General features: G+C 43.4%; 2 protein-coding genes across 5 annotated transcripts; one reads left to right on the top strand and one right to left on the bottom strand.

The window, feature by feature from the left end:
- Positions 1 to 16,611: 16,611 nt before the first annotated feature.
- NUFIP1 (nuclear FMR1 interacting protein 1) lies at positions 16,612 to 42,691 on the bottom strand. The gene is made up of 10 exons (XM_086481966.1): positions 42,319 to 42,691; positions 41,980 to 42,068; positions 40,804 to 40,908; positions 40,109 to 40,171; positions 39,734 to 39,810; positions 32,317 to 32,409; positions 28,174 to 28,436; positions 23,370 to 23,498; positions 21,658 to 21,890; positions 16,612 to 19,654 (listed from the first exon to the last, which is right to left on the bottom strand). The coding sequence occupies exons 1-10, from the start codon at positions 42,689 to 42,691 to the stop codon at positions 19,316 to 19,318; spliced, it is 1,764 nt and encodes a 587-aa protein (XP_086338092.1). The 3' UTR covers positions 16,612 to 19,315.
- A 228-nt stretch (positions 42,692 to 42,919) lies between these two features.
- GPALPP1 (GPALPP motifs containing 1) lies at positions 42,920 to 63,337 on the top strand. 4 transcript variants are annotated; one of them, XM_086481964.1, is made up of 8 exons: positions 42,920 to 43,008; positions 49,351 to 49,489; positions 52,028 to 52,123; positions 56,031 to 56,139; positions 59,712 to 59,846; positions 60,089 to 60,253; positions 60,664 to 60,762; positions 63,011 to 63,337. In XM_086481964.1, exons 1-8 carry the CDS (start codon positions 42,924 to 42,926, stop codon positions 63,227 to 63,229), a joined length of 1,047 nt encoding a protein of 348 aa, XP_086338090.1. In that variant the 5' UTR covers positions 42,920 to 42,923; the 3' UTR covers positions 63,230 to 63,337. The 4 variants fall into 4 exon arrangements, with proteins under 4 accessions (XP_086338090.1, XP_086338091.1, XP_086338088.1 ...); XM_086481965.1 differs by having other exon boundaries at positions 49,345 to 49,489; positions 56,031 to 56,115; XM_086481962.1 differs by having other exon boundaries at positions 49,345 to 49,489.
- Positions 63,338 to 71,246: the final 7,909 nt, after the last annotated feature.

The raw sequence follows: 71,246 nt of genomic DNA, 5'->3' as shown, positions 1-71,246 counted from the left end.
GAGACTACTCGTCCATCCCACTGCAGCAAAGCTGGACTATGGGCTGGGGAATCTCTCCGCTGCCAAATGTCACCGAGTTCACAGATCATCACTGAACCGTGCATGCGTTTGACTTGTACAGATAAGACCTCTGGGCACCTTCTCCCTCAGATATCCCTGCACTGTTGCTTTCCCTGTGAATGAGACCTGTCTTCCTCACTGCAGTGAGTAAAGCCACAACCTTATCATTTATCACAGGTTCCTTAACATCCAGAAGGTGCTCCAGGCATGCTCCTCACAGCACAGCGATCGCTCACCACTAGCAAAAGAGAGGGCAAAAGACAGACGCTGGATAAATATTTGACTGCTATTTTCATTCTCCCAGACCCACATTGCTGTTAGCCCCTTTTGGCCACATGCCACCTGTCAGCACTGAGACCGGAGCTCTTTGAAAAGGATGGGTGATCCATTTTTGGTCATATTCAGATTGCTGAAAGCTCAGATCCATGCAGCATGATCGACAAATGGAATCACTTGAACATTGTGCAGGTCTATTTTGGTTGTGCCAAGTAACAGACTTTTATGGCTGGTGTTGCAGCGGCTGTATTCTGTCATCGAAACAAAGATCTCTGGGCTGGGCAAGCTCATCTGGCTCCCAATCAGCTTTGGCCTTTACCCACTTAGAGGTTTCTGTCCAATTTAAAGCACACAGATTAAAAGAAACTGCTCATTTAAAGAGAAGGCTTTGTACCCCCAATTATGGAAAAATGTTTTAAATTACTATCTTAAGCCCCAGCATCTAAAAGTTAGAAATGTTTTTATTTCATTGCTCTGACACCATATGGCCAAAGCCAACAAGAGGCTGATGTGAGTGTTTGATATATGGCAGCCCAGCATGATCTCATCTTTGAGAGGTCACAGGATTAGTGCATAAAACAGTCAGATACGATTAACATTAGGCACTATATCTCTGCAGAGATGTCCAGGTCTGTCGTTGTGACTACAGATGGAAAGCCAAAGTTAGATGAAGGTCAGAGAGGGCATCGTGACTGTCCGGGCAGTCAAAACCTGTGACATCTTATCGCATGTGGTGCTACCAGTAGAGGAAAGCCACGTGTCCCAAAATGCCTCTCACTGCCGTCAGTGCTATTGTGCTTCGCAGCTTAGGTTCGCCCAGCACACCTGTCTGCTCCAACAGCACGCAGCAAATGGAGAAGGACATCTGTGCTGGGGAATTGGTTTCTGCCATCTTCTGCTATTTTTACGTGGTGGCTGTGAAAGCTTCCAAAATGATACGCATTGCCACAATTAAACTGAATGCATTTAATAGCAAACTATATCGCAAATTGCAGAGCGAAGCCACTTCATATTTCCATGGGGCTTGCTAGAAAAATAGCTCCAATTAATGAGGCACATTGTAGACTTGTTTATATTCTGTTCAAGCAACAAATTATCTGTGTGTGATTATGAGGCCAAATTCACCCTATAATTTTTCATTTAGCCTTATTTTTCTGCCTGGCCTGTTCCACTGAGCTGAGGAGTTATTCATGGAGCAAAAGCTCCCTGTCCTCACTCCCAAGCTTCAGAGGACTTCACAAGTGTTGCACAAAGTCACAACATCCTGTGCACAGCCACTGGTCCGTAGTACCAGCTTCCAGGTTCAGAGTTAGCGGGCAGAGGGCTGGGTCACCCCTCTGGCTTGGTTTGCTTCTCCTTGGACTCAGTAACCAGCAACTAAGCAGAGAGGATACTCTGGAGTCATCTGGGAGTGGTAAAATTCATTTCACAAGTGTGCACCAGCTCCAGACAGAATTGGGACTTCGGCGTTTGAAAGGAAAGAGCCTGATCTGCTTCACCACCTGCCCATGGTGCCTGCGGGGAAGCACATCCCCAGCATGCCCACAGAGCATCCAGATCCCAGGGCTGTAATTGAAACCATCTAACGCTGCACTGCCCTGCCACGAAAAGCAGCAGAGGTTGCATTTCATCACTAATCTTGTGGTTTTGCTCACAGCTACAAGTAGCATTCCCAGTAAAACGGGCGCAGGCGAATTTTTGTGCGCTCTTCATGCAGCTGCATCAGAGGGTCTCTGGGCAGAAGCCTTCCCAGTCTTGGGTATTTTGGGGTAATTCAGGCCTCGTAATGATGTTTCACTGCACATTTTAGAACAAGCTGAGTCTCTGACCCAGCCACTCTTTGCCACAGGCACACTGGGATTTCCGTGCAAGCTGTGATGGGGCAGGGATGAAAAGAGACAAAATAGCCATATGTTACAATCCCTAATTAGGACAAACATCCCCAGCCCTTATATAGTGCCTTCACTTGTGCCACATAAGCAGTACCAACCTCAAAACATCAAGCTTCTCTTTTTCCTTCCCCAAGCTACTGAAAGAAGCATCCCAGAGCAGCCCAGAAGCAGAGCCCTCCATCAAGGCACTGACACCTTGGTGCTCAGTCCCAAGCTCAGGGACACAGGAAGCCTCATTTCCACAGTAACAATTGCACAGACTTTCTATATTTTTAGCCTCCCAGAAATGTCCTGAAGAGGAAAAGTTAACATAAAAGCACCAACCAGAAAAGCAAACAGAGAAAAGCAGTGCTGTGTCTGTGTGGTTCCACTTGTCGCTTAGATGTCTTTTATTTTTGGTGCGTGTACTAGCAGTTTCCAAGAAATCTCCCCTTATTCTATTTCTATGGGGAGGTATGGCGTTACACTGCAACCATTCAGGCACGAACATTTGAGGACAGAGTCAGGCCTTGAGGTCAAGCCTGTATTTATAACAGCAGACATGAGCAGGGCCAGGTCACTGGAGCAGGCTGCACTTTCCTGAAAAACTGAAAGATACTCCAAGGGCCCCTGAGATGATCAGGAATTATCGGTACAGTCCTGCAGGGTTGGGTCTGCAGGTTTGCACCACGCAGAAGAGCTGGATGGGGAGACGCATCACCTCACTGCCACCGCACACACCTCACCCCTTCCCTGAGCAAGCCAGTGTCTCTCCATAGGGCTTGGCAGGGGATGGGCAAAACTTCCCAGTGCTCAGTTCAGGACAAATCTTGAGTCTCTGCTGTTTCACCTGGTTTGATTTTTAGTGGAAAGACTCTCATTTCATTATACCGGTAAAAGCATGTTGGATTAGGTTCATCGTTGTTACTTCTACGGGATTAAAGCATGGGTGCCTTTTGCTATTTTAGATTTTTCCTTATACTAAAATTTGTATAGCTTATCCACTTCTCCTTGGCAATAAGGTCGAAGTAAGACAGAGGCAAACATTACCAGGAGCAAACTTACTTGGGAGCGTTCCTGCGGGCAAAGATTCACCGAAGTGCCTCCTTTTTTTCTAGTAAAAATGTCTTAGAGACATATCTAATGTGTGCGGAAAAAAACACCTCTTAGCCTCCCTCTTGGGTTCCACTGGTCCTGTTCATTTCTCACATGGAGCCATAATCTTTTCCAGTGGTACCTAGCTGGGATGTCACAAATAAAGGATTATACCTTCAGGTGAGGCAGAGCTTCTTATGAGCTTACTGCTTAGCTATTATAGATCCTGTTCTCCTGCAGAAATTACACGCACATACGGATGTGTGCATTATTTAAGATGGAAGAGCAAGACTGCAGATGGATGGATCTTCTAGCTTAGGAAAGCAGGAATACTAATTACTGTTCTTCCTGTGTAGCCATCCAATGCTGATGTGGGGAAAATGACATATGGGGCACTATTTGATCTTTCAGATATACTTTTGAAACGCACTATTCAGCAGGGGAGAAAAAGTTATTATCAAGACGTGTTTCTTACAGTCAAGTGACCAGTGCTGGATTTGGGTTGATGTTTTGACAGGCTGCCGTTGTCAACCCCGCAGTCAGGTTATTCCATTTGGATATTTCTGACCTTGTGCTAAAATTTCAAGAAGAAAGTGCAGTTACATTTTTAACGTGCATCCTGCTGACACACCTCCTTTCCCTGCGGGAGAAGCAGTGCTTGAGGAGGGAAGAGTAAGAAAGAAGATAAGTAATTCCTCTCAGTTGGATAAACTCATTGATTTCATGTGCACAAGACTAAAAAAAAGAGAGAGTCATCATTTTATGGTGTTTATTATTTCAGTGTGTGGCAAAATGTCATTCTAAAAATAATATCAACCTACCATGGGAAGCCACATAATTTTTATCAGGATAATTGATAAATCAGACCTCTATCTACTGTTTCTCTTCACAGAAAATTACAGCCTTGGAGAAAAGCGTATTATTGCAGAGAAAGTCAGAGTGAGCACTGAAGAGCTGACAGCCCTGGCTGGAGACAGACGTTGCTTAACTCAGTGTTTTACCAGTGCTAAGCTAATTTGGACCATATGACAATCGAAGTAACAACATCGATGGAGCTTAATCTTCTCTGCCACCCAAAAAGTTGCAAGAAGATTGCCCTTTCACTGCACTTATCATCAAAACTTTTAATATCTTTGAAAAAACAAACTTGGAGGAAGTCTCCAACTATCATGTGTTTTCCATCATTTCCCCTCCCTGGAGAAGAAGGATCTGTCGCTCTGACACCAGATGAAGCCATTCCCGGGACCTGTTTTCTAGCATCACCCAGGCAGAAAGCCCGATGCGAAGGCAAGGACTTGGAGTGGCTGGTCTGCAACCGCTTCCGACAGCCTGGGTCATGGCTCCCGTATTCCATTTCCCCTTCTCCAGAAGGGAAGCCAGACAGCTGTTCAGGAAGCTTTGAAAAAAATCTTGTCAAGAATTTAAAAGAAGGAGACAGTGTGAGAGAGAGAGAGAGTGTGTGTGTGTGTGTGTGTGTGTCTCCAGGTTTTGGCCCATCTCCAGCTGGCTGATGGTATGGCACTGGCTTTCTTCTTTGTTTCCAAGCTGCAAAATAACCATAAACCCAAAAACCTAAGTAGTGTAATAATGGCTTGCTTAATTTCACTTTTTCTGTGTATTCCAGTACTTATACAGCTGCAGAGATGTTTCTGTGTAACTATAAAGAAGTCTGTAACTGTGGAAAAGGACAGAAGAGCTGGTGTGAGCTCACCAAGAGTAAATAACACTCTGCTGTTTCACACCCACAGCTTGCAAAAAATAAAAAAAGGAGATGTTTCAGTTCAGGGAGAATTAACTGCTCTCTGAAATTTTCCCTGAGCACCTGAGAGCATAAAATGCAAACAAGCATTTCCAGGAACACCTGAGAAGATGGGTATATGCTTCCTCGGATTCCCAAGGAAACTCCTGCTCCTTCACAGCGCTGGATGCTATGCAGTTGCAGAAGAGCTGGATTTGTACTGCTCCTGCAGTACAAACGGCCATCCTGAAGATCAGGCCTGCTTTTTAGAAACTTTTCTTAAGAAAGCAAGTCCCAAGAAAGGCATTAAGGAATGTTTTTCTGTTTTGCTTCATTGCTTAGCTGAATTCTGGTTGATATTTTAAAAAAATCAATCCTGAATCACTCAAAATTAATGTTATTTTTTAGATCTTCATAATCTTTCTTGCCCTTGACCTGACATTTTGTAAATTCCCCATAAATTTACAAAACTAAACTAAATTTAATTTAGTTGAGGTCTTAGTTTTGTATCCAGCAGAACACACGGAAGCATACACACCTCCTTTTGGTATCTATGTTGCAAAATGTACACACCATTTCAAGTGACACGAGAAGCTGCTAACATGGTTATGGTAGGCCCTATAGACAAATATCTTTTAATGTCACTTTAATTTCTTTTGCTTGCAAATGATCACTTCTCGGGGTGCTTTCCCCAAATATTCCTCATTTTATCTCACTGAGCTGCAAGAAATCATCTGTCTTTTTTCAGAAGAAATCAAGAAAGAACGATAGACAATTTAAATGCTGACTCTGGTCCTTCTACAGAAAGGGGTCAGGTTAAGGAAGTGGGGTTTGACATAACCTACTGTCTATTTTGTGCCCTGCTGGCTTTATTGATTGTGAAATGTCTGTGCAAAGATAAAGGACCCTCCTAAACATTTTATTTGCTTGGCTGTGTGTTCTTTGTTCTGCAGAAGATCAAATTAAGAGCAATGCTAGATAAACTACCCAGTCTTTCCCAAGACATACCACTAGAGTTTTCGGCTTAGAGTCCACAAGAGCAGCATGATGCCCTTGCCTTTTAATTAGCTTAAGCCAGAGGGAGCAAAGGTCTGAGCTCTTGGGCTGTACCAGAGAGACCAAGAGCTGAAGAGCTGAGGCAGAGCTGCTGCCACCCGCCATAACCCGCCCCTCACCATCAGTGTGAAAATGAATGTGTTTACTTCCCATCAGTGGGTGAAATCAGAGCCCTCGTACAATCTCTGTCAACAATTACTTGATCACCCTGTTTGTGTGCTGGTCTGATGATTGCAGTGCTGCGTCTCTGTCAGGGGACGGGTGAGAGGCTGGAAGGGATCAACCTATTGCTTAAAACCAGAACACGACAGCTGGGAGAGGATGTACATGTATTGCAGAGCTTTTTTATTCACGTGCTAAAATTGTTTCATATTAAACAAGCTAGGCTAATAGATGTGGCAAATTAAATGCTAAGTCAAGCCTGCCTTGGCCCGCTGCTGCAGCTCTTAATCTGATTTTTGAAGCCACCAGCTTGCTGGGCAGTATGAACACAGTTTGCTGGATGCTCTCATGGCTGGTGGTGCAATGTAAGCACAGCACTTGGAATACAATCCACCAGTGTCCCCACGCCAGATCCCATAACCTACTTCCTAGGCTTGCTGCCAGTGTTGTGCTATGAGTCACGAACAGAAACAAACACAAGGAATGTCAAATTAAATAGGACGCAATGCTTTCGCAGCATTTAAAAGCAGAGCAATTGTGCTGCAGTGTACAAACCTCCCTGGACTCCTCTTGGACTGCTTCTCATCTTGGTAATAAGAAACATCCCTTTAATTAGTTCCACCTAATGAAATTCATAAGCCAGGGAGTGGGAATTTTGCTCCTGGCTAGAAACCGAAAACTTCTCTCCACTTGATCTGCCCATTTTCTGCAGCAATCATTACCAAATTTTATCAAATCTCTGCATTAAACAGTAACAACTATTGTTCGCCCAGAACACAAGTCCATTTATGAGCTGCAATACGACACATCTTGGAAACTCCAGACTGAAAGGCATTTAAAAAAAAAAAAAAATAGGACTGGCAAGAAAAAATAGTTTCAAATTGTCAAGAATAAGCAATAGAGAAACTTCTACCTGATCTTTCCAGCAGCTGAAATCAGAGGTTCCTTTACTTTTCTGGGTCTGGGCAAAACAATTTTAAAAATTTATTCCATCTTTCCTTACAGTTAAGGGGCATCCATTACCTCTTCAGCTGAAACTCTGTGTGCTTCATACTCCTTGCATCAGGGACAAATAAAATAATTCTAGGAAGCCTCAAGATGTGCATTTGCTCCTGTGGAAATATTGACCCACGAAGGTCTGTTTAAATCCATTTTGGTTATGTGTCTCTCAAGACAAAGCAATATCCATGGCAACAAACAATTTCACTGCAGAAGAGAGAGCACATCCAGAAAGAGCGTGTAATCACTCTGTCGATGACTAAAAGCCTGAAAGCACGAAGTTTGAGCTCTCAGGTGCAACACCAGTGCTCTGCAGAATACCAGGGCCTTTTATTGGGACACTTTTGCAAGCGTCCTTCGTAGAGGATGGCAAGGGAAATTAAAGCCTCGCCTGCTGTTTTCACTTCAAGACTCTTTTGCAAAGAGACATGGCTTGCTGTGTGGTTGCAGTTGCACTTTGAGAAGGTAGCAGAGGAGAGTGATAAGGAGGGAGCCGATTCTCAGCTACATTTGGAGACAGCAAAAGAATAAATCACCACTAAGACAAACTGTTAGGACAATCAGGATTTTCGTACAAACTCTTTTCAGCACCTACTGGGGCCCCTCAGTGCACTTGCATGTTTTCCTCAAAGTGGCTGCTGACCGATATGCTCATCCTGTTATTCCACATTGAGTCCCATAATTACAGAGCCTGATTTACAAGGTTGGTTATAGCTGCTGTTATGGGAAGCTACGATGCTGGATGCAGCTGCAGTGCTGATGGGGGAAGGAGGGAGGAAGATCACACGCAGAAGCTCTTGCATGAACGCTTGCCGCATTGGCCAATGTTAACAGAGGGAAAGGAGGAGGAAGCCACAGCCCCCTTGGGCTCTTCCCAAGACTCCTTCCCACTTATAAAGCCATCTTTGATTTGCGCTGCGAGGAGTAGTTTTCTAGTTTAGCACTCAGGGGTGAGTTTTTCAGAGCTTTCAGCAACAGCTTGAACCAGCTCTGCTCTCAGGACCTGTTAGAGAAAGGTATTGGCGCAGAGTACATCTTGCTGTGGTCCCACTGGAGCTAAAGGACGGCTTTGCAGGCTCAGTGCATTTTAACCCAGGAGTGTTTTACCCTGACCTGAATCCCCTTTCCCTCCAAACCTGGCTGCCTGCTAGCATTTGCTTTGCTCTCCAACCTCTGTGCTCTGGTCTCCACTCTGTTGAGATAAAAAGCTCCCACCAGCATTGCTCAAGGGCCCCAAGACAATTTCCTGAGCTGTTGGAATCCTTCTACCTGCAAGCCAGACCCAGCACTCACTTTTAGTCCTGAAGATCTGTGGAGGGTGGGTACGGCATTGCCAGTCAGCCAGCCAGCCAGCCACTGCTGCAGAGGCAACGCAAGAGAGATCCAAGGCTAAATTTTTCAAGCAGTGTTTTGGTGCCATGACCTGTCTAAATGCTAGGCAGCCACTTGCAAATGATATGATCGATAACCAATTATGTCAACACCGCTCCATCGGACCTTCTTGCCTACAGTGGTGCTGACAGAGCACCTGTCAACTTCATTTCTGAGAACCCATAAATGCAAGGTCATCACCCTCATGGGCAAAAGAAGAGACCCTTGTTTTGAAAGCCAAAGTGGCTCTATCAGGAATTCAAGGCCAAGGTAGTCAAAGGGGCACACACTGTCCCCTAAAGATGTATCCAGGGTGAGCACAGATTCCATGGAAAACACAGAGTGAGAGATGTTTGCTTCGTCAGGGAGAAAGACCAGGGTAATGGTTTCTTTCAGGGCTTTGGCTTCTTATACTGAGGCTTCCTGACCCGAAGAGGAACAGGTCTTACTTCTGAACGCCAAAGCTTATCCATTGAGGAGAGCAAATTGTTTGAAGATTAATACTGAATTTAGCTTCTCTGGTTGAGATCAGGATGTGGTTTTAGGGATTAGACTCACCTGTGTGAAAAAAAAGCAGAGGCACTGCCTCGCCCACCCATGCACTTGCAACTGCCTACGACTCCCCCTCCTGTATTTGCCTCACCCCACCACCATCCACCTGAGAAACCCCACCTCCGTTTCTGCAGGGGTTTTCATTTCAGCTGCAATAGAAGGTGGCCCCTTGCTCTGCAGCAGCAGTGATATATTACCCGCCCAGGTACTGACCAGGCTCCACGCATCAGCTTATCTGCCAAGCTCTACCCCCGTGACCCTTTGTCCCCGTTAGCCTGCTGAATATATGCTCCTTCTCTGATGTATTGCTATGTGAAGCTGAAGGCAATGATGAAGTTTTTCCTGGTGGTGCAGTTAAAACCATTAAGAAAAAAAAATAGCCTGTGAGCAAAACTGTTTCACTTTACCGAGATCAGGTGGGATGCAACCTTACTCTCTCGTTTGGAACACAGCAAGTATCAGCTGATCAAATTGGCTTCAGGTATAGCATTTTTAATACAAATTTGAAAGAGCTATAAGAAAACAGTGCTGTCTCGGGGGGATGCTGGCCTGAATTTAAAGAGACCTTCAAGAGATTGGAGCTCAACTATATTGGTCAGGGTGAAAATTTCTGCTTCGGTGATTCTCAGTGAAAAGACACAATGCCAAGCCAGGTTTTTGTTATGGTTAACCCTTTTGATGCTTACTGATGGAGTTATGGATTTAGATGCATATATAGATGCTGTCATTGACTGCTGGTATAAACAGCATCTTCTTCAGTCCAGAAACCGAAGGCTTGTTGCCCGTCTGTCTCTTGGGTCTTTTCTCCCAAGAAATTGTGGGTATTTATAAGCCAGCACCCTCTCATTTGCCTGCCCTTAATAGGGCAATGCGTTCCCAAAGCCATCTATCAGGGCTTGGCTGGCTATGGAGACTTGAACCATCTCCTTCTCCTCCCTCCCCTCCTCTCCCACATCATGACCCATAATGCCTCCCTTGGTGGTGGCCAAGATCCTGCTGAAGCAGACCAAATTTCAAGCTACTCAGCAATCCCAGCTCTCAGGGGAGCACGAGACGCAGGCTGGAGAAGCCTTTTCTATCATTACTCCCTGGAGCCAAGAAGTGGTTTTGCCAGATCTCAGCTCTTCTCTGGTTACCTCCCCACCACCCATGACCCTAGGCAGAAATCCCAGGCTTATAAAATTAAACAGGCCGTTCCCATGAGCCACTCTGGGACTTCATGCTTGGATGGGATCAGGGAAAAGAGCAGAGGCATGTCTGCTCCCGGAGTAGCGGAGAATAAGCAGTGTACAAATGCAAGCTCTGAGACTCCTTGGCCCCAGTTTTCTCACAGCTGCAAGTCAAACCGGACACGGATGTAGCACAGTAACCTATTGAACCAGATCTCATTAGCTAACTGCAGAGAAGTCTAGCAGACCATTAAAAATTAAGCTAAATATAGGCACACATCAAAAAAAACCCCTGGTAATTCTAAAGCTCTGAGACTAATGCATCAGGGAGCAGAAAATCGAAACACATGGGATGTTCTTCAGATGATGCAACTGCAGCTCTAGCGAGCCAGAAAGCTTTAACCAGATCTCCTCAGAACCACAGGGAGGAACGCTGTGCCTCTGCTCTCCTGCCAAAAAAGCCAGCCTCCTGCACGCCTGGTTATTTTCCACGCTCAGACATGCGCAAGCTCACACGGCAACCCAGTGCTACCCTTTCCAGCCTCCCACGGCTTGCTCCTGCTTTCAAGGCTCGCTTGGTAGCCCAGAGGACAGTGCAGGTCATATTTCCCTTGAGACCAAGGGTGTTGGTGGCAATTGGTCATGAGCAGGACTGGCAGCCAGGGACAGCTTTTAAACAGCCAGTGTCACTGGGACAACCTCCTGGTTCAACCCTGGGGAGCCACTGCGGTTGCTCCTGCTTTTGGCTCACACCTGGGCATCAAGGACACCCAACTAACAGTGTTGGGTGTCAAGTGCAAAGAAAACACCTTTTATTTCATTGAGAGGTGGGTGTTGCGCAGTGGTCTAAGCACAAGGCTTGGTGGCAAGAATTACAGGACCTCCCCACCTACATCAGGTTTTACCAGCATGGAGGTAGAATGAATGAAGTAAACCAAGGAGAGACCCTACCAGGCATAAAACAGGACCTTCACAGTGGTCCCATGAGGTTAAATTAGTTTGTGTGAAGACTTTGGGATCACAAGTAATCTTCTGGTCCAACATTATGTGAAACACAGTCCTTTGATAAGGGCTGAATTACTCCAGGAAACTTCAAAGCCATCAAAGAACTCGTGCTTGGTGACGTTTGTGTGCAGTGCTTTGAGTGAGTTTTCTCTGCTTTTCCTAGTCACCGCACAACAGTCAATTAAAAAGCGCTGCTCTCTTTGTAGCCTTTGCTGCAGTATGAGATTTATTGTCCTATTTATTACCGTTGAAATGCCTCAGGCTGAATTATTTATAGCGCTGGAGAAGATGAATTAAGTGGTAAATTCAAAGTGGGTCACAGGGATGTCGCCTTGGCCTTGCGACCCAGACATGTCTGTGGGCTGATGTCTTGGCCTCCTTGGCTTAATGGGATGGAGCATCATTGTCCACACTCGTACCAAAACCTTAAGCTGCCTGCAGCCAGCCACTGTTTCCCTCCCCTTGGGCCAGAGGGGTAGGAGGCAGATACCGGCACCCTGAGTTATCCTCCACAAGTGGCTTGCCCCCACCTTTTTATCTGTGGATACTCTTCAATTAAGGAGATCATTGCAGCACCCTCAGCAAGAAACTCCACTACAGAGCCACATTTCTAGCATGGGCATGGCATACCAGTACATCACACTGCCAGTGGCATGCTGCAGGGTGAGCCAAAATGCCCCAAAAATTCAGAAAGTGGCCCACCAGCCTGAGATTTTTAGTTTTTAATGTAGGAACAAAACAGCTACTTAAGCACGGGGTTTTTAAAAGGAAATCCAGCGTGCATTTCTGTCCCTAAATCCCAACTGAATCTCGTAATCCTCCTCCGAGAACAGCCTGTGCTCCACGTTGCCTCTAACTTCAACGACAACAATAATTCAGTTGTTTCCAGAAGAGGAGAATCACTTTTCACATTACTGCTTTCTTATGCTACATCCAACTCTGCAGCAAAGGCTCCAGCAAGATGCTTATGCTGGTGGTCCCCCAGATACTTTCCATGCCAGAAGGCAGGGAGCCCTCCCACAGGCAAAGGAGATGCAATACCTGCCTGGCATGGCCCCAGAACCACCAATACAAGGACATTAATCTCATAAATGTTGGAGATCTACATTATTTTACCAATAACTATGTTAAAATATAAGGCCCAAGCATTTTTTAAATCCACTTTAAAAATAAATAGATATATGAAGTGAGACGTTGCTCCCTCCACATGACTTTCGTTCCTTGGAAAGCATCAGATGTGTTGAGCCCGGTCGTCTTGGGGTTTTCTCAGAGCATGTAAGAGGAGCTCAGACATCAGTAGTGAGCTCCCGTGCGAGGATGGAGGTCCTGGGCTAACAGACAGCAGGTTGTCAGAAACGGTCATGGGAAACAGAGATGGAAAACGTGCTCCTGACCATCAAAAGAAAGGGCTATATAAAAAAAACCCCACACTTTTTCTTGTGTTATTTGTATTTTCTCTCCATGGTGCAAGGGCAGGCAAATCTCATTATCTCTAGTGACAAAATCTGTATCAACAGCATCACCTAATAGTACAAAAGATAAGAGAGGCACCAAAATTCAGAATGGATTTGCTTTAATAGAAAGGTTAGGAAACAGCCTTCACTTTTGGAAAGCTGCAATAACATTTTGTCGATATGTGATGCAATCACCTTCTCTCCAACGTTGCCTGGTACAATACTGACATCTTGCCCTCAAAAGTCAGAATCTCTTGGCTAAGAGACCAAACGAAAATAAAGAAGAGGGTTTAGATTTAAGTACAGTAGGATGAAGAGTTTTAGCAATGGCGAACTCGCTGAGAAATGTGGTTTAAGTAATCCCACTGCTATTTTCAAATTCAGGTTGAATTTACTTAATAGCTCCAGCAAACGAGAGAGCATGGACCAGATTCCCCAACCCGGGCTGAGGAGGAGGAGGAAGCAGACAGCTTTAATTAGCAGGCAGGTCAGCAAAAGCAGTTGCCCAGGAGGGGATCATCCTGAGGATGCTGATCCCCACATCTCCCTGCCCAGGAATACTCCAAGCATCACTGCCTCTCTCCAACATCCTCTGGCTGTTGGGTTTGTGGTGGTTTTTTTTTTTTTTCAAATTCCATTTTGCAGGCGTCCAGCCTCTCAGGTGAGAGATGCAGCCCCTCAGCAAAGCAGACCGGCTCTTCCTCCACTGGGAGGGAAGCACTTCGGGCCAAGTGGAGTCATGGGGAGGCAGGAGACAGGGCCAGTCAGCTCCGCACGCCCCAAGAGCGCTGCTCTGGGCACCCCCTCTCTTGGGAGCCTCAGGATGGATCTGCTGTGGCTTCCTCGTTTCTGTTAAAATGCAAATGAAACGCTTTTGAAAAAGAAAGGTTTCACCAATCTAAAACCAGTGTCCCAAAAATGTTATACTCTGGTCAGACATCAGAAAGAAATCTCCTCTGAAATTATTACAAACCGGCGTACTCTGGGATGTTTCAGGGCATTTCCAGAACTGAAAGAAATCCTGCTTGTCCAGATCCATCTACAAGTCAATCCAGTGGGAAATCTAGTTATTTCATCCCAACCATTTGCCAAAGCAGCAGAGTTTAAAAGGCACCCAGGTCTGAACAGATGCCCGCTGGTCACGAGAACAGCGGATCAACACGGACAAATATTGATGGCAGCAATTTTCTTTCAGCTTCCCCAAAGCCAAGGTTATGCTTCCACTATTCAAGCAGATCACCCCATGTTGAGAAAGTAAAGTGGTGGGACTGGAGTGGGGGAAACAGGTTTAACAACTTGGTACCTGGCCTGCTGTGACGAATAGAAAACAAATGCAGAGTTTTCCTCCAACTACATATTGCATTTGTTCCAATTTGTCTTGTTTTCCACAAGTACCCAGATCAGTGTCTTCATGATGATGTCAGTTAACCTGAAAGAAAATGTTCAGCTGAAATCTGTACTGGGTTTCCCCTCACCCGAAACAACAACTGCTCCTGTGACTGCTTAGGGGTTTCAGTGCATCAGATATTCCTCAATGCAAGCTTTATTTTACTGAGCTGGTATTGCTTTTATACAAAAGCCTGTGCTCATAGAGTCTATACAGCTTCGTTTACATTCACAATAAAGAAAAGATGGAAAAATTATACCATGCCAAGAAAGCTGTCTTACCAAACAAAGCTGCTGCCTGAAGAGTATATTTAGAAATTAGAGGACAATTTAGGAAGAGAAGCACACAACATAAGCCAGAAGAGTAATGAAAACTAGGGAGAGTGGGAGTTTCTTTTAGGTACTGAGCACTCCCCGACAGCATCAGTGAATACCCAGACTGACAGAACTCTTTTTCACCTCACCAAGTAACAGCAAAACCCAGCACTTATGCAGCATTTTTCATTCATCCATCTCAAATCGCATTGCAAGGAGAGTTAAAGCACTGGAATTAGCATCCCTCTCTGCAAACTGATGCACGGAGCTGAAGTCCAAGGCTGCGCAAAGGCAAACGCAAGGAACAAACGTAGGCCATGGAGTCGTGTCCGTTGTCGTGGACGCTGAGTTTGGACCCTGGTACCTCCTCGTCGATCCTTGAAGCAGTCTGTCAGCCTCGTGCGATCTTGAGCAGTGCACCCACTTCAGCCTGTGGACTCCCAGCACTGCTGAGGCTGGCGGGCACCTCTGGAGTTCATCCAGCCCAACCTCTCACTCACAGCGGGGTCAGCCACAGCAGGCTGCTCATGGCTGTGTCCTGTCGGGTTCAGAATATTCCCAAGGATGGAGATGTCACAGCCTCTCTGGATGACCTGTGCCTCCAGTACTCCCCCTCACAGTAAAAAGGTTTCTTGCTGTATTTAAGTTTCCTGTGTTTTGGTTAGTGTTCCTTGCCTCAAATCCTGTCCCTGGGCACGACTGAGAAAAGGCTGGTTCAAATTTCTTTACTTCCCCCATTACGTATCTACCCACATGGATAAGATCCCCCTAAGCCTTCTCTTCTCCAGCGTATCTCAGCCTCTCCCCATATTAAAGATGCTCCAGTCCCTTTCACCATCTTTGTGGCCCTGCACTGGACTTGCTCCAGTATGTCCATGTCTCTCCTGTACTGGGGAGCCAAGCAGTGGACCCAGCACTCCAGATGCACCTCACCAGTGCTGAACAGAGAGAAAGGACCACTTCTCTCAACCTGCTGGTGACCGATCACAACCCTTCAAGGCTGGCACTTCAGCTAGTGTTCAATCCACCTCACCATCCGCTCACCTAGCCCACACTTCACCAGTGAGGATTTTACGGGAGACCGTGTCCAAGCTCTTGCTAAAGCTACAATAAGCAACAGCCACCAAGCAAGTGACTTCACTGCAGAAGACCATCCAGTTGATCAAGCATTTCTCCTTCATAAATCCACGCTGACTAAATCTAAACATCATCTTAGTATGTCTGGAAATGGTTTCCAGGCTCAACTGTTTCACCACCTTCCCTGGGATTCAAGGTGAAGCTGACAAGCCTGTAGGCCCCAACATCCTCTTGAAGAGATATTTGCTTTCCTTCCAGTCCTCAGGAACTTTCTCCAATTGTCTTGTGCTCTTAAAGATATTCAAGAGTGGCCTCACGATGACATCAGTCTATAGTAAGCCAGATTGTCACATCTGGAGAGCTTAGGGAATGCAATACTCCAGCCCAGACTTCGGCCTTTGACAGAACAACCTGCCCCAAGAGTTTGTATTTGTTCCTCAACACTTTTAAACATCTAAGATCTGCTATGACTGTATGACTGGCATTCCTGAATAACCACTGCACCGCACGATCTGGATTAGTGGTTACAGGAACAAGGGGAAGCAGAGGGACACCCAGTTGCAAGGAGCTGACACGGAGGATCAGAGCGCTGACAGCAGGGACAGCACCACCTTTGGGAGCAGGGCTATCAAACCACCCCATCTCCCGTGCTCTCAACGCAAGGATTGCAACAGCAACACACCAAATCAGTTGCAAAAGCCCTCACTGACCAAGCAGTCATACCAGTTGGAAACACACAACACTCATTTCCCTCACCCTCATCTCAGGAGCAGCTGTGCTGTAGTATAAGTAACTTTGTTCACAGCAACGCCTAGATTACCTAAGCTGCACCACCACAACGGAGTAAAGAACGATTTTTTATTTTTTTTTCTCCTCCTCTCTCAACTGTTCTAGCTCAGTAGGTGAGACGGATGATGTAAAACAAACAAAAAAACCCACCAAAGCCCAAAGGTACTGAATTTAAACTAGACACCCACAATTACATTTTCAGTAGCTAAGTTACAAAAGAAGATAGATAAAAATAAAATTTCAGAAGTGTGAAGATTGTCACTGGAATATTTTTATCTAAAGTGAGTCACAAAGCCTGAGAAGTAGGATTTATTTTTTTCCTAATAACACTGCAAAAACACTTAAAAAAAAAAAATCAGCCCAAAACCACCACCCCACACCAAAACAATGAGAAAGTTAAAAGCTACACAAAGCTTCATCAAGACGCTGGTTCCTGCAGCATGTCAGAAGTATGCAGGTTCTTCTTACACAGACATTGAGAGGCACCTTGCTAGAAAGGAGTAAACAAAACCCACCCTTCTTAACCCAGAACAGGAAAGTTGCAAGTATCAGAGAAGCCTCCAGGTATTTGACAGTACCAGAACAGGTCATTACAGCTGCTTTCCTATCCAAAGGCTGAAGCCAAAGTACTAAGAAAGCACATTCTTGAAAAGCAAGAAGTCACATGAAGTCTGCACACAGCCTGGAAGAACAGGAAAAGTGGAGGAGAGGAACGGACAGAGACCTTCCACTCACTGACCAAGACTGCAACTCCGAGTTTAACATCACTGCAGTGATGTCTCCATGTGTCTGCTACATGAGTTGGCAGAAATGGTTTGCTACGAGAACAATAGTCATTCTGCACATATGCAACAAGTCCCTGGTTAAAACCGATGTACACCACGCTGGCCTTGTACAGATCTCCCCCAAAAGAAACCCACCTCTTCCATCTACACAAAATAGACTTTATATAAAGATTTTCTTCTGACAAAGCTTTTGGTTTTGTGTGAAAATTTAATATTCTTAAGTCCATAATGACAACAGTATAAAGAATTCAGAGTAAAGTTTGGGTTTTTTGGTTTTGGGGTTTTGTTTTTTTTTTTTTTTGTTTTTTTGTTTTTTTTTAAACACAAGGTCAGAGCGTACAAAGAAAGCTCTGCCATCAAATTGATAGGGACAGAAACATGTTAAGGGTTGATTAAAGTGCAATTTAGTAGCAATCCTAAGACATCCATTTCTTTTCCTGCAGCTGTTATCCATGCTTTCAACAGCACTGGTACCACTCCACTCCAAAACCAGGTTCTGCCCGAGTGCCAGATCTCCGTGGCTTAGAGTCCTTTGCTGGTATTTTCGTTGCAGTAAAACTGTAAGAGCCATAAGCAAGTCAGTGAGATTGAGATGGCTCGTGGGACCATCATGGGAAGAATGAATCATCTGCCTTGGAAATTTAAATGTTTATGATCACTGCATCTATTCTGCACTTATATTTGAGACAAGCAACTTTTACAAGGGTGTTGATATTTATATAATGCCATAAATTTAGACCGTGCATTACAAACACAATATGCAGTCGTAGCCATAAATAGCAGAGCAGTGGGATATAATTTTCAACTATTTCTTGTTTTCTATGCACCACAAATGAGACGTATGGCACAAGTTAAGGAACACGAGGAAAGAAAACACAGTTATTAGCCAACAAAAAAAGCCCATGTGTGTCTCCATATTTTAGATGGTGGAATGGAAGGCTAGACTTCTACCAAACAAATAAAAATCAGTCCCTGAGATTTTACTCCAACATGACTAAAAGACAAAGAGCAGATAAATACTCTGAAATGCAGGTTTTGGTAATAGATTAATTTCATGGCATCTTTTCAGTGCCAATGTGACAAACTAACACCTGCCCTTGACAAGACGGGATTCTGACAAATGCACAATGTAATCAAAAGACTAAACTTGTTTCTAAACCTTGACTGATGCTTTTTCAGTGCTCACAACACTATGGATGTATGCACAAATCTATGAAGAAAAAAAAAAAATCACTGGATGCTGTAGGAGCATCATAACGATGTACCAAGGAAGACATTCTTCCAGAAGGCAAACTAATAAATTCCCAATGCATATTAAAAAAGAGACGAACCAGTGACTCTCAGTAAGCTTTCTAATCTTTGATAATATTCTTAACACCAGCAGTTTGCTTCAAGAGTTAGATTTGTCAGGCAATGACTATAACAGCAGTTAAGGCCTAATATTGGGTACCTGAGGTCAACCAGCAACCTGGGACTGATGCAAGCAGTTATTGTATCTTAATTTATTTTTTAAAAAAAAAGCTTCTTGCATCAGTCTGCATCCTCATTTCCACTTTTCTGCTCAATTAACAAATCAGTTCAGAGAGGAGGAGACTCACAGTGCAAGCAGTACTTTTAGAGCCAGGTCAGTTATAGCCAGTATACAATGAAGAAATGGAAGATATATTACATTTATATTGGATATATTATATTAATAACAGCCAGGGGAAAATGTGCACTGAATTACCATTTCAAAAGTACACTGAAATGCTTCTGGACACTCACGATACTCCCAGAAATGCCAGACTGTGATTTCACATGAGGAAGATTCATCCTACCACAACACCACCTGGCTCTGGTGATGGACTAACACACATTTCGTAACGAGATAAAACATTCAGAGCTCTGAAGCTTGAAAGTGGGGATACGCACCTACTCTAAGGAAGGTCATACTCTGTGCCATTGCTGCCTTTCCGCCATGGGGAAATGCAATTACTCAACGTGGATGCTGTTTCCACAAGGAAATAGTGACCTTGGTCAGAACGGATCAGAAAAGTGGCTTTAACAGTTTCCAGTATGTACTTTAACGATCATTTTGCTATACTGACATCTTTCAAAAAGCATCAGTCAGGTAGAAAATGTGAGCCTTTGCTTTGTTGTCCACAACAGACATCCTCTACGGTGCTTCTTCACACTGAATTGACGGGGTTTCCCACGTGTCCTCATCTGCCAAGCGAGCCATCTGTGAAGTCTGATCCACGGGTGCTTTCTCACCCTGAGCTATTAATAATACATCATCTTCTCCTCCTGCTAACTGAAGGTCAGAGCTACAAGAACAATTAGATTCATTGAGTTTGTCTGTCAAAGACTCTGCTGTAGTTGTAGAGGGCTGTTCAGTCTCTGTTTCAGCTTGTGGTTCTGTTTTAAAACGAAGTCCAAACACATTATTTTGGATGAGGTATCGAACGCACTGCAAAATCACATTCCTTTCATGTCGGATGTCGTGGGCCAGCAGCTGGAAAGAAAGAAGAGAATATGATGCACATTTCCCTGTCTTGCTCTGCAGCTGACACAAGCCTAGCAAGATGTACGGCTCTACTCAGTGAACTTTTTTTTTTTTGAACTTCTCTGATCTAAAGAGTTGGCTCTCACACATGAGTCCTGGACACGCAGAGCAGGAGACTGCCTTACCAGACACCACACAGGAAGGCCACGTGTTCCCACACTGGGTGCTTCCCCACCTAAAATGGGCTTTCAGAAATCTCCTGTCTGAACCAAGAGATGCACGTTAGGGCAGAGGAGGGACAGCACAGTGATGTTCTCTTTGCTCGACTGGGAGAAACAGCTGAATTCCCAAATGTCCAAACAAAGGCACAGACATGATGCACCATCACCCTATCAAAGACTGTATCTTTGTATTATACATTTTAATGCAGGGATGGGCATCAGTGGAGTGATGATACACAAGCTTTTTATTTTGTCAGCAGACAGAATGGCTAAACACACATTACTGTTTGCATGGCTACAACAAACACGTTTTACTAGTGCCCAAGCTCACTGCCAATAGACATCTGCAGCTATTCTCCTACCTCCTTTTTTTTTTTTTTTTAAAGCATCATTTCACTGATACAACATGCAGGGTTTTTTTTTTAGCAATCCTACTTCCTCACTTTTTGGATAAATTCTCAGCAGTGACTCACCGTAAAACTTCAACCTTGCTTCCTTGAGGTTTTTATACACTGACCATTTCTGACAGCAGAAGCTTACCTGTGAATCTCAGGCGCTCCTCTATGATTCAGTCACAGTACATATCCTTTAACAACAGTTTTGAGCAACAGTAAAAGGCAAAAAAAAACCCCAAAATGCAATTTTAAAAGCTGGACCAGCTACAATTCAGGCTTCCAACGCTCTGCCAGCTTCTCTCAGCATGTGGGACTTCATCTGAATTTTTCCAGAGTCCTCATTGCTTTGATCACCAACAACTTTGAAGAGCAAGAGATAAAGACAACTGCATGCTTAGGGAGCTACATAAAGGGCAAACACTTCCTTTTCAGTCACTAGGAGCTTTAATTCTTGGCAGTAACGGTAGTATGTGCTAAAAGGACTATCAAGGGATTTCTCTCACTTTGCAACTTGGGATGTGCCTTATCAGGTATCTCTTGCTTAAACATCCTGTGCTGTTTCAGAGCCCCGACTTCTCCTGTGCTCTGCCCACAGAAAGCTTGCCTTTGATGGGGGAGCTTTACGCTGGCTGTTTACAGAATCACAAGGGTAGTCTACCTATCTGATATCGCTTTTGAGCGCTGAACGCAATAAAAGCTTCAAAGTTTTGTTTATACTAAAGCCACCAAGCTTCCAAATAGGATGCTTTGCACTGCGAACAGAATTGTAACATTTTGGACTCACCCCTACAAACCTTTTTTTACCCTTCTGAGACAGCAACCTGCTCTTCAAGGTACTAGTGCTGTCACTTCCTCAGATTGATCTAAACATGCCTACAGAGAAGCAGCCCATGCACGTGCAGGCTGCAGTTCTGCACCACTCTACAGTTTAAGTCACCGACACCCTTATCAACAAGATCTCTCTGACTGCATCTGAAAAAAAATTGCGTGCTCCTCGATGAGAGGAAGGCAGTTGAATAGCAAAGCTGGGAGCAAAGGAAGGAAAATCAGAATAAGGCTGATGGGATCACACACAAACAAAACCTACTGGATACTACCACAGGGAGGGGAGAGGGAGGAATAAAGGTTTTGTGCTTTGTGCAGCTCGTTTTAGGCACATGATTAAGTTGTCATCTCTTGCTCACCAAAGTCAGTCACTACCTGAATGCACAGCAAGGTATTTCTACTCGTCTATTTAAGAATCTACACCTTTTCCGAGTGAAACACTCACTTTGCTATTTTGAAGACAGGACCTTAGCTAACAGACTGCTCTAACTTCCCACAGGGAAGAGGAGAACCACTCACAAATAGCGCTACTCTGGTACAGGCGGCATTATTTTAGCACTAAGGCTGTTACCATTTCCAGCAGAGTTGGACGGCGTTTCGGAAGGAGAGGTAATGTTTTCTTGCCCCGGTTATCAGGCCTTCTGGGGGGACGTGCATTTGAATTTGAGCTTCTCAACATCGTGCCTGCATATTCTGGACATTTTTGATTCGGGTTTCGACTCCAAGGAACAGAAGTAGTTTGAGGCACATTTCTGAGCGCAGCCTGGTTTTTTTCAGCTTTTGTTGCAGTCTTGACAGGGATTTCTTAAAGAAAAAGAACACACTTTCATCTCAAACTTAAAAGCCTCTCTAACATGCTTATATCCCCATGCATTGGCAGTTCGTTAGTACTATTTTCGCTCACATAACCCGATGTGAAGATGTTCAAGGTTTACTTGGAGGAAGGGAGGGTTTTGTTTGGTTTGGGTTTGGAGTTTCTTTTAAAATTCAAATAATCTCTAAACATGCAGAAAAAGGAAAACAAGATATTTAAACTCTCCAAAAGGAAAAACAGAAGTAGTAAGAGCTGAATGAGATTTCAAACCTCTGCCATCTTATCACTGAGAAAGTACATTGCTTCCGCTTCACAATGTAGCTTGCTGCAAATTTGGCTGCTGTGAAAGTCATGATACAGTTAGGGCAGAGGATGCCCACGTTCAGTTCCCTGCCTGCTAGAGGTTGTCTGTAACTTCAGGTAGGCCAACTAAGGCACGCAAGGCATAGCAACTATCTGCAAAAACAAGAAGCAGCAGCAGTTCTCTGTACCAAACCCTGACGCATACACTCACGGAAGCACAAAAGCCAAGTACTAGAGAGTTCAAGTCTTACTGCAACACCCAGCAGCCTTCTATGGAAAAAGCCCTTAAGGACATGGAAATTAGTTCACAGGGTGAGCATAACAGCTTTTTCCTGGCACTATTCAAACATGATTTGAAGCAACACTGAAGACAGGCTGATTTTTTTTCCCCTAACTAGCAGAAAAAAGGCTTGGGAAGTTTGATGACACACACCCTAACCAAGGACATTATATGCCCCCACTTCAACCCAGGACATGCCCCTGAGAAAAGGAAAGCGAAAAGGGGGAAAAGCTCCACCCAGTCTTTCAGGAAACTCTGTTTGAGGTTTTCTAAAGTATGCTGTAGGGCTGTGAGGAGAAGCATTAGATGTGGCACAGGCCAAGTGGACAAGGCCATCCCTGTGCAAACGCTGTGTTCTGTCCAGAACACAGCTTCTTCAAGACTGGGAGCTATCACCATACCAGGGACAACTAACGGCTCACCCAGTAACCCCAGTTAATGCTTAAAACTGGGAGGAGGGAGGAGTGGGGAAATAAGAGGAGCAGAATAACGGCATACCCTTTTACTCCTCCCAGCCTGCCTTTATGCATGGCTTGCACCAGTGCTACCATGCATGGTTGCTGAAAGCAAACTGGAAAGGATCTGTACACAGACCACAAAAACATCCCTGTGTATAACCTTTCACAAGCTTCTCTCTTTACTTCTATAAGCCTAAAAAAAAAATAAAAAATCAACAGCTACAAGACAGCTCTGAATTACAGCACTGGTAGGCCAGAAATCAAAAGGCATTTCCATAGCCAAGTGTTTTGGAGATGTAGCCACTGAACTGCCATTATTTTAACATCTTTGCTAAATGTAAGCCACAGCTTACACAGCAGCCCAGACCAGTGCAGTGACGTAGGGAAGAAGGGGAGAGGAGAAGCGCAGAGGACGTGCTCCTACGCACCTTCGGGCTCGCTGTCGGACGCGCTGCCGTAGTTGGCCAACAACGAACTCAGGGCAGAGGTGACTTGCTTGGGAACAACAGTCAATCCCAGCCTCCCATCTTCAGCTGCTGCTTCGTCCTTGTCAGATTCTGCAGAGAAAGAACAGGCAAGAGGGGTTTTCCCCAGTGCTCCTGCATGCCAACAGCCAGCCTGGCTGCTAAATCCCCATCTCACCACTACACAAGCTTGATGTTGGGCGCCATTGCGCAACACCGTGGACTGATAAAAAAATACCCGCATGTGCCTACCCTCTAACAGACATTCAGTGGCAAAGTCATCTCACCACTGGTTTACAGTCCTGCCAGCAAAGCTACAGAAGCAAAAGGTTTCCTGAACAAGAGCTTGGGCTTTCTGGTTCTTTCTTCACTTACCAAACGTAATTACAGGTTTTATTATCAAGTGTAGGGAAAGAGAGAGAGAGGATGTCATATGTTTTGAAGTCTTGCTGGATTTAGTCCTGCGGAGGCGGGGGGGGTGGGGGTGGGGGAGAGAAGGATTCAAAAGCCATTCAGGGGGAAAGGGAAAAAAACCAACAAAAAAGGAAAAGAGAATTAGGCTCATTCAAAGTGAGAATTTGAGATAGTAAAAAAAGTTCATAAACAACATTGAGAACCAAGGCTACAAATTAGGCGACTGGTTTTCAGCAGTACATCAGACCATTTGACACATAAATCCCTGCACAGCATTATGGACATACGCGGGTAAGAGAGGTATTACTGTCCCAAATTACCCCAAAAGAGAATACCAGGAAGACAGGATGCAAGCAGATCAAAAACGCTGAAATTGAGGATGCCAGGAAGGGAGTCAAACCTGAAAAAGATTCCTAAATATAAACATGCAAAATTGTGATGGCTTCAATTTGAACCAAACACTTCTTAAGAAGCTTTTACTGAAATAAAGATCTCAAAAGTGTTTATTTTGAAGTCACAAGTGTTTCTCTATTCTGTTCTAATATATCATTAACAATTGGCAATTTGATTCATTTGGGCTCATGCCGTTTAGGCAAACGCAGAAGTATTTTATCTAAACTCCTTACCTGCCTCTTTTTGAGAAAGGTTGATTCTCAGTGATTTAGTAATCACGCCAATTTGCAATTACATTGGAAGATCAGGCTAAACGCAGTCCATTTTCTAATGGAGAAGACGTAGCATCTGCATATGCCCAAGCAATTATAAAACCAGCATTTACTTCAAGTTATTTTGAGTCATTGCTGCTTTTTTCTATCTCATCCAAAATGTTCAGTGCATACTGTGGTTGGGTGCCTTTTTTATCTATTTTATTTACTGGAATACACTTTGTCTTTGAGAGCAACACGTTTGGAGGAAGCGTTATGCACTGCTGAATACACCAAACTGTTTCTGGTCAGCAGATCCCTCAAAATTTTACACCTGACAGGCTCGTCATCTTACCTTGTTTCTGTTTGTAAGTCAAGAGGAAAATTCTGTTTTCTCACCTCCCATTGAATTTCTTAGATTTGATGGAACTAGCCACTCAACAGAACTTAAGCAAATGCATTATGCAAAAAACACATTCCCTCTAGAGAAAGAGCTGCTACTGTTAGAAAGGTTTAAATACTCCAATAAAATGTACCTATACAGCAAGATCATGGACTTCATTTGTATGTCTTTTAAAAAAAAGATTCTACTTAGTAATATTGTGTTTGTTACTATTTGTTACGATTATATTTCTCAATAGCATTAAAAACTGCAACTGGCTTTAATAATGTGTAATAAGCAAGTATCACATTCCTTTTCTACCTATTATAACAGAAGTTACTAGCTGTACTTTGGTATAATTAGACTTTTTATCATTAAGCAAAACACAGATGCTGCGGGGAAATACAGTTATATTTAAGCATATTTAAGTTTCCCAACAAGCAGAGATTAGTGGAATAAACAAATTGCATAGGGATGCTGAGTTCCTGTTCCCACTAATTGAAGATTATGTTTTCAACAAGAAAAACTCAGCATCAGACATCTTTCCAGGGGATGCATTCTAGCCTTGTTGCTAAAAATAGCTAGGGTACAAGTCAGCTTACATGCCCTATTATACGAGTACTGCATCACCGCTGACTATATTATAAACAGTTGTATCTGGAGAGTTTATATTTATGCCAGCATGTGGAAAGAAGACATGCTCACCAAAAAAACCTAAGCAGCAATACTTCAGAGAACACACACATACAGAGAGTATCAAGAGTAAATTAGATAATACAGCAAAAAAAAGAATTAAAAGAAAAATGCTAACATTTTAAATAATTCACTTAACTCATACAAGGAAATCCATTTGTTTTCACATTCTAAATTTTCAAAACCACAAAGGCATATTTAATAGTCTTTAAAAATAATTTGAATGTTGAGGTACTTTTTTCTTCTTCTGGCTTTATAAAGATTTTCTTATTTTACATATTAGTTTAGCAACTTAAGCTGGTGCATGTCCTTTAGACTACTGTACAGTATTTATGTCAGAATGTATAATACTGCACACAAACTTTATGGCAGCACTTCCAACACCATGAGGAGCAAGCAAAAGTTTTAGCACCTAAACTTAAAACAACTCAGATGCTATTCCTTCTCCTCTCCTTCCTGAAGTTACTCCTTCCTGAAGCTCCTCTCCCAGCTAAGTGTTTCGGACAAAAAAAATTTCCTAATCAGGAGATTACAGGTAAAAAGATTATTACGCTGAAGTGCTTGTTAAAACAAAGATAGAATTGAGGTGCTCCATCAAGAGCCCAGAAACCCTCTTCAGTTTGTTAGCTAAATATTGATTTAAAAGTTAGTAATGTATTTTAAAACATACAAAACTAAGATAAATAAGTATCCAGCACGGTTATTTTTCAAATCCAACACACACCAACACCCTGTCTCCCAACATCTTCCCTTCAGATTAAACATTTTTTGATAGTTCAGAATAAAATCTAATGCTTCCTAATACTGACAGAAAAAAACAGAAAGACTTGAAAGTAGTTTGCTAGATTTTCCCTGTGTGTTTAGAATACGATTAACTTGGCCTGCAAGCAAACTTACGTAGAAGTGCTTAATGCTGCTGGTATCGTAAACATTCTTGTGTCAGCCTTTCCAAATCAGAATTTTTTTATCCTCTTCAATGACTTTGTATTTCAGCTTCTTTCCAAACCATATCTCAGCCAAGTCTACTAGTTTTAGTTCCTCCCATCAGCACATGCGGGCATGAATTCAGACACACACTGGCAACCAGTCACAAGTGGGATCCCCCACGGATCGCTATTGGGCCCAGTGCTGTTTAATATCTTCAGAAGTGATTTGGATGTTGGGATCAAGAGCACCCTGATGAAGTTTGCAGATGACACCAAAGTGAGTGGGGTAGTTGACAGTCCAGAAGGGAGAGCCTCCCTCCAGGAAGACCTGGACAGGCTGGAGGAGTGGGCTAGCAGGAACCTTATGAAGTTCAATGTGAACACGTGTAAGGTCTTGCACTTGGGAATACATAACCCAGGAGTGCAGCACAGGCTGGGATCCACCTGGCTGGAGAGCAGCCCTGTGGAAAGGGACCTGGGGATCTTGGTGGACAACAAGCTCAACATGAGTGAACAGCGTGCCGCAGCAGCAAAGAAAGCCAACAGGATGCTGGGTTGTATTAACAAGGGCATCACCAGCAGAGATAAAGAAGTCATTATTCCACTCAGCACTGGTCAGACCACACCTTGAGTGCTGTGTTCAGTTTTGGTCCCTGCTATACAAAAAAGGTGCGGACAAGCTGGAAAGGGTCCAGAGAAGGGCCACAAAGATGATCAGAGCACTGGAAGACCTGCCATATGAAGAAAGGCTGAGAAAACTGGGTTTGTTCAGTCTTGAAAAGAGAAGGCTTAGGGGAGACCTAATTACCATGTACTGGTACATAAAGGGTGGCTACCAAGAAGATGGAGACTCCCTTTTTAGGAGGAGTCATGGAAAATTCAAGGGGTAGCAGATACAAGTTACTCCTGGGGAGATTCCAATTGGGCTCCAGAAGAAACTTTTTCACCATGAGGACAATTAGACATCGGAATAATCTCCCAAGGAAAGTGGTGGATTCCCCTACATCAGACAGTTTTAAGACTCAGCTTGACAGGGTGCTGGGCCATACCATTTAAACTATATTTTTACCTTGAAAGGTTAGACTAGATGATCCTTGAGGTCCCTCCCAACCTGGTATTCTATGATCTCAAAGACCTCTAGATAACTGAAATAGTCTCCTCCATAACAGGCCAAGCCTACTAGGGCAGAAGCTCCCCAAAATGCAAGACTTACCCCACTTCCTTTAGGTAAAGCACTGACCCACTCTTTCACAATAACCACACTAGGAAGTTTCTAAGAAGACCATGTCCTGAATCAGGATATCTCTCTACAGAAATTTCCATTTAAAAAGGAAGCTCTAAGTGCAAGGTTTAGGTGCAGGGATGTTGGACTGTCTTCTAACTTATGACTCCATTGGCCCTGGCACTATTCTAGGCACAACACAGCAATCCTGGGCTTTTTTGCTAGTAACAATGAGAAAGTAAGTTGGCAGCAGGCTCCCCAGCATTCTTCTCCAAGAATACCATAAAGCCTTGCATCAATGCATCGATTTTCTCCTAAGAGAGAGTCTTCCCATTTTAAACATGCAGTTAGCCCTCTCTCAATCAAGGACAGAGTTTACATGTTCTTGGAAATCCCAAGCTCTCCCCAGAAGTTGCTAGTTACACATAAGGTCAGTAATCGCTTCAGCAGAACTACTTAAAAAGTTCTCCAAGTTCCTTTGTCTTACCAACATCACTGTTTGCCAGAAGACTGAGAGGGTCCATGTCCTTCACGTATGGCTGAGCTGCCAAAGCAGGCTGGTTTTCATGTTCCTTTTCACACATGCTGTTTTCTGGTCCACTGGCTTCATTTTGAGTTCTATGCACATCATAATCGCCACCATTTTTCCTGCATTTCTTCCAGAAAGGGCGCCTTTGTCTTCTCCTCTGTCTTCCCTGCTGCCCAAGCCTCTCTTCATTTTCTGGAGGTTTCCACATCCCTTTCATTTTGCTGCAAATCGAAACACAGAGTTCATACAAATGACAAGCTATGAGAATAAAATCAATTGACACATCCAAACAGCTCAGGCCAACATATAAGATTCAGCAACACAGCATGATGCCAGGACTTACTCCAGCTCAGTTAACGTGGTGACAGACAGGTCACTTCATTATCAGGGCAACGTGGCAAAGCTAGAAACTAAATGTAAGAGTTTGAAGTTCATGACTTTTAACAAGGCAAAGGGTACATGGGCTAAGCAAGTTCCTTGATCATCTACAGTGTGAGGACATAAGTGTTTTCACTTCACATTACAAAATCAACAAATATTCTCTTCACTTAAGCAACTAAGTCATTCAAAACAGGGGGACCGTGGAATGAAAAGGGAAGCAGCTACTACAAGCATACTTCTACTGCTGAACTCTCCTTTTTCCAGTTACAGCTCAGAGAAGGAAATCACTGCACTAAATCCATTCAGCCATCTGACACCATCAGTTGCAATGACACTTGCTCCTGCCTCCGACTAACATGTCATTCGTCTTTTTCACTCCGATGGAAAAGGAATAAAAGAAAATTCTATCAGGACAATGGATTTTTAAAAACCTGAAGCAAAATAACAAGCCCTAAAATATGGCAAGAGCACAACATGCTGGTTGCACCTATCTTCCATGGTTCCATAGTCTTCTAGGTTGTCCTATAAACACAAAACCTGTTTACAGGAAGATATCTGGAAAGCTTAAACTCTTGTCAAAGTCTGTAGATACAATAGGTGTGACCTAGACAAAAAAGCAAATATAGACAGGACAACCTAAGCTTCCTGAACATACTTATTTTCAAGCAACAGGAACTTAATTCAGCAAAACAACATTGCAACTAATCATCAGCACATTACAACCACAAAAGACATACAAGATCTACAGTCCTGAACAAGCCCCATGCTTTGTTATGCTCGGTACTCTCTCCCTCAGCCTCACCTACAGCACAGCAGAGGTCCCGTTATACCCAGTCAACCATATAATACCATAATTGGGCAAGAGCTTCTTTCTGAAACTTCTCCCTGGGTCTACAGTCAAGCATCTGCAAGCAGAGTCTCACAGGTGTATTTCTAACCTGGTACCTTGTCACAAATAAGCAGACAGTGGGACACGTGAGGAAAGAAAAAAAAAGCGCATAAAAGCAGGGCAAATGGTCAACTTTCTCCTTGCTTACTTTTCCATGGTGTACCACTTAAAGACCTGCTCTGATTAGAGATGCTCCTGACACTGATGGTTTTCCATCTCATGCTGTGGGATACTGCGTGAACTTCTAGCATCCCTGAAATCTTGCAGTAAGGCGTTAGTACTTTGTGAAAAAGGAACTTCTTTTGACTTGTCTTCATTCCGATGTCTAAAATGGTCATTTGGTTCCCCCATCCTTCCCAAGTTACAAGAAATAGCATATAACTGCATTCTTTCACCTCTTCCCACCTATGCAATTTTTCTAGACCTCCATCATACAGCCCTTCCAAGCCACCCACTTCTTTGCTCGTACAGAAACATTCCCATTACCAACGTGCCTCTTTTCCACACGTTTCCAGCCTAATTAAGTCCTTCTTGAGAGGAGAACAGGGCTTGCCATAGCATTCAAAATGGATTTATATCGCAACAAAACATATTTAATTTCATTCTCCAGCCATTTCATGACAGTGCCTAACACTGATTGCTCAGCCCTGACAGCATAATCCACTATAGTGCTCCTGTGGCACAAGAGGCAAGCCACCACCTTCCTGTGTGTCAGTCTCACCCACAAATGGGGGCTAATACTAGCTCCCATAATTCAGCTGCACCCAGACAGAGAACTGCATTTCTGAATTTGTACAATCGGACTCTAAATTCAGGATGTTGCTGTATAACCTAGAAGATACTGAGCAAATATAGGCTCAACTGGAGGTGTTGTCTTTGACCGAGGGTTAAAAACAATATTCGGATTTCCCTGGGGCCTCAGACACCCAGAAAGAAACCCAAAGGTCATCTGCCTTCTGCCTTGCCCTCGTGAAAGATACACACCTCTTCGCTTCCCATTCAGAGGGGATAGAGCGCCATGCGCTATTAATCAGCTGTTGCAAGACACCAGACAGACTACCAAAGTGGTCCTTCTGCATCTCTAATCTCACACGCAGGGATGCTGAGAATTAGCAGTCATAAAGCACTTCAGAGAACCACAAATGGAAAGCACTGCAGAAGTGTTAAGTATCTAATCCTTTCTAAATCTTACTTAGCCATTTGCTTTAATAGTACGGTTGCAGAGAACAAGCTGTATTCTATTTTTGCCTCACGCATCAGTAAATTTGCCAGATAAGCACCAATTCCAGAATCTTTATTGTTGACACACAAAGCAGAAATGACAACTTTTTGGACAGTTCATTAAGTCTATAGTGCTAGCAGCTCAGGGAAGGGAGGGGAAAAAAAAGAAGAGATTTCTAAAATCAACCAGAGTTAAAAGTCACTAAGTGAAAGCAAACAACCTATAATTTTGAGAGCTTTTTTCCAAACAATTTTCCAGATATAAAGTTACTAAAAAATTTAATACTACGGAATTACTGATAGGCATTTAAAACTACATAATGCATCTGACTCACAGTCACAAGAGTTACCCAACAAACCAGTAGATACCAAACAGTTCGTTACTGTGACAAGCAAAACTCACCTTTGCTCGTAAGAATCTCCAAACGTAGTACTAGATGTTTGTGGCTTTAGCCTCAATGCCTACGTTTGGTTCTTTGGGTCTAAAGCACCTCTGCGACACTATATCTTTTGAAGGAAGTTTTACTTCAGTCTTTTATAAACCTTTCCTTCCAAAGCCATGAAAGGCAACCAGCTGGAGGGGTCAGGTAAACGTGGGGTCTTCTGAAGCACACGCAGCACCAAGGTAATTTGCACTGTCACCATGCAACAAATTATACCAGCCTGACATGAACCCTATTCTGCAGTAATTCAACTGCTTTACTTGGTGCAAGTTTTGTTTTGTTTGATGTCACCTCCTATAAAAAACAAACCGGCAAACTCCAGCTTCACTTTGATTCAGCAACATGTAGTATTTAGCAAGAGCCCCTTCAAAAAGAGTCTGCTCCTGCTTTCCAGCTCAGTCATTCTAGTTTAAATAGGTGATAGTCTAGGAACATGGATCATCAAAACATCTTTTGAGAAAGTCTTCCCACAGGCCCTAAAGTAGAGCTAGTGAAGTTAGCTGGTTCCACATAACCCTGACGGGAAGCAAAAAAGATCAAAAACCATACTGGAAAGTAATTCATAATATAAGGGAGAGAACAGATAAAAATCCAAGAGGAGTAAGGATTAGGACCAGAACAAAGGTAGCAAAGGTAGCACATAGATAATGATGGAGGGTAGGAGAAAGAAGTAGCACTACTTAAGCTATGAAAATAAAGTTAAATCTTCCTCCCCTCTTCACTTGGCTATTGATTTATCATCTGAAAGGAGAGATTAAGAAGCCAAATCCACTCATAAAATCTCTCTTGGCTATTTTCAGGCATTAAAGGATTAGACCATGCGGATTCACCATGTCGCGTGCCTTCTGTCCCCATTACTTCTTTTTCAGAGACCAAGGTTACACTGATCTAATGAATGGCCACTAGAACGTGGTTCTCTCAAACAAGGCAGAGCGCGCGAACGTCAGATTTCTCATACAACTATTGTTTAATTTAACTGAAATAGACTATGAAGCACTGTAAACAAAAGAACATTACACCCGCAGTTTGTCAAACGACCTGTCTTCTGTTGAAGGGCAGCTGGATCATGTGTACAATGGAAGCTGTAAGTGCTGGGAGACCACAGTAAGAGACCGTGCTTCTGAACTCATTACGAGGAAAGCAACAAGCTCGTTTCAAAACGCTTACCCGAACTGTTGGGTAGTCAGCACTTCTCCCCTTTCTTCCTTCTGCATCTGCATCGCTTTCTTCCTTTCAATGTTTGCCAACGTAGGAAAATTTCTAGAAGGAAAAAATAAAAAAAATAAATAAAAATCACTGGCTCTTATATGATTCACTGTACTTTGTGAATTCCCCTTTACCAAACCAGCATCCTCTATAAACACAATAGATTTTTAAAACGTTTCATTGAAGTTAAACAGCCTGTTTCCTTCTTAAAAAGGCACCAGTGAGGAAAAGAAACCCTGAGTGCATTTATGCTGACATACTGAGATTAAAATCAAAACAAACAAACAAACAAACAAAATCTACCAAATTGGCACAATTAGGTTTACCAAACCATCAAAAAAGCTACAGAGAAATAGTTCAGTTACGCTTATGGACCCTCTGCCTGCCCCTACACATAACAGCATGATTTAGTCCTGTAATTTTATTTTTATGGGGCTTCAACTGGAGTATTTGAACGATCTTAAAAGGTACAACATGCCTTTAGCAAACCAACTGCTGAGTTCTTGTAATATTAAAAAAAAAAAAAAAAGATTCTAAGAGCAGTTTCCAGGTACACAAGATTCCTTTAATGGGACAGTTAGGGAAAAGCACACAAGTTTCCTCTCAAGCAATATTCAGTATTGTGCTTGCACACTGAGCTCCAGTTCACCAAAATTACTGCCCCTGTTCCATTCCAGCTTCAAGAAAAATTGCTAAGTCATGCAGACCAAAACAAATCTACTGTTATAACCATCTCCCAAACCATCCCTCTCTTCCATTCCCCACCTTCCTCCCCATCCCTCCCTACAGACGAATGCCACGCTGGTTCTAACATGCAAAGCCTGCTGCAAATTACTGTTAAAGCCCCAAAATGGCTACACTAGTTGCTCTGTAAACATTCATCAGCTAAATCCCAGGGCTTTGAGATAAAGGTGGTAAGTGAGAAACATATGCACACCCCCACCAGTTTCTGGATAGAAACGTAGAGTATAAATACTTTATAAGTCTATTAAAACGGAGTAATGAGAAACTTAGAACAGCTACTTACTATATACAGATAACAAAAAAGACACGTATCTTTCTTTAAATACTTAACCTTATCACATGCATCTTACAACACGAATGTTAAGTGTCACATGGATGCAAGACAGCTTTAACCACATACCAAGCAAGAAAGATGAGAAGTGTTTCCTATGAGACACACCTGAACACACCACAGAACTTGTCTCCTCTCAAATCCAAAGAGGATTTGAACATGAGCTGTCAATCCAATTTTCATTAGATTCCTCCCAGAAATCCGCCATACAGCTCAAGCGAGCATAGGGATGGGATGTTCTCTCTCTGCTCTTCCCTGTTAGCTACGTTTGTTCGTCCATGTTATAACACTCCCAGCACACAGCAAGCATGCAATGAATTATTCAGTCTCAAGAGCTTCGCATTGACAAAGACCTCTGTGCTTGGCGCCTCTCCACGGTTTTAGGATAAGGTGCTTTCCTTCACACGAGTAAGGCTCACAGGAGGAGAGCGAGCTATAAAACAAGTAGTCATGCTCAAAAGAGCCCCAAGCTTATCTTTGAAATTTTTTTTTTTTTTAAAGACATAAGGGAAGATCCTTAATCCTGGAGCAAAGGAGTCTCCAAAGTGCTCCTGTAGTTATGCTGATTAAGGACATATTCAGACACGCTCTCACAGCACGATTTGAGACATGACTGCCTCCCACTTTCATTCCTGTGAGTTACCACTCCCTCTACTGAGCCACCGTAACGGACTCCACGAATGCTTTCGGTTCGATTCATTGCCAAGACAGACAGATTTCTCCTAAACCACCCTTCCAGTTGACACAGGCAGTAACTAACAGCTAAAGAGAGAGCTCAAGCCATAAGTCCGAGTATGCCTTCAAATGCGCATCTGAAGGCAACTGTACTGGCTGTGTTTGTTTTCTCCAGCTCTTCTCAAATATTACATAGCCTTGTGCAGAAAACGTACCTATTTCAACAGCACGCGTGCAGCATTTCGTTTCATTCACACTGAGCCAATAAGCATCTGTTAGTTTATTCTTCCCAGGACTTGGTGGGCCATAAGCTGTAGAAATAAGTCCACAGGTCCCCAGCCTGGGTACAAGGTAGACTGAGTTCACTCCTCCCCAGGTGCTCTGCTGTGCAATGACAAGGTTGGGCTAAACCCACCAGTGGGTCCTGGTGTGACCTGGCCAAGTCAGCCCTAGTTGTCCCTGCAAGGAACAAGTGGACCAAAGGCACGGACCAAAGTTACCCATCCACCCCACCGTACCAGCCCCAGTGCAATGAGGTCTGTGCACCTTCTAGCATCAGCTAGATCCACCCACAGAGGCAGAAAGATTCAACTGGACCATAAAGAGAGGCAGATGCCTACAATGGAAACATTATGGTCTTGAGGTACAACTTTATGGCAGACTTTGCATACTTCACTATCTAAGGACAGCCACAAAGCACTCAAGAGAGGTCAAAAAAAAAAAATCAAAATAAATTAAATTTCTTTCATTGATACAAAGAATTCTTATTCAGGAAGGCTAAATTTAGGAAGACTGCTCCTGAACAAAGGCACGACAACGCAGAAGGAAGAGGCTATACTGAATTTCTCCACATAAAAGGCCATGTGTTAAAATCTGATGAGCTGACTTGGGTTTGAATCCTTCTCAGAAAGCATGCCCTCCTCCTCTAACAAAATCAGGTTCTTAATGTTACCTACAAACACCACTGAAATAGAAGTAGCAGCCCAGCACTTAGGTCCTGCAAACAACTTGTCAGAGCTTGAATACAGACAGCTTCATCAGTCACCACAAAGGCTTTACGAACCTAAGCAACTGTCTGTAAAACAGGGAGTTAAACCAGGATGTGATGGTCTGGCACAGTAAACTTCACAAAGGAGACAGTACTGCCCAAGAAGGCAGTCCCACTTCAGAGCAGCTGCAACTTCCAACCATAGACATTTCCATAATCCAAACGAGAAGTTTTTCAGTATAAATTGTCAGGATAACACCACAACACTGGTTTTCAGGCTAATATGAGTATATTACACATACACTAATGAAGTGACATGCTGGTAAAGGACACCCTAAGCTTCCAGAGACAGGGAATGGTGACACTGAGCATAATCACTAACATGTTGCCTCAGTGAACAGATTAATTTTTTTTTTCTCCAAGAAATGAGTGCACTAGCCAGAGTCATCCATGTTTTATAGGCCAGCGTACTCTATCTTGCTAACATAAACATCAGAGTAAACTCACTCTTAGCAAGCAGCAGAAAAACAGCTTTGCCAGCGTGTAACGGAAGAGACATGTTTCTATAGCAGTTCACACAACGGATTTCTGAGTTGAGAGCCATACAAGTTTATCATCTTTACAGTAACAGCTCTGTGATCAAATTGCCTCAGTAATTGCTGGAGCTGGTTGTACGTATGCAATCAAGACCAACAGCAAAGGGGACATGGACAGCCCAAAGGGAACAAAGACGGCTCAACAGAAGGCTGATAAAATCTTGGTTTAAGACTCCCAGGCATTTTATCAAGCATTGCATCTCTAGTGTGATTTTACCATGTTAGCTGAGGCAGTTTTATTGCTAACCCACCCCTGCAGTTCAGAGTACAGTTTATTGTATTTGCTTACCTTCATCTACCAACACATTCCTTCTACTTTGCTTTGTCTTCTCTACTTTTACCAGGTGCTAAGAAATTATTTTCCTTATTACATATTTAACTACCATGAAGCAACACTAGAGAGGATTCCAAGCTACTGTAGATTATCATTATTCAACTAGAGAACCACAAATTAATTAAAAGTGGAGTGGTTGACAGTACTGGCCTTCATTCATTAAGCACATGCTCAGCCTATGAGATGTATTGCAAGGAAATATAGCAGTCAAGCCCTAACTGAATAAAAAAACCTCAACGGCTCAAAGAAAGGGTGGGAGGAGGGGGATAATTTACAAGCAAAACACAAGATCAAGGAAATCCTCCAAGGTATACTAGGGATCTAAGCAAAAGTAAGTTTAATGATTCACTTTAACACCAGAGCAGCTTTGCCACATTCTTTCTAATAACTTTCACTCAAGAAGGGTTGGTTAGAAACAGATGGGCTAGCAGGACCAGATCTCACTTGGGAAGAAGGGAAGACAGCAATACGTAATTCTCACACATTAAGGAAATGCACTGTAGATAATTCCCTTTAACCCCGTGTTTAAGAAAAAAATATGCTGAAAACAGAACATTTCTCAACACTTGGAAGGGACAGGAAAAAAAATCAAACCAAGAAAAGTAATTGTAATCACAAAAGTTAATGTCAGACTTCACAACCATCTGCCTGTAAAATAGAGGGAAACCCTGAGATCCTGTGAAACTTCATTTCTATTGCCGTTCGCTTAATTAGACTGCCTGGCTCAGCAGGTTCAACGGGTCACAAACCATTAAAGTCTTTTAGGTAAGCAGAGATGTGAAGGCCGCAGCACTGAACAGGGCTTTGTACACAATCAGACAGGAAAAAACAGTATCTGTCCCAGCACACCTCATCCAGAGATACTCTGCCCCATACCAGCTCTCTCCCTTCTCTTCCCTCTACGTGAGTAAGGCAGCACTTTAAACACGGGCTCTTTCTGAAAGACTGTAAGTAGGGTACACAACTGAGCAACACAGCAGCTAATTAAGAAGAAAAATCTCAACTCTAAGTAATTCTTTACAACGGCTGAAAGAACAAGACAGGATGTTAGGGATGCAGCATGGAAACACACATGTCAAATCACTGTGACCTACTTAGAAACAAACTACTAATGACCTAAAAAGATTCATTCTTAGCTCTGCCTGGAGCTTCTAGAAAGAAAAAGGCTTTTTCCTGTCACCATAAACCAAAATTGCCTAATAGCTCAGACTCCCTCTGGTGTCCTTTTTTTCTGTACAATGCAATATTTACTGTGAGTCAACAACAGACCTTCAGTAGTAAACTGATGACTTGCTGGCAACCCAATTAATGCTTCACAAAAGTTTCAGCTGGGTTTCTCTCTTTTTTTCAATTTAAAAAAAAAAAAAAAGGATGTTAGTACAGCTTCCTTGATGTACAAAGAGTAACAAAAGCCACCCAGGTAGTCATTCTACACCCATGCGTTATAGCTAAACAAGATGCCCACAGAAGGACTGAAGTACCAAAACAAGCCACAGCACTACTCCACCTAGCGGCCTTGGCTTAGAAGGTTCTACTCCCATATTGCCTTTTTTTTCGGTTGGTGGTCGTGACTACAAGACATTATTTTCATTGATTTTACCGTGCTGCAGTGAACAAAGACTTTCAGCAATGTTGTACCACAGACAAATTATATTAATCTGTAAAAAACCGACAGTATCCACTATGAGATATTCTAGAAACTCAGCAAAAACAATCTCAGGCAGAGTATCATCCTTACAATCAACCACAGATAAATGTGGCTTTGACTCACAGCACCCACTCCCCAAGCAAACAGTGTCTAAAGCATGACTGCACATACAATTCCCGCTTCCCTAATGTTCTAGTATATGGCAGAGCCTGTACTGACACACATACTTTAAATATCATTTCAACACTTAAACCTCAGCACCAGCCACTAGACATGAACTCTCCCTGACACCTCCCAAAGCAGAAAAGTGGATGAGAAATTGAAAATGAGTAGCAAAGACTCTACACACAAGTACTGGTGTTCTTCCTTGGAGCTACTGTTAGAAAATGAAGTGTAGATCACCAGACAGACAAATCTAAGTACATGCTGGGTTTTGCTAAACCTGTTAACACTTCACATTCTAAGTAATGAAGATGTGGTGAGCATCACTGTTAGGGAAGAGAAAGAGAAAAAAAAAGGACAGTCATGTAGACTGCAAGTAAATAATAACCAAGCTTTCAAGTATCTTTTGAATAAAAGGAAACCTTGGAACCAAAACTAATCTAACATAAAACTTGCACAGATCACAAGAAAATTTTGTCTGGTTAACTATGGCACTTTACACATCAGAGAAAAGACATTTTTGTTACTGTAACAACAAAAGCTGGGGTTTTTTTTTTAAAAAAAAAGACAGAGGAATCTACAGATTATCTTCATTTATAAAAAATGAACAGCAGGTGCAACAGTTGACTGCTGTGATGTGCTGACATAGTGGTAAGACCTCCCTTTGCCTCTCTGAAATTCGCAGAAAAAGCTGCAGCGATGCCCAAAGGAAAATTAAAAACTTGCAGGGATGAACTTACATGAGGAGAAATTTTGCTTTTCAACACAGCAAAAAGTGATGGGAGGCAATAAAATAAAATCTCCTAACATACATTCCACTCATTGCTCTGTTTTACCAAGCCACTGTGTATAAAAACTTAAGGGAAGCCAGGTTCAAAGCAAGAATGCATTAACATTGCTTTCTGATGCAAGTGCAAGCTGGATTCACCAGTAAGACTGCATCAGACAACTGGGTTTATTTTCCTTTAAAAAAATCCAGGTGACTAATACACTGCCCCAGCTCATCACCAGTGATCTTGAAATCGAATTTGTATTGCTTCTCAGCCTGTATAAAAGGCTCTTGCTCACGGAAACAAAACACACATACTGATCACTTTATAGTGACTGTAAGTCAGGAACAGAAGTGAGGAAAAGCCTACAGCATCTTTCACCTCCTGGAAAAGTGTAGATTTTAATGGGTTCAACTCTGAGGGAAAAAACCCCAAACACAATGGAATAAGGTCTATGGAAGTACAGAGTGAATTTTTAAACACTTCGATGCTGGTCAACAGAAGAAAGTGATACCACCCCACATCACAGAATGAGAAACAACGAGAAATACTGCTTGCATGGAAACTTTACCTTGCACCTTAAGTACAATGCGAGTTAAGAGACAGCATCACTCATGGATTCTATTGTTTTTCATCAGAAAAGTGTCAAGCAATGCAGAAAGCTCTTCCAAATTAGGAAAACTCCCTGTTGGGGCCTACTGGGAGAACTTAAGCTCTCGAAATTTGCACACAGATGGATGTATTACAACTATAGTCCGTAAAATAGTTCTAGATTTCTTAGCCATTAAAAAACCACTGAGCAAACGCACACACACTTCTGATCTAAAACATCTCAGCGACCAGGCTAAAAGGAATGAGTCAATCCCGGAGTAACAAATCAAACGTCTGGGAAAGCGACTTCCTCTGCAGGCGGTATCTTGCCTTCTGTTATGATCACCCAAACAATTACTGTCTACAGCTCACACCCTCCCGGCTCAGGCACTCTGACACAGACCACTACCGCAGGAGTTTTGTGGAGCCAAAGGAACAGCAGCAGCAAGCACGTGCTGCTACTGCCTTTCAGCTGTCATCTAACGATCCCACAGGGAAAATACAGCATAAAAAATTCATAGGTCACAAGTCTCACTTACTTTTTTCTTTCTTCTCTCCATCTAGCGATCTCTTCTGGACTATCTAATTTTATTCTTTTAGCCCCAGGTGCATGTGCCTAAGGAAAAAGTATTTCATAGGTCTTTAAAAGGGGAAGGAAAAACCCCATAAGAAAAAAAAAGCATCATTCTGTCAACTACAGTAGTATCACTGATTTCATCTCCAACAGCGGTGAGACCAAACACAGCGATTACAAAATGAATCCATTAAAAAAAACCCATAGTATTAACACATTTTCATCCACAATATGCTATGTTTTCCCTCCAGAAGAATGCAAGTAAGCCTCTGAAGACTGAGAAAAGGGACTACAGTAAAGATCGCACAGACTTGTATTTTGGGCCCAGGGGGATACCTACGTTATTCCAGTGTATCTGAACTATCTTCTCATGTGCGCTGAAATTGCAGCCTTCTTCTGTGCACTGCAAGATAAGGGGGTGAACTTAAGACGTGACAAGTTACGCAAATAAATTATAAACAAGCATTCGAGCACACTTCAAACAAACTCAGTGCCAGATGCCTGTACAGTCAGTCACACAGAACTTTCAAGCTACCCTGTTTCAAAACAAATGTGATTGTAAAAACAGTAAGAAGGGATAACATACTTTTAAATTTCATCTTTTAGAATAACCTGTGAAGCCAATGTACTCGGTAAGTGGAGATAACACGAAGTTAATCTAAAAGAAAGACTTGCAAGACTCTCCAATTTTGAATTTTGATACTTCTTTGCAAAAAGGAGTGGATTTTTAAAATGTTTTCCACATAAAGCTTTTTCACATAAAAATTGTGCATGCTACAATGATACCAATGAATTAATTCCTACCGCTTAGCAATACTTCACAAGAAAGACATTAAAATTACTTCAGCAATAAAACCAACACTACAACTGAGACCTCCCCTACACACAGCCTTCAGAAAAATCCCCTGCTAACACTTCTAGTATCTCTGGAATCTCTTTGCTAAGTCTTCCATTCAAAGAGTGACTACAGCTAACTACTTATCAGGCACAAAGTTAAAAATCAAAGTGTAAATAAAACAAGCCAAACTCGTCAACCTGTTTATGTTGTGCAATATGTTCATCATACTTCTCCTGGTTTTTATAGCCACGGTCACAGGTATCACAATAATGAGAGAAAACTGGCTCTTTTTTCTTTTTGTTCTGCAAAAAAAAAAAGAAGAAAGAAATCATCTCAAAATCGCAGTTACAAGATTACTATTTTTAATTAGGTGTGAAACACTTTCATGAGTATCTTTGTTAAGAAAGCCATCAATTAAAACACATTTCTAAAGTCTCAAAGATAAGCTAACATAACATGAAAGTGAAGTTCAAATCGCTCATCTTCCAAACCAAGCGCCCTGCATCCAGCTCTTTCCACTACCACCTCACCACCAATTATCGCTTCTGCAAACTTGGCAGGCTGGCACAGATTTATCGACGGCTGGGGGGGAGAGCTAGGCTACAGCCCTGAGTCTCCTCCCTCTCCAGTCAGACCATGCCTGTTCTCACATCACACGTAAGAGCTCTGAGAGCAGCAAAGACCCTTCCTTTTCCCACTTGGATTTGGGCACTCCAGCATAACCGTGGCAAAGGCTTTTCTAAAGTAAACCTGTGTTAGAATTCAAAATGTATCTTTCTTTCAACGGGCTCAAGATGTGCTGACTGATTGTCATACTTCTGCTCTCTTGTGAGAGCAGGTGCGTTAGAGCGTGGGGTCTCTGTAGAACCACAGGGCAAGTCCCACACAACCGCCACCATCACAGAATGGTTTGGGTTGGAAGGCACTTTCAAAGATCATCTAGTCCAACCCCCACCCTTCCCTTAGATCACGTTGCTCAAAGCCTTGAACACTTCCAGCGATGGGCAACCACAGCTTCTCTGGGCAGCCTGTTCCAGCATTTCACCACCCTCATTGTGAAAAATGTCTTCCTCATACCTAGTCTAAATCTACCCTTTTTTTAGCTTGAAACCATTACTCCTTGACCTATTGCAGCAGGCCTTACCAAAAAGTCCCTCCCCACCTTTCTTATAAGCCTCCTTTAAGTACTGAAAGGTCGCAATAAGGTGTCCCCAGAGCCTTCTCTTCTCCAGGCCGAACAACCCCAATCCCCAACTCTCCCAGCCTTTCTTCGTAAAAGAGGTGTTCCAGTCTGACCATCTTTGTGGCCCTCCTCTGGACCTGCTTCAACAAGTCCATGTCTTTTTTTCTGGGCAGGGGACACCAGTCCATACCTTTGGCTTGTTATTTTCTTCTGGAAAACGTTTACTAAACGCAGGCACTTGCTCGCTTTGCCATTTCTGTGCGAAATTGCCATTTACACCTTAAAAAAAAAAAAAAAAAAGCCAGTTATACGTACAGCTGGGAAAATGCACCCTCTGTGGAGGGAAAGAGCCTGGGGGAGACGAGCCGGAGCTGCACGACCAGCAACGGCAGAGAGAGGGGAGCACGCTTGGAGAGAGGGCTCAAGGGTTAGGGGCATCCCCAGAGTTTCCCCCCCTTCCCCCGCGACGAGGGATGGGAAGGAGTCTATGGGCCCGAGAAACGACCTCCCCCCCCCCCGCACCCCTCACCAGCGTGCGGGCCCTGCGGTCGCTCTCCGTAGGCCGGCGGGTACCAGGCGGCGGGTGGCGTGTAGCTGTCAGGGGGCAGGTAGCCGTCGGTGGGCGGCGGGAAGCTGCCGGGCTGCGAGTAGCCCTCGGTCTGCGGGTAGTTCTCCGGAGGTGGGCAGCTCTCGGCAGGCTGCCGGTAGTTCTCGGCCGGCGGGCAGCTCTCGCCAGGCTGCGGGCAGCTCTCGGGCGGAGGGTAGCGCCCGGTCGGCGGGTAAGGCCCGGGGGGAGCCCAGAAGCTCGGCTCCCAGGGAGGCGGCGGGCAGAAAAATGGCGGAGGGAACCCAGGCGGGGGGAGCCCCGGTGGGGGCGGCGGGTACCAGGCGAAGGGGTTCATGTCAGGCGCGGAGCTGCAGCCCCTTCCTCCGCCATGCGCTTCACGCTACCGCGTGGGGGGGGGGGGGGGGGGGGGGTCCACACCGGCGGCCGCTACGAAACGCGTCACTTCCGGGGGGGGCCTGTAGGCGCCCTCTGGTTAGTCCAGTTGATTGCGTCATCCGGCAGCACCGGAAGTAGGGCGGCGGAGGGGCGGGGAAAGGGGGGGGGGGGGGGGGGCGCGTCCCAACGCCATGGCCCGAGAGCTCATCGGTCCCGCGTTGCCCCCCGGTTTCCCGCGCTGCGTCGAGGAAGACCCGGATGAAGACTTCAGCCAGGGTAAGGCGTGAAGGGCGTCGCCGCCCCCCCCCCCCCCAGCCCCCGGGCAGCGGCTGCGCTCCGGGCCGGGCCGCACGGCCCGGCCCGGAGCGCAGCCGCTGCCCGGGAGCTGGGGGGGGGGGGGGGGGGCGGCTCCCCGTTACCCAGAGCGGCGGGGGGACAGGGGCGTGTGGTGGGGAAAGCGCGGTCGGAGTGAGGGGCCTCGGCGGAGAGGGGAAGCTGAACTTCACGGGGGGGTTTTGTGGTGATTTTTCCATTAAAAAACAACAACAAAAAAGAAATTTGACGTGATGGAGTGCCACAGATACGGAAGGGTGTAAAACTTGGGTTTTTGCTTTAAAAAAAAACAAAAAAAAACAAACCAACACAGTGTTGGTTTATTATTTTCCTACTCGAGTCCTCTCTGCGCTTTTAGACCAGTGTTCTTTAGTAGCTCCAGGTGTGAAGTTAGTGGGCAGGAGGAAAAAGCGGTGGTTGGGTCTTTGCTTTCCCCGTGTCAAACCAAACCACTTGACGAAACTGTCGTTTTTCAGCTTTCCTCGGGATGTAGAACTGGCTTGTGGTCAGCGAGGCGGTGGTGCCTCACCCGACGAGGTCTCTGGTGCTGAAAGCAGTCGCAGCAGCAGTGGGATCTCTCTGAGACCATCTGCAGTGGAGCTCAGCTTCCCAGTTATACTCTTACAGGATCAATGATATCTCTGGAAGCGGAGCGTTGGTACTCCCTGTCTTTAATCCGGGTTCAAATCACTAGTAAAACGTGTAGATGTGGCACTTCGGGGCATGGTTTAGTGCGCGTGATGGTGTGGATTGACAGTTTGGGCTTGATGACCTTGGAGGTCTCTTCCAACCTGATGACTCTGCGATTCTATATGTATTCGATTTGTGGTAGTGTTTCAGCGATCATTTGCTTATTCCAAACAAAACAGCTCCGGTGGGAAAGGTTTGCTGTGCTCGTCTGCTCTTCTCATTTTTTAATCCAGAAGAGGGAGCAATAGGAAGAGAGAGCAAAGCTCCTGCCTTAGCTGACACCTTAGCAACATCAGGCTCTGGGTCCGTAGCTCCCCTTTGTGCCAAAGTCCTGACACGCTTGTTTGAGCCGACGCAGCCTTTCCTATTCGTATTTGTGTTGATGGCTTATTCACTCTCTTTCTATCAACGTACTGATACAAGATAGGTATAAGTATGAATCCACCAGAGTAAGCTGAACTTATCATTAGGCTGTGCTTTCGTTTTACCAAGTGTTTTGGCAGTATCTAGTCTAGGTTATTCAGCCTAGTTTGTCCAATTTTTGTCCTAGTGTCCATCAGCTCCATAGTAGTACCGCTGTACTGGCAGATCTGCTTGGGGATTTCTGTGTGAAATGGGTGAAGGAATTTATTTGCCTTTAAAAAAAGAATATCAAAAAGCAAACCCCACGAAAAACCAACTACTGGGGGGTTGTTTATTTGTTTTTAGAACTTTTAAAAACTTTTCCTGACTTACAGCAGCTTGGCACAACAATTAAGCGTACCTGCTCAACGTGTGAGGCGTACTGCTGCAGTGCAGAGGAGGAAGAGAGAGCAAGTACTTTGGCGTAACACACTTTGTTGCATGGAAGTACAGCTCCGGCTGGATCCCTGCACCTGGAGGTTCTGAGTTGCAAAATCGTGTGGTGGGGCTGCCACAAGCGTTGTCTGCGCTGTAATACTGGCCGGGTCTTGAGACAGAATGGGTCTAGAAGTTGTTCTGGTATTATTTCCTTGTGTATTCTAGCTATTTTAAGCCCCTTTTAAAGCTGAACAGCTTTTCTAATATGTCTTCTTTCCTTGTGATCTCAGTGATATTTGAACTGTTCCTTGCTTTTCTTTAAGAACGCTTGGGGTTTTTTATTCCACTTTCATAGTTTTTCCTTCCCAACAGCAACAAAGTAGGACTTTGAGCAACCATTCTGAGAATTCTGTCAAAGAGGTTTCATTCAGAACTATATTATAATTTAAGAGAATAGGGCTATTTCAGTTGGAAGGGACCCACAAGGACCATCTAGTCCAACTGCCTAAGCAATTCAGGGCTGACCAGAAGTTAAAGCATGTTGTTAAGGGCATTGGCCGAATGCCTCTCAAACACTGACAGGCTTGGGGCATCAGCCACCTCTCCAGGAAACCTGTCCCAGTGTTTGACCACCCTCTCAGTAAAGAAATGCTTCCTGATGTCCAGTCTGAACCTCCCCAGTGCAGCTTTGAGCCATTCCCACGTGTCCTATCGCCGGATCCCAGGGAGAAGAGATCAGCACCTCCCTCTGCACGTCCCCTCTGGAGGAAGCCGTGGAGAGCAACGAGGTTGCCTCTCGGCCTCCTTTTCTCTGAACTAGACAAGCCCAAAGTCCTCAGCCGCTCCTCATAGTACATTGCTTCCAGCCCCTTCACCACTTTGTTGTCCTCCTCTGAACACATTCAAGGACCTTCACATACTTCTTAAATTGTGAGGCCCAGAGCTGCACACAGTAGTCAAGGTGAGGCTACACCAATGCTGAATACAGCGGGATAATTACCTCTAATGACTGGCTGGTTATGCTGTGTTTGATGCACCCCAGGGTGCAGTTTACCCTCTTGGCTGCCAGGTAAGCATTTATCTTCCATCCGTGATAGGCATTGCCGTGCTAGATGTAGCGAACAACATAAATGTCCTTTGATCCATTCTTAAATTTGTGTTTCTTTCATCTTTGTATGGATAACATAGAATCACAGAATGGTTTGGGTTGGAAGGGACCTTTAAAGATCATCTAGTTCCAGCTGTGGAAATAACAGCTCTGCTAATAGATGTAACTTTTAGCATGCAAATTCTTGCCCTTTTTTTTTTTTTTTTTTTTTTAAGTGGAGAAAAACTGAAGATACAGTAATTGTAATTTGTGTAATCTAATTGACATTGACATGTGGTGTTTTGCATTGTGAAACATGAGCGGAGTTAAAAGCTGGTTGTTCATTCCCTTGTGCATCCCTGCCTTGGAAGATAAGGGAGTAACCAAGGTTAAGTGCCAGTTGCTGCTCTGCCTGTAGGTCAGCACAGGGGGAGCTGAAATGGACTTTGCCAGGAGATACCAGTTTCCGCTGGTGTCAGAGAACTGACGCTACTCGAACGCTTAATCAGGACCAGGGTGGGGGCAAACGGTAGTTGGACATACTCAAAAGCTCATCCCTGCTAAATCCTTCAGCTTTCCTTCTTCAGTTTGTCACTGCCCAACCCATGGGACACACTCATCTCCCAGTTCTTCATCTCCCAATGACTCTTTGAAGCTGGCACATAAATGTGCTCCTGCTGGAATTTTCATACTTCCTTTGGCCCGATCATCCCTGCCTTTCTGCTGTCCTTGTACCAGCAGGAGACAAATACTAGGGAATGGCTAAAAAAACCCGGAGCCATCTCTGGCAGACGGGGGGGGTTTGACTATTTCAGCATTGAGGCCACATTTGTTGAAGCATGGATGTGTTGATGTGATATGTCGGAGTTGATCTATCACTGTTGCTGCAGATGAAAGACCCTACTCCTGTATGTCCTTCAGAGGTTCCCAGTGCCTGTCTGATGGCCTGGTGGAATTGCCAAATGCAGCCGAAATTAACCTAGCCGAAACAAAACAAAAGGTAGCTTTTCCTTTGGTTTCTGAATTGAATTGACGTAATTTTCAGGCAGACAGTGACCAGGCCAGCTCTATGGAGAGGGCAAGTCAGAGCAACGGTAGCAGGATGGCCACTTCTAGCAGCTGTGAAACATTCACTTCAGTCTGACTTGAGACTTATCCTTCACTCTGTTTCTCTCCTCTCCATTCTCAAAATTTTCTTCTCACACTTTCTTATTCCACTGTCCTGCTCTGAGTTATTTTGAGTTCTGGTTACTTCCTCGCTTTCCTGTAGCTCTACCATTGCCACATCCATTTCTCTTCCTCACCTCATTGGGTTTAGTTTCCTGACACTGAGCTTTCCTTTGTTCCTCCTTTGATCTGTGTCTTTACACTTTTCCATGGCTTGCGGGGAATTTCATTCACAGGCTTCTCGTTACATCTTGGCCTCCCTCCTCAGCCTTTGCTTTCTCTGCTCCCAGAATCTGTGCTTAGCAATTCCCATTCCTCCTTCTCTACTCTTTCCTCCAACTCCACACCCCACCCTGGTCCGTAGTTGTGTCCTTGCCTATGCTGATTGTTAGTCTCAGTCCGTACCATGACCATATTAATTTTTAATCCCCATTCTTCCAATTCTCTTTCTCCTCCACTTCTTTCACCATGTCCAATGACTTTTCCTTCCCCAGACTTTAAATGCTGTTTTCCCTTCATGAACCAGTCTCTGTGTCTATTATGTTTCTGGGTGTCCTGCTTAGGCTGCAGTTCCATGAACGAACAGTTCTTTCACAGGAGTGCTGTGTTTTGCAGTATTCTTTTTATGCCTCTTAAGTTCCCTGATCCAGCTTATTGCATAGCCCACGCAAACAGTCGTGCCAGCATAACAGAGAGGAATTGGGATAGAATGCATGTGTGTTAGCCCTGGTGTTGGACAACATGTCAGTGGGACCAGTCTCCTTCCTTAAATAGTTTTTGGTTTACTAGTTCTTCCCAGCTCACAAAGCTGCTCCCAGTTTTCTCTCTTCCTCTGCAGTATCAGACTCATCAGACTGCATCTCAGTTTGCCTCTTTTACCTCAAGTGCTATTTCTTACCTTTCTGCAATTGAAGCTCTGCTTTCATGATATCAGGGCACCAGGTGGCTGGAGAAAGCTGTTCTGTGGGTTTTGCCTGCTTTTTGAGTGCTTTTTATTCCGTGGTGTTTCTCATACCAAAATGGGAGGCTTCTTGATAGCAGTCTTTATTCCTATTTATCATTCATCTGTTGGTTCCCTCTCACCTTGAACTTACTTTACCTTTATAGGCTGGGGTGTTGTGTTTTTTTTCCTTCTTAGTGCTGAAATGGTTTTGTATGTCCTGGTTAAAGTCTTTCCCATTAAAACAGAAAACAGCATAAGTGGCAGGTCTGTCTGGATGCTTTGTAACTGGCGGACTGTCCTTGTTCTGTGTCTTGTGCTAAAGACAAGCAAAAGCTTTATGAAGCTCGCTTGAAGGACTCAATCTCTGCCTAGCCTTTGTCAGCTAACAATGGAACCATAATCTGCATCAGGTTTTGTTTTGCACCATCAAAGAATCATAGCTGTTTAACTGGAGAGGTAATTTCCTGGTACCTTTCATTTATGCGATTTTATTGCACCTCATCTTTTCATCGAACCCTTGACTATTCATAAAGCTAACAATGTCTTTTCAGCACCAAAACATCTTTCTGTCATGTCAGCCTTGGGCTCAATGCTTGAAATACTAAAAGGAGGAATGATGTCTGCGTTTCAGGATACTAAATCATCAGTAGGATCAAATCTCCGGATATTCATGCTGTGTGTGTGAACTGGTGCTGGCCCTGCATGTGCTGCTCTGGATCTGGGAAGGCGTCTTATCGGGGCACTGTTGCTGGTCTTTGCTTACTCCAGCTGGCTCTGTGTTGATTGAGCCTGTGCGGGTGTCTGTGTTAAGTGTCTTCGTTTGGGGGGCATTTGCTGTTAGGAGGCTAAGCTACTTCTGACCCGGTGTGCGTGGTACTATATCCAAATGAGTCTATAGAGAGCTGTGCCTGCTGGTGGGGAGTGTGCCAGGGACAGCTCAGGCCTGTTAGCAATGTTAGCGTCTGAATTTTTCCTTTGCTGGGATATTGCCCTCCCTCCTCGTTACTCCAGAGCATGAAGGCTTGACTGGAGCATTGAGAGCTCCATCCACTGCTCTGGCCTTCTAACAGCAATGATTCTTTGAAGTCTGAATGCCTAAATCATCCGGTTTTTGGCAGAATAATTAAATCTGTGCCTGCTGTTCAGGCGTAGCTGAACTGGGAATAACCTTAAATGTTAAATCATTCCTAAAGCAGGCTGGCAATTAAATTCCACTAATCTGTAGTCTCCCATTCAGTGTATGGACAAATGACGTGATTCTTCACTAGGAAGCTTCAAATGCTATATTAAGGAGGTAGCTTCTTTTAAATATACCAGTTTCTACCATATGTATTGTAAATCAGTTGTTAGATTAAAAAAGGGCTTTCAAGTCCTGTTCCAGAAGGCACTCACGTAGTGATGTACTAATTTAATTCAGGCAGGGGTTGTTCATTGAAATATGGTGCTGAAAAAGTAACTTCTAAAAGTTTGTTTAGATATCTTCTCTAAATGCTAGACAGAGCAATGTTGAATAAACTTAATTCCAGGTCGGTATGTGTTTTGGGAAATACCAAGATAGATCATACTAATTTGAAATGTTTAATAAGTTTCCCAAATAACTCTGGATGTTCAGTTGCAGGGCCAGCGCTGCCTCCAGGCTATAAAAGCAGCTGTAGCTCAGAAACTCCTGATAGTGATGACGACTCAGAATCTCTTCCTCTACCCAGAGATGCAAACAGAGATTCTGAAGAGGAGACAGAAGGAGGTCCAGCACCCAAGTGAGTATGTTCTTAGGTTATTTGTATATTTACACTGCATTGTAAATGAAATGTCTGCGTAAATTATGAGTAAGGGACAGTATTATATAAACAGAAAGGTAAACCCTGTACCTGTGTAAAACCTGATGACACGTTCTGCATGTGCTTTGTGGTCAAGAATGTTCAGCTGACCTGCAGTGGAATTAAGTTATTTAGGACGATCAAATCCCTGTACCTCTCTGAACTTGAACATAGAGAAGTCTATGGGACCTGACGAGATGCATCCCAGAGTCCTGAGGGAATTGGCTGATGCAGTTGCCAAGCCACTCTCCGTGATATTTGAAAAGTCCTGGCAATCAGATGAAGTCCCTGCTGACTGGAAGAAAGGAAACATTATGCCCATTTTTCAAAAAGGGTAGAAAGGAGGACCCTGGGAACTACTGACCTGTCAGCCTCCCCTCTGTGCCTGGGAAGATCATGGAACAGATCCTCCTAGAAGCTATGCTAAGGCACATGGAGGACAGGGAGGTGATTCAAGACAGCCAGCATGGCTTCACCAAGGGCAAGTCCTGCCTAACCAACCTAGTGGCTTTCTACAATGGAGTGACAGCATCAGTGGACAAGGGAAGAGCTACAGATGTTGGCTGTCTGGACTTCTGCAAGGCCTTTGACGTGGTCCCCCACAACATCCTTCTCTATAAGTTGGAGAGATATGGGTTTAACGGGTGGACTGTTCAGTGGATAAGGAATTGGCTGGATGGTCACATCCAGAGCGTAGTGGTCAATGCTTGATGTCCAGATGGAGGTCAGGGATGAGCGTTGTCCCTCAAGGGTCCGTGCTGGGACCAGTATTGTTTAATAACTTTATCAATGACATAGTGGAATAAAGTGCACCCTCAGCAAATTTGCAGATGACACCAAGCTGGGTGGTGCAGTGGATATGCCAGAGGGACGGGATGCCATCCAGAGGGACCTGGACAAGCTTGAGAAGTGGGCCCATGTAAACCTCGTGAGGTTCAACAAGGCCAAGTGCAAGGTCTTGTGTTTGGGCTGGGGCAACTCCCAGTATCAATAAAGGCTGGGGGACGAAGGGATTGAGAGCAGTCTTGCCGAGAAGGACTTGGGGGTGCTGGTATTTGAGAAGCTGGAAGTGATCCGGCAATGTGTGCTCGCAGCCCAGAAAGCCAACCGTATCCTGAGCTGCATCAAAAGAAGCCCATGGCCAACAGGTTGAGGGAGTGATATTCCCTGTCTACTCTGCTCTGGTGGGACCCCAGCTGGAGTGCTGTCCCAGCACAAGACAGACATGGACCTGCTCAGGCAGGTCCAGAGGAGGGCCATGAGGATTATCAGGGGCCTGGAGCACCTCCCTTATGAGGATAGGCTGAGAGAGTTGGGGTTGTTCAGCCTGGAGAAGAGAAGGCTCCGGGGAGACCTTACAGTGGCCTTTCAGTGCTTAAAGGGGGCCTATAAGAAAGATGGGGGGCAATCTTTTCAGCAGTAGTTGTTGTGATAGGACAAGAAGTAATGATTTCAAACTAAAGGAAGGTAGATTTAGACTGGATGTAAGGAAGAAATTTTTTACAGTGAGGGTGGTGAAACACTGGCACAGGCTGCCCACAGAGGTGGTAGAAGCCCCATCCATGGAAACAGTCAACGTCAGGTTGGACGGGGCTCTGAGCAACGTGACCTAGCTAAAGATGTCCCTGCTCACTGCAGGGCGTTGGACTAGATCACCTATGAAGGTCCCTTTCAGCCCAAACCATTCTGTGATTTGTGTGTTTTGTTTTGGTTTTGCAATTAAATTAATAACATCCTTAATGTTTTGCTTGTTTATACTAAGGACAGACACCACTTATCGTGTATGTAGGTATTTGGTACTTGAGTTTTGCCCTGTTTCTGGTAAACTGCCTCTCATTGAGAGCTCTTAATATCTAATTATGGGTGTGAATTTATGCATTCAATTAAGTCAACTCTAATGAAGAAAACCCAAATTGTTTAACAAATAACAGGAGTCTGCGCATACTCTCATTTGGTAGGGTTGATTGCTCACAGTTGTTCAGAACTTGTGTGTGTTTGTGCTAGGCCTTGCATAAGGGACTCGAAGGGCATTGTGCCATCTTAATGAGTGATGGAGGAATTATTACTTTTTGCTTGTCTTATTCAACAGTTTTTCAGTTAATTAGAATTGAACTGAGAAAAATACTAGTCAAAATGCAGACAGTGTATAAAAATGGAGAAAGAAGTGTGCTGAATTTAAAGTTACTTTGTGACTAGTAAATGGTATTTCAACATCATACTACTCTTCTTTCTACAGCAAAAGCATTCTTAATATTTTTTCAAATGTCAGAGCATTTTTGGAGTGAAGCTTATGCTCCCAAATTTTTAATTGCTTCAAATTATTTTGGATCCTTTTGCTCTGTTTCCTTGGTAACAGAAAGATATTTAGTACATAAGACTGTCTCACATAATTTTATGGTTTTTTTTTTTCCTTTTTAAAATGTAGATAATTGCTATGCATGTCAAGGTAATTATTAAGAGAAATCTTTGTATTTGCAGAAAGCCAAAAAGAATTCAGGAAGACGATGATGATGATGGCTTTTTTGGGCCTGCTCTTCCTCCTGGATTTAAAAAACAGGATGATTCTCCAGAGAGGTAATTAAAACAGAATTATATTAAGGCTCTTTTCCTTGAAACACAGTTATTTTAGAGAAAATATTTTGTGGTACTATTACAGAACACTTTGGTTTTGCACTTCAGATACAGATGATTAGAATTGCTTCCTCCACATTCTGAGAACAGCAACAGCATTCCCTTGAAATGGAGCACACAGCCCTCCTAGCCCTGGTTGGAAGTTTGGAGGGAAAAAGAGCAAATGTGAATTGGCTGAGTTATATTTTGAACGTCAAATTTCTTCCATTTCTTATGATAGGTCTCAGATTAGTGCAGAAAAAATAACAGGTACAAAGACTCATAATTCTAGTTCATTCTAGGCTGTGAGGGAGTAGGGCAGTTAGCTTTTGTGTGGTGCAATACCATGCAGATTGTTGGAACTGTCCTAATCCACCCAGGATTAGTGTTTCTCTGTCTCCAGGTAGAAAACTAACCTGAACCGTGTAGGTTTCTAGAAATCAAGCTGTTAGGTTAGGCAATAAATAAGCATTATTTATAGCCTCCATCAGGAAGCTTTCCATTTGATTGCACGCAATTATAAAATACTTTGTGGAAAAAAAACTTACTTATGGATTTTCTGTGCAGAATTCAACCATGTCTTACAGCCTCCTAGTCTTTACGTCAATCTGTCCCCTTCCTTCTATAATTTGAAATGATAATCCATAGTGAAACTGGTACTTCCCAGGGGACGTTTATTGATGAAAGGTACAAAAGAGTCCCTTGGTCACTATGATCTTCCTCAGAGCAATAGGGAGCTGTTAGATAAAATATATCAATACCTACCTGTCAGGTATGAGTTTTCAGTTCTAGGAAAGTGACTCAATTTGTTGTTGAGCTGTGTAGTATACCATCTTGAACGAAATTTCAAAGTTGAAATTTTTTTTAGTTTGGATAAATTTTTACGTTGCTTGGCAGCAGTTAGGAAGACAAGAATTTATGTAACTAAGGTTATTTGGAAGTATTCTCTTTGTATCTGTTTGGTTACACTTTGCTGTAATCGACAAACGCTTTTGTAAACGTTGAGTATCATGCTCAGTGGGCTTGTTCGGTGCTTTGATGGTCCCAGGAGTAACTAATATTTTTTTCCTTGTGTTTCATATGCAGAACATGTTATTTTAATTATAAAATTTAGGAAGTCACTAAAATTCATGTGATCTCTAATAAAGAAAATAAATGCCTGTGCCTTTCAATATCAGCAGAGGAAGCCTTCTTGCTTTCTTGATTTTTGACATGAATACTCTTGTGGTTAAAAATGTTATGCCAAAGTTTGCAGAGGAAAAGAAGAAGAAAAGAGGTAGCTTGTAGTTTGAAAGTTAGTGAAATGATCAGTAACACAGGTGGTCACCCATTGTATAGTCTTAGTCTTTTGTATGTGTACCCAACCTTTATTTCTACTTAGCAGTTTATTTCCAAAATGGTGGATAACTTGCATTTAGACATAGAAGGCAAGAGTCTGCCCTGTGTCTGTGAGTACGAGCGATTAAAGGCACTTGCTGGCTGTCTGGGGTTTTTTGTCCTAGCTCACCATACAACTGCTCCGAGCACACACTGAGAAAAGCAGATTGAGCAGAGCTGCTTTGCGCCCAGCCCGATTCCCTGAATAGGTGGGAAAGGTGTGATGTGTGGGAAGAGCCTTGTCTATCTTCCACCCCCGCACACCTGGCAGTCTGGTTGTGCTGACACGATGAGGTGCGTTAGCTGTGCAGGGTGTAGACACAATGCTGTTAACTGTCTCCCCAGTGCAGTGTTGAGCAGATTGACGATCTAGCCATGAATAATTGGCACAAGTGCAGGCTGTTCGTTTCAATGTATGGACAGACTGTTTATTAGCTCTCTGTGACATAGTCGTTCTTTCAGAAAAGCTTTTGTTCTGTTACATCTTTTCCAGACTTGTTAAAGCAACATATTCATGATTAGGAGCAGCTCATGTGGCAATTTGCAGCTTGTTAAAAATTGCTTGAGTCATTCCAGCATTAAAAAAAAAAAATATATATATATATATATATATATGAACAGGTTTCCTTCAACTTTGGAAAAGATATTGCTGTTTATCTATGTTAGACAGAAGTGCAGCACTCATAAATATTCCTGAAGTATTCACACATCAAGGTAAAGAGCAAAGGTTATCTTAAAAAATTTTAAGTTCTACATCAGAAGAATGCTCAAATGCCCATCTTGAAACATGCATTAGCAAGGACTCAGAGTCCAACAACAGGAAGTTGTCTTTGCTGTATATGAAATCCAGTATTCCTTAAATGAAAGCTTAATTCATAAGTTTGGGGTGCTTTTTCGAATGTGTATAGATAGATACTGCAGTTGCCAGAGCAGCAAAATGTGTTTAACAGAGTTTTATTTAGATTCACTTCACCTCTTCAGAGAGCCTTTGGACATCCAGGAAACTGTCAGGAATCATGTCGGCTGTATGCTGCTGAGGAAAGACCCAAACAACAGGGTTATTCATGTGGGGAAAAAAAAAAAAAAAGGCATAGAAATGGAAAGTGTGGGAGGGATGAATATGGAACCATTTTCTATTCCTTGGAAGAGCCTTTGAGCTGTGACAGAAGCAAGGCAGAGTATTTGAGATCTGCTCTTTTTCACAAGTTGCACAGATACAGCCCACAACATAGATGTTCTTATATATTTTAGTAGAAAGCTTTTTTTATCGTTTGGTTTAACTGTCTCTCCATGCAAAATAAAGGTACTTGTATGCTAAAATAAAAGATTATTTTGGCCATATCTGTATAGGTTTAAATTCAATCTCTTTAAACTATACTGGGAATTTAAAATATGCGCTTAACAACAAAGCAGTCAGGAAGGAACAGAGGAAAATAAAAGCTGTTTCTTTTTTGCTGCAGCTAGGTGGAAGTGGAACTTCAGATTTAACCCAGACTTCTTGCTTGGGTTTGAAACTTCACCAGTGCCCTTGTCCTGGCCTGGGCTCGCATTTACTGCTTGTGTCTGTCTGTGGTTGGCTTTCTACATAATTCAGTTCATGTTGTGTTACGTTTGATTGCCCTGAAGCTCAGAAGTTGAAGATCATAATAACAAACATAATCAACCAAAGTCTCTGCTGATCCATTGTGAGGATACTGTCACCTGGATATTTCTTCAGGTGAAAATTGTTTGCTTTTTTAATTAGCTTTTATTAGCTTCAAAGAATATGATAGTGGATTATTAAGGGGAACTTGTGCACAAAAGTCTTTTCAGTGCTACAGGCACAGTTCGTGATATGGTTTGAACTGGTGTCATCATTGAAAAGAGATTCTCACCTTTCTATGTTCCTGGAAACAATCAAATTATACTGCTTGCAGAGCTGCTGTGTAAAAACAAATTAGTGAAGTTACCTGGAATCACAGAACTTTTCTTCTCTCATCCCCACTCTGAGGGAAAATAAACTTAAAATCAGAGTAGTTCACTGATTCTGTTTATTGACGGACAGTGAAACTGTGGTGCAAGGCAAGAATTGTCTTTGTTGCTAGAGAAAGAGTAGCATCTATCTGACATCCCACCTTTCATTGCTCTTGAATCTGGTGAAGGAAGCTAGGGAAGAAAAAAGTGGGTTTTCGTGACTACATGCTGCAACTTTCCCGTTTTCTTGCATCCCAGCTATCTGCAGAGGTCCTCCTGGAAAACTGAGATGCTCTTCTTCAGTTACTTCTACGGGGTGCGCATAGGGGGCATGCTTGGCATGCGGAGGAAGCAGAATCACACTTCTCCTCAGCATTTGGTTTTTATTTTTATATTAATCTATAACATTTTTTTTCCTGCAGGAAACAGTGTAAGGCTGACATTTAATGTACTGTCCATGTTGGTTATGTTACTTTCTTTTTTTTTTTTGTCCCTCAACTGAAAACCAAGATTTTTATTTTTTTTTTTTTCTCTTCTCAAGGCCCATTATAGGTCCTGCATTACCACCTGGCTTTAGGAAACCTTCGCAGGACACCGGGAATAGCAGATGTTCCATAGGACCATCTGTTTCATCAGAGTTCTGCGCCCAGGTTTGTGAAAAGAGAAGCTGTTTGGTTTAGTACAAGCTATCTGAAATGCTTAAACAAGTAGGAGCCTGAAAAAGTCTACTAGACATATTTTTCAGCATGACAGTTTAATTTTAGACCAGAAAGTGTCTAGCATATTTTTTTCTGAGTCAAATGCTGAAGCATAAACAAGCCTTAAAAAAGAAAAAGGCTGGTCAGGTTTGTTGTGATTTTGGTAGTAGATGGATGATGCACTCACTGAACACAAGAGATCTAGGCACCCTAAACTGCAGTCACAGTAATTCTGCCTAATATTTTCCCATTGTTTCCTTTGGTGTGATGTCTTTCACATGTGAAGGTCTTGGCAAAGTTTGAATTCTTAAAGACATTGAAGAACGTGATGCAACCTGTTAGAATGAGAATATTTACCTATAATTCAAGCTTTTACTCCTTTGCTGATGTGGGAGTAAAATGGTATTTCACATATCTTCACCTCCTTAAAGATGTTGATTAGTAGATGCATTAAATAAGTTTATCCAAAAGAATGCAATCAAGAATGACACTAGAGTGTCACTAATTGTTCTTATCAATAGCAAGATGATACCTGTAACTGGGAGTAAGGTGGGGCAGGACAGTGACACTCACATGATTTTTCGTTCCGTCTTTTTTGACCGTTCTCGTCAGGTGAGGTAAAATCTGGGTAGAAGTCCTGTAGTCTAATCCCTAGCTGCAAAATAATGCATGGACCGTTAAAGAACATTCAGGAATAAGATGTGTGATGAAATACAGCTGGAAGTATGGGGAAGATTCAGCTCCCTAAACATGGGCCTCTGGTACCGTTCTGAGGGATCAGAGTCGTCTGCAGCGGGCTGGCAGATAGGGAGTAGCACCTTAGAGAGGCTTGCATCCTTCTTGAGCAGCACCTCTTAAGCCAGGCAGGATACCCTAAGGCATCAACAAGGGTGCTGGATACCAGTGTTTGGGCAATTGAATCTCTCTCATGCTATGATAAACTAAATATTAATTCCTTGTGAGAATTAACAGTTATTCTGTTTATTTCTAAAATATTTATATTTTTAAGTTTAACTCCCAGAGACTATGGGACTTGCTAGATGTGCTAGGAAGGAATGAGGTAAAGGCTGCTCTGGAACTTCACTTTTTTGATTAGTAATTGCAAAGTATATGGTTCTGCAGCCTCCTTCAGCGAGTGTTGTCATAATGCTTCATGAAGAATGATTGTCTGACATTTTTAAGATACTCATAGTCTTGTAATTCCAAATAACAATTAAACAATTTATCACAATGACAAGTCTCTTAAGGCAGGGATGTCAAAACTGGTCTGCTGATCTATTTTACAAACAAAAAAGTCTCTTTTCTCCTAAATAGATCTTCTAGCATCAGCTTTTTTAAAGCTATTGCAAAACTTAGCTTATTTCTTTTTTTTCTCTTCCTAATAAAAGTCTTATCTTTTTTTTTTTACCTTTGAATATGATGAGTAATTTTTTTGTTGTTGTTTATTTTGTTTTAATTTAGAGGCAGCTTATTTGCATGCTTCACTTTATATCGATTTCCCCTTCCCCCTGAAGGCAGTATTTTTTAATGTTTGTTTAATTTCATCTTGTTTGAGGCAGGTGGTAATGGAGTGGATTGAACTTAAGACTAATGAGAAAGGAAATGAGACACGCTTCTTCAATTAAAACTCAGCGTGGAATTTGTCTTTCATTTTCAACTGCTTTACAATACAACTTACTATGAAAGTCTTACATCTTTGCATTTTTTATTCGTTTGTACACAGAAGTGTTTTACTACTTTGGTTTCTCAAGATGGTTATTCCTCTTTCCCACCAGCTCCTTCTTTTAAAAAAATAGAGAGAGAATGCAGTCACCTCATTCTCCAAACGTTAAAGCAATATCACAGTGGTGGAAAACTCTGAAAACTTGACTATGTAGATGTTTTTTGAGAAAAATGACAAGAGAAATTGGTGTTACCACCTTGCATTGATGGTGTTTATAAATGACCAGCTATTTCTCACCCTCCTCAGTCTTTCAGATCCATTTTGTGCAACTGATCATACAGCCATTAAATTTGAGAAGCCCCTTCTTGCACCCTGTGGCCCACAGCCATGTGTAGCTGTGTCTCATGCTGCCTGAAAGTTCCCTTCCCCGTTCATACCTGTGCTGACTCCTGAAGGCGGAGGGGGCCAACTGGCTTGGCTGGCTTGGAGCAGTGACATTAAAGCACGCCCGTTTCTGTAGCAAATGGCACACATGGGAATAAAGTGGCTTATTTCACACCTGCTGTCTTCCTCAGCCCGAATCCTGCTACAGCAGTGTGATGCCAGCAGCCTGAAGCATTAGGCTTGAACTCAGAGTAGCAGGATACCTTCCCTGCTCTCCTTCTCCTTTCACCCGTCCTCCATTCCCCGTGCTCCCACTAGGTGACTCTTCTAGTGAGGTTCTGTACTCTGTTCTGGTATTCTCCCCTGGGTCACCTCTGCCTCAGGCGCCTTATTTTACATGGAAGGCTCCTGATACTGTTTTTCCACTGCTCATTGCTCTTGAGTCCTTGTCTTCTCCAATGGTGTCATATCTTGGTTCTAGGATGTCCACCTGGTAACCAGAGTTTGGCATGACAAAAACCAAAGCCATTCCCCCCCACCTTCTTCATCCTTCATTTGAAACGTCTTTGCCACCACCTTACCTTCTCAAGTAGCGCTCTGTGCTTCCTGAGCGTACAGCCTTGTCGTCATCCTTCTCCCGTTGCTTTATCACCCACGTTCCGTCTGTGGCTGAATCTTTTCACTTTTGTAGATGTTGGGCACCTTAGCTTTGGTTCCAGGGCACTGTGGCGTCACCACTTTCTGCCTAGTTCTGCCTCTGTCCACATCTGTACTGTTTTAACTTGGAGGGACCTGCGAGCTTTCTGTACAACCCCTGGCATCCGCAAAGATTCTTGCTCGCACCTAATCCTTTTCAAACTTAGTTTTTTGAGCTGTTCTCCAAATAGTTGCTGAGAGTGCAATGTCAAAAGGGATCGAAGAAGCGAATGACAGAACCAAGAGATTAGGCTGGCAGATAGCGTACACCCAGGGGTGTAGCGCCATGCATGCCATTCTACTGCATGTTAATCTTCCTAGCGTCCTGGCAGAATCTGAGCTCGAAACAGTTCTCCTTGCAGTGCAAAATTGCGATCCCTATTCCAGAGATGCATCCAAATGTTGCTAGTGATGGCAAAGCCCAAAGTATCCAGATGGATGCTCGTGTGTTTTAGGTTTACCCGTGGCCACAGAGGCTACCTGGCTGCGTGCAGAGCAATGTGCGGTAGCAGGACTTTGTGTACTGCCACTGTTTACCAGCAGTTTTGCCTCAGACAAGAGGGAATGCTTTTGGAAACACGGAGACCCAGTATCCGTGTTAAAGTGCTAGAACAGCACTTAATCTGGATTTTTAATCCGAGTTTTTTGTTATCTGACTGGCAGGTGCATTGTTTTAGGTTTATATGCTCTTCTAGACAAAACCATTCTAAGCCTATGAAGCTAAAGTGTTTCTCAATGGGTCTTAGCAGTACGGTTGAGAGAATTGTTTTATTTTTGGAAGGTAACAGATAGTAGTGAGGAAGAAGAGAATCTCATAGGCCCAATGCCTGCGAAAGGACCAGTGGAGTGTGATGTGACTAAAGAATTTGAACGCAGAGCTCAGAGAATGAAGGAAAAGCTTACTTCAGCAGACAGTGTAAGTTGGATTTCTTAATTTCTGAGATTTTGTTGCTGGAGTGTATTTGTATTTTTCTTTGCCTGTTTCTGTGTGAACCCAGTTGCAGCTCTGCTCGGGATGCTAAGTGTTCACAATTGTTGAGGCAAGGAAAAATCCATGATTTCTGCTGGAAGCTAAGAGATTCAGACAGCAATTTCTGATTATGCTTTTTTTTAACTCTTCCCCCATCCTTTGCCCCCTGCCCCATTTCTTTTGTAAAGGATGAACCCAAGCAAGTTACCAGGGAATCGTGGATGACAGAGCTTCCACCGGAATTGAAAAGCTTTGGATTTGGCCCAAGGACATTTAAGAGAAGAGCTGATGACAAATCAGGCGATAGATCTATTTGGACAGATACTCCAGCTGACAGAGAGAGAAAAGCCAAGGTGAGCATTTATTCATTCATATACATCTGCAGGCAGTATGTATGTTGTTGATTCTATGATATTCTGTGAAAACAAAGTAAAGGTACCCCGAGTTGTTCAAGGAAATTTTTTTTCCCCAGTTTTTTGTTATCAAAGCTTACTAATTCAGGCTTAAAGGTAAAGGCAAGGAAATAACGATTTTAAGTAACATTGATATTCCTTTATTCCCACTCCCTTCTGCAGTAGTCAGGTACTCTGCCTCAGCTCATTGAATTTCCAGATACAGTGTGTCCGGTTTCTTTTATCAAGCTGAGCAAAAAATATCTGGTGGCCTCTACCCTGCAGATTTAATTACAGAAAATATAGATTTCCTTGCTTTTTACTTCAGACACTGTGATTACTATATCGTGTGATTTGCTTCTACTCATCAGGAAAGAGAAGAGTCAAAAAAGTCAACCAGTAAGGATAACGAAGAAATTGTATTATCTGGGAGAGACAAGAGATTTGTTGAGCAGGTGACTTCGTACAATGTAAGTGTAATAGCAAAATACTTCCTCTTCCTGCATTTCCTTTAATTCTTCATTCTTTTCTTCTGGTTCTCTCATTTCCAGCACTGCTGGTTTCCATGGTGATGCCACTACAGTCTTCCCTTTTAGTGCCTTTACTGCTGTTTAAGTCATTAGACTTCAACAAGAGCAGGATTGGGTCCTCCAGACACTGTTGAAAACCATATGATACAATTGGGGTTTGCATATATTGTCTCAGTTTTAGGTGGTGTTTTTCTTAAAAAGTCCTCATGTCAGGATGTGGTTGCTGGGTGCAGACAACCTTCGTTCAAATACCAGCTTGCTTCACCGAATCACCAACATCCCAAGAATAAAACCATAGTAAAGGTTTAACTTTTAGGACAAAATATGCATAAACTCAAAGGAAGCTTGATGGGCTAAGCAGATCACTGCGTTAATTACACTATGTAATTAATTGCATTAGCTGCTCATTACAACAGCATTGTTACATGAAGTTTTCCCCAGTCTCTGCAGAACCGGATAATTTTCACAGCCAGATGTTGATTACTAGAAATCTGAACTCCATGTCGGATTCCCTCTCACGTTTCTGTCTGCCAGCCCTGTCCACCAGAGTGCATGGACTGTTGCCTGCCCTACAGCTGTTCGTTCCAGTTGTTCCCTGATTTATGGCCTGAAGTCTTACGGAAGGCAGCCTGGTCTCTTGAGAGTGTAATTAACTTGGGAATCACAGCCGAGGCTTATGTTACATGATTGAAGTTTATCTGTCACTTTCAATTATTTATTTGTGGTTCATTAAATCACCTTTCCCTCTTAACTTAGAGGCTTGCAAATCCAAAGCTATTTGCTTGCTGTCTTAAATTTCTTCTGTATTGTCTGTTTCTACTGTCATTATGAATGTAGTAGAACAATTTTCATGTAAAACTACGGCTTTTGCTCTGTACCATTGTCAGAATAAAACATATGTAGGCCCTTATTGTTTCTAAGGTTAATGGAGTTCTCTCTCAAAAAGAAAAAAGCAAGCTTCTTGTTTAAGAACAATGTTTCTTGAGTTGTTTTGGTGGGTTTTTGTTTTTGTTTTTAAAATGAGCTCTTTCCTGACTTTCAGGTGGTTGATTTTTTTTTTCTTTTAATGTTTTTTCCTCTATTCTTTCCTATTTCTTTCTCCACTGACCTTTCTCAAGGATACTTTCACAGAACAGGAGCTTTAATTCTTCAAACAGTTTCTTACAGTTAATTCTTTCAGTGCTGATGCCCATAGACTTTCTCTGGTGCAATTCTGTCAACACTAACGCAGCTACACCATGAATAAGTATTGTCTATTTTCTGTTTTCCATGAGAATAATTTCTTATGTCATGTGTGAATTATTATTTGTATGTGTGATGAGGTAAGCGTTTGCACAAGGAGTGAAGGAAAATGAACCTTCAGAATAAAGGTCTTGTGTTCCTCGACATGAGAAAGCAGAGCTGCTCATCTTCAGCTCTTCCTGATGAGAGAATTGGTTTGGACTAATCTTTTGGCTGGTTTGTAATGATTCAGGAGTCTGAGAAATTGACTACTTAAGGGTACACAAACAGATTTTGCCTGAGTAAAGGAAGGGCCACGCAGTCTTGTGAGAACTAATCCTGCTTCTGTGTGAAATCAGCAAAAGTTTTATGTTGTATTTGGGCTGGATCATGCTTTTCAATAAACGCAGCTGGAGTCCTTGACTTGGCAAAACACGTGCTGTAGCTCAAACCTGCGACTTTGTCCTGTGGGCTTGCGACAGATGATTCAAATACTGTAAAGTTAAGAGCACACATTAGAAACACGGTAGTGCGTGAGAGTGAGATCAAAAGGGTACCTAGCCTGTTCCTGCCCCAGCAGTGACCAAAACCAGATGCTTAGGGGAAGCGTATAAGAAGCTGGGCCTGGACATTGAGATATTTCTCTCGACATGTTGTCTTGTCTCTGCTAGTAATGGGAGAGCAACTTTCATATTTCTTTTGCATTATTTTTATAATTGATCTCCACTGTCTGTGGAGATTCAGCAACATTATGGGTATCTTTAATGTCATGTTATTCAGCATAGACAAGATTACATGCTCTTTCCACTCTGCGTATGCTAAGTTTATTCTGTTTTCCAGTTACTAAGCTGTCTTCTTTTTCTGGAATTTTTAGCATTCCTAATTCCAATCTTTCCATTTGAGTTTTCTGTACGCTGTTGGTATTTTGTAATACTTTATTTCCTCTCCCTTTTTCCCATTTTTCCAGGAGTCAAAGAGGTCAGAGTCTCTCATGGACATACATCAGAAAAAGCTAAAGAGCAAAGCATCCGAAGAAAAGAACAAACCTCAAGAAAGAAGGCCGTTTGACCGAGACCGGGATCTCAAAGTCAATCGGTTTGACGAAGCACAAAAGAAAGCTCTTATAAGAAAATCCAGAGATCTGAATACTAAATTTGAGCATAGTAAAGGCAATATGTTTTTATAGCACAAAATGACGCTTTTGTGAAGTGAAGGCTATTAAACTTTGAATGCTTAATTTTTTAAGTATTTTTCTGTAAATATTTGTATGCAAAATAAATATCCTGATGTTTAACTATTTTCCCTTGTCTGTAAATACTGTGTTAGGGAGGATCATTGTCTTGGTTTGAAAAGACAGGTGTCTGTGGAGGAAGGCAGGAGCCTCCCTTGAAATGGAGAGTGTAACCCCCTTCCCTCCAAACTATTATAATTTTGAAATTAACGGGCCTTCAGGCAAAGATATGGGGAATAGGAATAACAGTTCTTTACTAATATATATATGTATATAACACAAGGCAGGGAAAAAACAAACAACCCACTAGTTTACACTGACAAGAGTCAGGAATACAACCTGACACCCTGTTAGGGTGGCAGTAGCAGTCCGATAAGATGCTGGCTGCAGTCCTCCTGAAGTGGTGAGTGTAGTTCTGTGGAAGCAGCGATCAGGTAAAAGAGTCTGGTCTTCCTCCGAAGGTCCAGTGGTCGGCAGGTAGCTCTCGTCCTCTGGAACTCAGGTGGGGGGAAAAGCTCCTCTGGGAATCCAGTGGAAGAAAGGCTGCTAGGGTGTTCAAAATCTCCGTTTTTATTTGGCATGGACTGCTTGGCTCCTTCCCCCCCCCCCCCCCCCCCTCCCCGGGCGGAGCATCTCACAATGGGATGGGGAGTCGTGAGGCAGTTCCTTGATGGGCCATTAACAGGAGATAGCCCAGGAGCGAGCTACCGATGGGTCAGGCGATAAGGCATTGTTGTGCCCATTGACAGGAGATAGTCCAGAGGGGGGAGGCAGGGAGCACCGCCCCACCTGGTCTCAACAGCTCCTGAAGATGGTAATAGAATATATTTTTTCTTTTGGCACATTTTACACTGTAACCCAGGACAATCATCTATACTAAAACTAAACTGGTAAAGAAAAGTCCTGGTATAGAAAAAGATAATGTAAATTTACTACTACAAGACATTGATATATTTTTTTTTTTGTTAGCATTAAAATAATTAATTAAAATAGATATTATGTGAAGGAGCTCTAGATTTGGTCTTGCAATGGAGTTGGCAGTTTCCCCCTTTCTCCTACCATGCTTAAGATATTCTTGCTGAGCCTGACCTGAAGGCCACGGGAAAATCCCCTTTAGGCTCGTGGGCAGGACATTGCTTGACTGGAGTTCCTGCTGGGGAGTATATACTCAGATGGCAGCTTTTATGTCTGCCCAGCGCTTTCATCTCTATGATTCTGTGTATGTACATAAATACAGCTTTTTATGTGTGCAGTGTAATTTCTGTACTATAGCAGGAAGAGCTAGTGGTAGCAGAAGTAATAAAACCTCAAGATCTGCAGATTTAATTATAAAGTGGTTGTATACAAAAAGAGAAAAATCTAGTTTGACTTTCCATTCGTAGGACCTGTAATCAGAAAATCCATCTTTTTTAAACAAACACAATGTGAAAATCAAACCAAAATAAAGCTTATTTTGTCAGTTAGTTTGCAGAGCAGAACAGCTCTTTGGTATCAAAGAGGAAATAAATCTGGCCTTTAAAAAAATCTCCATCCATGCTTAGGGTTTCTTAGCTCTTCTCTGTGCGTGTGCAGAGCAGCTGAAGGGAGAGTTGTGTTACTTGTTTAAAATTAGACTTCTACTTTTGTCCTTTTTCTCTCTAGTTACTTTTGAGGAGTTACTGAAAGTATCTACATATGAAAATAATTTAATTTATGAGATGCTGGCAATTTGTTCGGAAGTGTGACACATTTTGTGTATTAAATACCATGGCGTTCACTGTAATTTGAAAAAAGGTGTCTGTGTTTGGTTCATGTTAACAGAGAAGTGACTCAACAAGCCTCAGAAGCGGGTGGCTAAAAACTTGGTCTTACTTTATTGCACATGTGTGTGAGCCCAAGGCACAGTCTCCACGTGCTGAGAAGTGTTGGAGAATTTTCAAGTCACAAATGAATGCTTATGTACAATGTATTTAGATACTGCTTTTTTTGTTTTAATAGACAGTTTATTTTGCCTGCTGAAAGATCTGCCTTCAGGAGGAAGAGGGACTAGTTTTGTATTGTGTTTGGGTTTTCTTTAATCAGTTTTGAGTTTTTGAGCCGTTTCAGTTTTAAGGTGAGAGGAGCGTTTAAACAAGGACCCTTGTTTAAACATTTATTTTTTTTCTCCTCTAAGACAGGGTTCTCTTAGTGCCTCGTGCTTTTTTGCCTCAGCAAGCGCAACCTCACTAGGTTTCTACCTTCTGAGTAGTCCCCTTCCCCTTTTAGCAGAGCTCCTCTGCAGCTGGGGGTTAAATAACATCTCTAGCAATTCAGCAAATGTAGATTTCTTAATTGGAAAGGCGGTATTAGGAATGTCTGGAGTTCTTTTAGGCAACTAAAGCAATGACACGGTGAGCATCACATGACTAGCTAAATCTTCATCGTTGACAAAAAATGATCCTCGTGCCCACTTTTGGAAACCCTACTGCCGTGAGAAATCTATTATCAGGTGTTGCCTTACGCTGAAACCACTGATCTCGTGAGCACACAGTGCAGTCCTCACTCCTTCAGGCAAGCCTGTTGCAGGGCTGAGGGCTGCTTTTATTAACGTTTTGTTACTATGGTGTGCTTCGTTTTCAGTTTTGTTCTCTCTTCCACCCTCCTCCACACTGAGGACTGGTCATCAGTTGTCACAGGCGGCCAGATCTTGCCATCCAGCTGCATCCCTGCTGTTAGCTCGCTGCCCTCCCTGGCCCCATCACGGTCTCCTGCCCTCCCTACGGACGTGTTTGAGTGGAGGCTCTGCAGTGTTGCTCGAGGAGAGCTCTTGTAGCGGGAGTGGCGGCAGCCCCCTTGCAGTCGTGCAGCAGTCCGTTACACCTCCGTATGTGGGACATGAAGTTCATAATTAGTGAAGCCTTGGCGTGAGTTTGGAACGTGTTTTCCCTCATCTGCTTAACCTTTTTTGTCTGCTCTGAAGCAGCCGCTCCAAGGCTCAATGAAATCTGTGTAACGAACTTGAGATGAGGGGAAAGTGGAATCGTTGAGAGTTCAAATTAAGCTTTTCATTACTTTGTGTAAATTGAGTGTACTTTTGAATTGCATTAATACACAAACTAATTCCTCTTACCAATGCCAAACCATTCCCTCAAACAGTCATTAGAACAAGCAGTAACTCAGTAAATTACAAGCTCTGCAAGCTTTTGTGGGAAAAGATGAGCTGTCCTCTACAATTTGGACAAGCTGTAAAGCATTTCTGCGGAAATGTTAGTGGGTGATTTTTCAGAATCTCCATTTGAAAAAACAGAATTTATTTCACAGAAAATCCTCACCATAATTACTACGTAACGTTTCTAGTAACGGGCTCCCAACATAGTGTCTTGGTTTGAAAGACAGGTGTCTGCGGAGGAAGGCAGGAGCCTCCCTTGAAAGGGAAAGTGCAACCCCCTTCCCTCCAAATTATTATAATTTTGAAATTAACGGGCCTTCAGGCAAAGATATGGGGAATAGGAATAACAGTTCTTTACTAATATATATATATATAACACAAGGCAGGGAAAAAACAAACAACCCACTGGTTTACACTGACAGAGTCAGGAATACAACCTGACACCCTGTTAGGGTGGCAGTAGCAGTCCGATAAGATGCTGGCTGCAGTCCTCCTGAAGTGATGGGTGTAGTTCTGTGGAAGCAGCAATCAGGTAAAAGAGTCTGGTCTTCCTCCGAAGGTCCAGTGGTAGGTAGGTAGCTCTTGTCCTCTGGAACTCCAGTGGGGGGAAAAGCTCCTCTGGGAATCCAGTGGAAGAAAGGCTGCTAGGGTGTTCAAAATCTCCGTTTTTATTTGGCATGGACTGCTTGGCTCCTTCCTCCCCCTCCCCGGGCGGAGCATCTCACAATGGGATGGGGAGTCTGAGGCAGTTCCTTGATGGGCCATTAACAGGAGATAGCCCAGGAGCGAGTTATCGATGGGTCAGGCGATAAGGCATTGTTGTGCCCAGTAACAGGAGATAGTCCAGAGGGGGGAGGCAGGGAGCACCGCCCCACCTGGTCTCAACAGCTCCTGAAGATGGTAATAGAATATTTTTTTTTTCCTTTTGGCACATTTTACACTGTAACCTAGGACACGTAGATTTAATGGATTCTATTGCTATTCCGTGCTGCCAGCCTCTGTCTCAGCATATCGACTCCAGGCACATCAGGAAATTCTGTTCCATTAAAAAAATATCAGGGAAGTTTTCCTGGATGTGCAAAGCCTATCAGCCTAGATTTTAAAGTGCTTGCCTTTGTTTTGTGCTGGTGTGGACGTCCTTTATTAATACAGATGTTAAAAACTGCTGGTCAAGAGTAGGGTCCCCTCCTTCTGAAATGTTAAATAGGTGTGGAATTCATAGTGAAATAAATAAAAAGAAGGCTTTTGTGGTAGGCATATGATAAATTGGATGTTCAAGAGGAATTCTAAGAAATACTATGTTCATAACAAAAAAAAATTAAAAAAACCTGTTGAGTTTGCTGTTACCAAGGAACAATTAAAAGCAATAAAGACATTTCAAGAAAACTTAGTGATTTCTTTGTATGTATCTTCAGGACAAAATACTGAGCTATCACGATGTTTCCTCTGGAAAATTTTGTTAGAATATGGTATAGCAATACTGTCACCTGAGGAAAATCTCTGCTCTTTTGATTTATACACCTATTTATGGAGAGTTATTTCTGCTGTTGCAGTCAGTGGATGCACTGTGCATGTTGGCTTTTCCGGATGAAGTGCATTTCCCAAATAGTGAACAGCAATAGAAATGCATTTTATTTAGGCTTTGAGGATGTTGTGTTGATAGCACAAAAGTGGAATTGTTGAAATGTCTTTCTTAAAAGAAATGTTGAGATGAAATGTTGACATGTTTCTGTCCAGTAAGAAAGTGGGTTTTCCACATAAAAAAAGTTTCAAAATGTTCCAGAGGGCTCCAGGAGTCCAGGGCTACTCGTAGTTGGGGACTTGTTTTGTTTCTGAAATGTAAACTTTGTTATTTCTATCCATCCGTTTATAAATTGTATGTTGATTTAAGAGTAATACAGCCTTAAAAATCAGAATCTGTGAAAACTTTCTGTATGTGCATCCTTAGCTTCAGCCGCCCCACCTGCATACAGCACATATAGTTTTTAATTGCCTGATTACCTAATTCTCAAATAAAGCACATGCATGTGATTTTCTGTCCGTATGAATTGTGTGCAGCATTTTATATGCTGGAAAAAAAAAGAAAAAGAAAAAAGGAAGTTATACGGTGTCTCAGCCAACAGCTTTAGATTTTTCTCACGTTCTCACCACTGAAGATGGTGTCTTGTTACGTGAAGTCGGTGAGGAACATCAGCGCGGGCCTTGGTTGTTGTGCGCCTGTGAAACGCACCTTCCTGATGCTTCCAGCTCTGGCAGCCAAATGGGAAGCGATGACCCTCAACAATAATTCACCCAAATGTGGCATTTCTGTTCTTTCAGTCGTGACATGGAGACTGAGATATTGCCCGTGCAGAGCTGATCTTTTCACAGCAGCCACTTCTGGGTCCTCCCACAGTGGCCATCACTGCAATAGGCAAAAGCTCTTTCTCCATCACCCTGTCTTTGTTCCTTGTGGTTCCGATCATCTGTTTTAAATAAATCGCATTGCTCTGAAATTATACTGATTCTGAATCAGCGATCAAGCCTTACTAAAAAAAAAATAAAAAGTTTTTCTTTTGGAGTGGGAACTTAAGGTCTCTAGGAGACAGCAGCACAGACTGTCACTTCAGCAGAAGCAGCTGCAGCTGTGACTTCTTCCAAATAAGCAATCCAAACATAAATATTCAAAAGCAATTCTCATAACCAGACTTTGGAGGGAGAAAAGAAAAAAAACAGAAAAAAAAGAAATGGCTGGCCTAGGCTCTCAGCTGCTTAACGCTGCAATCACTTGCCTCACTGTAGAGGCTTGTAGCCACTTGTGCTTGCACGTGTGTACACCTGACCAGGAGTCTGACAACATCCCAGCCTTGGGGCAAATTACATCCCTCTGTCCTTTCCTGACTCTCTCTCTCAAGGAGCCTTGCTCCCTAAGTTTGCAGTACCTGAGCTGCTAAAAAACACTTGATGTACGTCAACAAATACTTTTTGCTATGACTTAATTTTGTGTGAGCCCTGGAAGAGCCACCACAGCTCTCCCCACTGGTCCTGCTGGTGGCCTGGCTCTAAGAACCAGCACACTGCAGAGTTTTGCGGCTACTCATTTATGTTTCCTAAGATCCGTCCTTGTATCTTGCTGGCCTCTGTGGGGTTGCCACCCATCAGCAGCTTAGGGTCAGGAAGGAATTTGCCTGAGCCCAGCCACAATGGGGAGAGGACTATTGTTGGGTTATTACATAGGCCTCAGCTCACGGAAGAGAAGACCCTTTGCCCACTGGAGCTTGATAGCAGGGTTTATGGTAGAACAGCAGAGCTGTGGCACCACCTTGAACCATCAGCTGCCCTGGTTAAGTGCCTCAAGCCAGACTTTGGTTCAAACACAAGATATCCCGGGGTAGGAGAGTCCCACAGGTACACGTCCAACTTCCTTAGCTTGAGAAGCAGCCCCATTCATCAGCAGGGCCCATCTCTGCACTAGAATCATAGAATCATAGAATGGTATGGGCTGAAAGGGACCTTCATAGGTGATCTAGTCCAAACCCCCTGCAGTGAGCAGGGATATCTTTAGCTAGATCAGGTTGCTCCGTCCAACCTGACCTTGAATGTTTCCGGGGTGGGGATTCTACCACCTCTGTGGGCAGCCTGTGCCAGTGTTTCACCACCCTCATTCTGAAGAATTTCTGCCTTACATCCAGTCTAAATCTATGCTCCTTTAGTCTGAAACCATTACTTCTTGTCCTATCACAACAACCACTGCTGAAAAGATTGCCCCATCTTTCTTATAGGCCCCCTTTAAGCACTGAAAGGCCACTGTAAGGTCTACCCAGAGCCTTCTCTTCCCTAGGCAAAACATCCCCAAATCTCTCAGCCTATCCTCATAAGGGAGGTGCTCCAGGCCCCTGATAATCCTCATGGCCCTCCTCTGGACCTGCCTGAGCAGGTCCATGTCTGTCTTGTGCTGGGACAGCACTCCAGGTAGGGTCCCACCAGAGCAGAGTAGAAGGGGACAATCACTCCCTCAACCTGTTGGCCATGGGCTTCTTTTGATGCAGCTCAGGATACGGTTGGCTTTCTGGGCTGCGAGCACACATTGCTGGATCACTTCCAGCTTCTCAAATACCAGCACCCCCAAGTCCTTCTCGGCAAGACTGCTCTCAATCCCTTCGTCCCCCAGCCTTTATTGATACTGGGAGTTGCCCCAGCCCAAACACAGGACCTTGCACTTGGCCTTGTTGAACCTCATGAGGTTTACATGGGCCCACTTCTCAAGCTTGTCCAGGTCCCTCTGGATGGCATCCCTTCCCTCTGGCATATCCATTGCACCACCCAGCTTGGTGTCATCTGCAAATTTGCTGAGGGTGCACTTTATTCCACTATGTCATTGGTGAAGTTATTAAACAACACTGGTCCCAGCATGGACCCCTGAGGGACACCGCTCATCCCTGACCTCCATCTGGACATCGAGCATTGACTACTACCCTCTGGATGTGACCATCCAGCCAATTCCTTATCCAGTGAACAGTCCACCAATTAAACCCGTATCTCCCCAACATAAAAATAAAGTACAGAGCAAAGAGACGGGCAGGGACGCCCTCGGCCACCATCCACCCACTCTGAGACGACCACCGCTGCGGAGGGGTGGGTGTGAAGGGCGAGGCGGGGGCCCGAGCCCTCGCACCCGCGTAGCCAGGATGGCCGCTCCTGCAGCAAGTGCATAGTCGAATGCCAGGTCCCCCGGGGCAGCCGTCGAGGATGGCGCTGTGTCCGCAAGGTGCCGTTTGGGCAGGGCGACTCCAGGGCTCCAGCCCTGGCCAAGGGAAATCTCTGCTCCTGCCCCCGGCACGGGGAGCGCTGCCAGCAGCTCGGGGA

This window comes from Leptosomus discolor, chromosome 1 (assembly GCF_034619465.1).
Source record: "Leptosomus discolor isolate bLepDis1 chromosome 1, bLepDis1.hap2, whole genome shotgun sequence".
Taxonomy (NCBI): Eukaryota; Metazoa; Chordata; class Aves; order Leptosomiformes; family Leptosomidae; genus Leptosomus; species Leptosomus discolor.
The sequence above is the reverse complement of the archived record's forward strand: the minus strand, read 5'-3'. Positions and strand labels throughout refer to the sequence as shown.

Bases quoted from the DNA above. Each gene is read 5' to 3' on its own strand.
- GPALPP1 (XM_009950589.2), top strand. From the start codon at position 49,221: ATGCTAGACAGAGCAATGTTGAATAAACTTAATTCCAGGTCGGTATGT. The intron at 49,490-52,027 runs GTGAGTATGTTC...TTGTATTTGCAG, and splicing joins GAAGGAGGTCCAGCACCCAA to AAAGCCAAAAAGAATTCAGG. The intron at 60,254-60,663 runs GTGAGCATTTAT...TCTACTCATCAG, and splicing joins ACAGAGAGAGAAAAGCCAAG to GAAAGAGAAGAGTCAAAAAA.
- NUFIP1 (XM_086481966.1), bottom strand. From the start codon at position 42,691: ATGAACCCCTTCGCCTGGTACCCGCCGCCCCCACCGGGGCTCCCCCCG. The intron at 40,172-40,803 runs GTTGACGAGTTT...CTTATCTTGCAG, and splicing joins ATATTGCACAACATAAACAG to TGCACAGAAGAAGGCTGCAA. The intron at 19,655-21,657 runs GTAACAGCCTTA...CTTTCTTTCCAG, and splicing joins GTCCAACTCTGCTGGAAATG to CTGCTGGCCCACGACATCCG.